This window comes from Pristiophorus japonicus, chromosome 15 (assembly GCF_044704955.1).
Source record: "Pristiophorus japonicus isolate sPriJap1 chromosome 15, sPriJap1.hap1, whole genome shotgun sequence".
Lineage (NCBI taxonomy): Eukaryota > Metazoa > Chordata > Chondrichthyes > Pristiophoridae > Pristiophorus > Pristiophorus japonicus.
This window is the reverse complement of record NC_091991.1, coordinates 5,435,950-5,508,038: the sequence shown is the minus strand read 5'-3', so window position 1 is coordinate 5,508,038 and position 72,089 is coordinate 5,435,950.

Below are 72,089 nucleotides of genomic sequence, written 5' to 3'. Positions count from 1 at the left end.
TGAACCGACTTCCCCTGTGGATTGCCCCCGGAGATCTCCCAGCACTGTTGGGGAGAAGCTGGCTGGCAAAACTAAACTGGAAATGGGATGATGTCCACGCCATGTCATTAGAGGAACGGACCTCCTGCTCAACAGTTCTAAGTCGATTTGAACATCTCTTTCAGCCAGGTGTGGGCACCTTCAAAGGGGCTAAAGTTAAAATCTACATTACACAGGATGCCAGACCGGTCCATCACAAGGCTAGAGCTGTGCCTTATGTGATGAGGGAAAAGATTGAACATGAACTGGACCGGCTTCTGCGGGAAGGCATTATCTCACCCGTGGAATTTAGCGACTGGGCAAGTCCCATCGTCCCCGTCATGAAGCCTGATGGATCCGTATGAATCTGTGGGGTCTACCATAAGCAGAGTCTCCCTATAGGACCAATACCCACTGCCCAGAGCGGAGGACCAATTTGCCACATTGGCTGGAGGAAAACTTTTCTTGAAACTAGATCTCACATCTGCGTATATGATGCAAGAACTGACCGAAGAGTCTAAGCTATTCACCACCATCAACACACTTCGAGGCCTTTTCATGTACAATCGATGCCCATTCGGCATCAGGTCGGCAGCTGCTATATTCCAGCGCAACACGGAGAGTCTTCCCAAGTCCATCCCGGGGACGGTTGTGTTTCAAGATGGCATACTCATCATGGGCAGAGACACCGACTCCCATCTCCGCAATTTGGAGGAAGTATTAAAGCGATTGGGTCGGGTAGGCCTAAGAGTTAAGAAATCCAAGTTTCTGTTTCTCGCGCCCGAGATTGAATTTTTGGGCAGAAGGATTGCCGCTGATGGAATCCGCCCAACTGAATCCAAAACCGAAGCAATTCGTCTGGCACCCAGGCCCTGGAATGTCTCGGAACTGCACGCCTTTCTCGGGCTACTCAATTACTTTGGGAACTTTATGCAGAACTTGGGCACGCTGCTAGAGCCTCTCCACGTGCTACTCAGAAAGGGGTGCAATTGTTTTTGGGGGGACGCCCACGAACGCGCCTTCAATAAGGCACGCAACCTTCTATGTTCCAACAGTGTTTTGACTTTTTTTGACCCAGGTAAAAAGCTAGTTCTTACATGTGATGCGTCAGCGTATGGGGTCGGGTGCGTTTTACAGCATGTCAATGGTGTGGGTAAATTACAACCCATTGCTTATGCCTCCAAGTCACTTTCGCGGGCGGAGCACGGATACGGAATGGTGGAGAAGGAGGCGCTCGCGTGCATGTATGGTGTCAAAAAGATGCACCAATACCTTTTCGGGGCCAAGTTCGCGTTAGAAACAGGCCACAAACCCTTCACGTCCCTGCTATCCGAGAGCAAGGCAATAAACACCAACGCATCGGCACGCATTCAACGGTGGGCACTCATGCTGGCGTCTTATGACTACACAATAAGGCACAGACAAGGCACAGACAACTGTGCCGATGCATTTAGCAGGCTACCCCTGGCGACCACGGAAGGGTCCGACGAACAGGACTGTGAGATGGTCATGGCAACCAATGCCTTTGAGTCCACAGGTTCGCCCATGACGGCTCGCCAAACCAGAGCCTGGACGACCACGTTATCCTTAGTCAAAAGATGTGTTTTAACTGGTGACTGGGCAGAGGCTCGCGATGCCTGCCCCGAGGAGATCAAACCTTTCCATAGGCGCATGCATGAGCTATCACTACAGGCAGACTGTAGTGGTGTGGGGCAGCCGAGTAGTTATGCCTTTGCAAGGCAGAGAGGCATTTGTCCGGGAGCTCCACCGTGAGCACCCGGGGATCATGAAGGCCATAGCCAGATCCCACGTCTGGTGGCCTGGCATTGACGCAGACTTGGAGCTCTGCGTCCGGCGGTACACCATTTGTGTCCAACTCAGTAATGCCCCCAGGGAGGCCCCCCTGAGCCCCTGGCCCTGGCCCACCAAACCGTGGTCGCGGGTGCACGTAGACTATGCGGGCCCATTCATGGGCAAAATGTTCCTCGTAGTCATCGACGCATTTGAAAGTGGATCGAATGCACCATTTTAAACTCGAGCACCACCTCCACCACTGTGGAGAGCCTTAGAACCATGTTTTCAACGCATGGAATTCCTGACATATTGGTCAGTGATAATGGTCCGTGCTTCACCAGCGCAGAATTCCAAGATTTTATAGTTGACCACAGCATAAATCACGTTAAGACGGCACCGTTCAAGCTGGCCTCCAATGGCCAGGCGGAGTGAGCAGTGCAAATCATTAAACAAGGCATGCTTAAAATCCAAGGTCCCACGCAGCAGAGCCGCCTGTCATGACTGCTGCTGGCATACAGATCTCGTCCGCATTCATTGACTGGGGTTCCCCCCCGCGCAACTATTGATGAAACGGACCTTAAAGACAAGGCTCTCGTTAATCCTCCCAGACATGCATGAAATTGTTGAGGCAAAGCGCCGGAAGCTAACTGAGTACCATGACCGAAATTCGAGGGGGAGGTGGAATGAGATAGGGGACCAAGTGTTTGTGCTAAACTATGGCAGGGGTCCCAAATGGCTTGCAGGGACAGTAATAGCCAAGGAAGGAAACAGGCTACTGGTTGCACAAATGGACAATGGCCAGACCTGCTGGGGGCATGTAGACCAAGTAAAAAGTAGATTCACCAACAACACTGCAGAACCAGAGGCAGACTACAATGTGGAACTCACACCACACCTGGTGGGCAGACAGAGGGAACAACCTGAGGAAAGGGCAGTCTCAACAGACAGCCCAGGCGAGATACCAGCAATCATACTGAAGGAAACAGACAGCCCAGGCGAGATACCAGCAATCATACTGAATGAGACAGACAGCCCAGGCGAGATACCAGCTATCACACTGAAAGAAAAACAGGCACCAAGGCAAACAACTGAACCACAACTAAGACGTTCCACGCGAGAGCATAGACCACCTGAGAGACTGAATCTATAAAGACAATAAGACCTAGGGGGAGGGTGATGTCATGTATCTCACACTACTGTATATAACTGTATCTTACTATGCTATACATGACTGTAACTAGATATGACCTGTAACCACAAGCATACTTTACCACCAGGGGTGCACTTGCAGGAGACACTGCATACCTGTCCCACACAGGTATATAAAGGCAGGTCTCAGACAAGTGTGGCACTTGAGAGCTGTGAAATAAAGGTGCAGGTCCAGAGTGACCTTGACTTCAGCATGTGCCTCGTGTAAGTCTGTAGTGCAGGGTCAGGACTTTACACTTATGTTCTTATGTTCTTATTTTACTGAATTTTTTGAAGAAGTAACAGAGAGAGTAGACAAGGGTAATGCAGTGGATGTAATTTATCTGGATTTTCAAAAGGCCTTCGATACAGTATCAAACTCAAATAGGATATTGCATCCATGTATTTTAAAAGAATGTAGGGAAGAGATAACAGAGGGATTACTACACGCATTTAATAACTTGTTAGAAAAAGGTGTAGTGCCAGAGGACTGGTGGATAGCTCACGCAATACCTATATTTAAGAAGGGAATAGAACATGTCCAGGGAATTATAGAGCAGTCAGCTCATAATAGACTGATCAATAAGGTCAGAGAATGCAGAGTCCAGGAACAAGTAGCAGAATGGATTGCTAGCTGGCTTCAGGACAGAATGCAGTGGATAGTGGTGTTCCACTATCCACTGTGAACTTTTGTTCACAATTTCTATTAACGATTTAAACTTTGGAATCAAAAACAGAATTTCTAAATTTGCGGATGCACCAAATCGGGGAGATCGTCAATACTAAGGAGGACTGCAATAAATTACAGGAGAGCATTAATAAACTTACAGAACGTGCAAATAATTGGCAAATGAAGTTTAGTCTTGAAAAAAGAAGGCTGAGAGGTGAGATAATAGAGGTCTTTAAAATGATGAAAGGTTTTGAGAGAGTGGATACAGAGAGAATGTGTCCACTTGTGGGGAACAGCATAACTAGGGGCCATCGATATAAGATAGTCACCAAGAAATCCAATCGGGAATTCAGAAGGAAGTTCTTTACCCAAAGAGTGGTGAGAATGTGGAACTCGCTGCCATCATCATCATAGGTAGTCCCTCGGAATCGAGGAAGACTCTAAACATGAGTCCTTAGGTGGTTGAACAGTCCAATATGAGAACCACAGTCCCTGTCACAGGTGGGGCAAATAGTTGTTGAGGGAAGGGGAGAGTGGGACTGGTTTGCCGCACGCTCCTTCCGCTGCCTGCGCTTGGTTTCTGCATGCTCTCAGCGATGAGACTCGCGGTGCTCAGTGCCCTCCCGGATGCACTTCCTTCACTTAGGGCGATCTTTGGCCAGGGACTCCCAGGTGTCAGTGGGGATGTTGCACTTTATCAAGGAGGCTTTGAGGGTGCCCTTGGAATGGTAGAAGCGAATAGTATCGATGCATTTAAGGGGAGGCTGGAGAAGCATATGAGGGTTATGCTGATAGATTTAGATGAGGAAAGACGGGAGGAGGCTCGAGTGGAGCATAAATGGCAGCATGGACTGGTTGGGCCGAATGGCCTGATTGTGTGCCGTATATCCTGTGTAATCCTAAGTAATCTCATTGAATGACAGAATGGACTCGAGGGGCTAAATGGCCTCCTCCTGTTCCTATGTTCCTACGAACAAGATTTAAATAGGAGGGGATAAAAGGAAGGGAAGGCAAAAACACACTGGGACTTATGCTAAGATGACGTAAGAGAATTAGCCCACTAATGAAGATTGATTGCTACACCAGGCTAGTCAGCAATTTGTTCCTGTGTATTCGGCTTCGCTCTGTATTCATTAATCCATCTGAGCACGCTCTCTTCTCCTCCCTTGAGATCATCTTGTTTCCGAGATGAATATTGATCTTATGTGACAGCGCCCTGCTTTACACAATAACACAGGGTTTACCGAAACCTTGATTTATGTGACTGGTTTTCGATTTGAGCCTTTTCCAGTTCACTTCATTTTATTTTCACTTTACAATCCACGTAATTGGATTCTGTGCAGAATTTGATCTGCACTCAACTGATTCTCTCACCACCGCCCTTGATGCCCGAGTCCCAGGTGAAATAAGTTTTGCTCATTCAAATGAGATTCACTTGAAAATAATTTCTTGCTATTTTGTCAACTTGCATTGTTGCATTAAAGTTGTGATTAGTATCGCCAGTGTGAAAAAAATAATTAATTTATATAGCGCCTTTCACGACCACCGGATATCTCAAAGCACTTTACAGCCAATGAAGTACTTTTGGAGTGTAGTCACTGTTGCAATGTGAGAAATGTGGCAGCCAATTTGCGCACAGCAAGCTCCCACAAACAGCAATGTGATACTGACCAGATCATCTGTTTTAGTGATGTTGATTGAGGGATAAATATTGGCCCCAGGACACTGGGGATAACTCCCCTGCTCTTCTTCGAAATAGTGACCATGGGATCTTTTGCGTCCACCTGAGAGAGCAGACGGGGCCTCGGTTTAACGTCTCATCCAAAGACGGAACCTCCGACAGTGCAGCACTCCCTCAGTACTGCACTGGGAGTGTCAGCCTAGATTTTTTACTGGGTTTCTGGAGTGGGACTTGAACCCATGACCTTCTGACTCAGAGGCGAGGGTGCTGCCCACTGAGCCACGGCTGACACACAAGTGTGGGTTGTAAGCATTGGATTATCGCCAGTGGTAACACGATGCAATCGGTTGGTAAAATATTCCATACAGGACAATCCTGGCACATACTTTGTATAATAATTAGCATTTCCAAAATCTGCAGTGAAATCTGATTGCTGCCGGATGTCACGTCTGTAATTGTTTCTATGTGATTAGACTTCACTTTTAATTAGTCTCTGATCTAGTGAAATTCTTCAAACTCTGCATAATAATCCCTCTGGTGATATCCCCGCTATAGTTTAAATCTCCGAGAGGAATTGTGCTTTTCTCGAAGACTAAACATAGCGCTCCGGCAATGCCTCAATCTTAAAATTCTCATCCTTCTTTTCAAAGCCCTTCATGGCCTCGCTCCTCCCTATCTCTGTAACCTCCTCCAGCCCGCCTGTAATGTATTTGCTTCATGGGTTCTTTGCTTAAGAATTCATAGCAACACATTGCTATTAAGAACTAGTTGGTTTATTAGCAAAGGTTTAACAATCACACGACACATTACCAGTTCATCCACTAGACTCACAACTGCATACCTCATCGTGGATCCCCCGAACCCAACTGGCTGGGGTTTTATTGAGTCTTGTGAACATCACGTGATTGACTAAGCCACTCCCAACTCAACAGCTCTACAAACCTGTGTGAGCATACTCACAGGTGCATACATTACACCCACCAGAGACCTCTGCGCTCTGCCAGTTCTGGTCTCTTGCACATCCTCTGATTTTAATCGTTCCACTGTTGGCGGTCAACTCAAATCGCACGGGGTAGCCTGGAGGAGGAATTCATAGAATGCATACGGGATTGTTTCTTAGAACAGTATGTAACAGAACCTACAAGGGAGCAAGCTATCTTAGATCTGGTCCTGTGTAATGAGACAGGAAAAATAAACGATCTCCTAGTAAAAGATCCTCTCGGAATGAGTGATCACAGTACGGTTGAATTTGTAATACAGATTGAGGGTGAGGAAGTTGTGTCAGAAACGAGCGTACTATGCTTAAACAAAGGGGACTACAGTGGGATGAGGGCAGTGTTGGCTAAAGTAGACTGGAAACACAGACTAAACGGTGGCACAATTGAGGAACAGTGGAGGACTTTTAAGGAGCTCTTTCATAGTGCGCAACAAAAATATATTCCAGTGAAAAAGAAGGGCGGTAAGAGAAGGGATAACCAGCCGTGGATAACCAAGGAAATATACGAGAGTATCAAATCAAAGACCAATGCGTATAAGGTGGCCAAGGTTACTGGGAAACTAGAGGATTGGGAAAATTTTAAACAACAGCAAAGAATGACTAAAAAAGCAATAAAAAAAGGAAAGATAGATTTTGAAGGTAAACTTGCGCAAAACATAAAAACAGATAGTAAAAGCTTTTACAGATATATAAAACGGAAAAGAGTGACTAAAGTAAATGTTGGTCCCTTAGAAGATGAGAAGGGGGATTTAATAATGGGAAATGTGAAAATGGCTGAGACCTTAAACAATTATTTTGCTTTGGTCTTCACAGTGGAAGACACAAAAACCATGCCAAAAATTGCTGGTCATGGGAATGTGGGAAGCGAGGACCTTGAGACAATCACTATCACTAGGGGGGTAGTGCTGGACAGGCTAATGGGACTCAAGGTAGACAAGTCCCCTGGTCCTGATGAAATGCATCCCAGGGTATTAAAAGAGATGGCGGAAGTTATAGCAGATGCATTCGTTATAATCTACCAAAATTCTCTGGACTCTGGGGAGGTATCAGCAGATTGGAAAGCAGCTAATGTAACGCCTCTGTTTAAAAAAGGGGGCAGACAAAAGGCAGGTAACTATCGGCCGATTAGTTTAACATCTGTAGTGGGGAAAATGCTTGAAACTATCATTAAGGAAGAAATAGCGGGACATCTAGATAGGAATAGTGCAATCAAGCAGACGCAGCATGGATTCATGAAGGGGAAATCATGTTTAACTAATTTACTAGACTTCTTTGAGGATATAACGAGCATGGTGGATAGAGGTGTACCGATGGATGTGGTGTATTTAGATTTCCAAAATGCATTCGATAAGATGCCACACAAAAGGTTACTGCAGAAGATAGAGGTACGTGGAGTCAGAGGAAATGTGTTAGCATGGATAGAGAATTGGCTGGCGAACAGAAAGCAGAGAGTCGGGATAAATGGGTCCTTTTCGGGTTGGAAATCGGTGGTTAGTGGTGTGCCACAGGGATCAGTGCTGGGACCACAACTGTTTACAATATACATAGATGATCTGTTGGAGGGGACAGAGTGTAGTGTAACAAAATTTGCAGATGACACTAAGATTAGTGGGAAAGCGGGTTGTGTAGAGGACACAGAGAGGCTGCAAAGAGATTTAGATAGGTTAAGCGAATGGGCAAAGGTTTGGCTGATGGAATACAATGTCGGAAAGAGTGAGGTCATCCACCTTGGGAAAAAACCCAGTAAAAGGGAATATTATTTGAATGGGGAGAAATTACAACATGCTGCGGTGCAGAGGGACCTGGGGGTCCTTGTGCATGAATCCCAAAAAGTTAGTTTGCAGGTGCAGCAGGTAATCAGGAAGGCGAATGGAATGTTGGCCTTCATTGTGAGAGGGATGGAGTACAAAAGCAGGAGGTCCTGCTGCAACTGTATAGGGTATTGGTAAGGCCGCACCTGGAGTACTGCGTGCAGTTTTGGTCACCTTACTTAAGGAAGGATATACTAGCTTTGGAGGGGGTACAGAGATGATTCACTAGGCTGATTCTGGAGATGAGGGGGTTACCTTATGATATAGATTGAGTAGACTGGGTCTTTACTCGTTGGAGTTCAGAAGGATGAGGAGTGATCTTATAGAAACATTTAAAATCATGAAAGGGATAGACAAGATAGAGGCAGAGAGGTTGTTTCCACTGGTCGGGGAGACTAGAACTAGGGGGCACAGCCTCAAAATACGGGGTAGCCAATTTAAAACCGAGTTGAGAAGGAATTTCTTCTCCCAGAGGATTGTGAATCTGTGGAATTCTCTGCCCAAGGAAGCAGTTGAGGCTAGCTCATTGAATGTATTCAAGTCACAGATAGATAGATTTTTAACCAATAAGGGAATTAAGGGTTACGGGGAGCGGGCGGGTAAGTGGAGCTGAGTCCACGGCCAGATCAGCCATGATCTTATTGAATGGCGGAGCAGGCTCGAGGGGCTAGATGGCCTACTCCTGTTCCTAATTCTTATGTTCTTATGTTTCCTTCATTTCAACACTGACCACACCACAAGAGGACTTGATTGCCTGTAAACTGCCTTGGAACAAGCAGAGGTCGTGAAAGGCGTGATATAAATGCAAGTTCTTTCTTTCTTTAGTGCGACGCTGAGGGAGCGTTGCATTCTCAGCCCGCAGCGCAAGGTGTTAAACCGAGCCATGTCTTGGAGGGTGTCAAAGATCCGCCGGCACTGTTCAAAGAGGAACGGCAGGGGTCAGGGCGATGTCTCCAAATAGCTGCACCTATTCACGTTTGCTGCCCAATCCTCACAAATTGCACCTTTGAAGCCACACATTCCAGTGAAATCTCTGAGCTTTTTGCTGACATGTTTCTCCCAATTCAGTAAAGGTTGCCCCTTCAGTGTATCATCGGCAAGAAAACCAAAGGTTTTGCCAGTTGGCTTACTTGGCAGCACTCTCGCCCCCGAGTCAGAAGGTCGTGGGTTCAAGTCCCACTCCAGAGGTTGGCACACAAAAATCTAGGCTGACAGTGCTGAGGGAGCGCCGCACTGTGGAAGGTGCCATCTTTCAGATGAGACGTTAAACCGAGGCCCCGTCTGCCCTCTCAGGTGGGCATAAAGGATCCCGTGGCACTATTTCAAAGAAGAGCAGGTGAGTTACCCGGTGTCCTGGCCAATATTAATCCCTCGATCAACATCACAGAAACAGATTATCTGGTCATTATCACGTTGCTGTGTTTGTGGGAGCTTGCCGTGTGCAAATTGGCTGCCGCATTTCCCACATTGCAATCGTGATGACACTTCGAAAAGTACTTCATTGGCTGTAAAGTGCTATGGAACATCCCGAGGTCATAAAAGGTGCTATATAAATGCATTGTTTTCTTTTTGCAACTGGACGCCACGAAGCCAAGTTTTTATTTTTTATCTTTCAGAAATTATCAGAACAATCTATCAATTTTTTCCCCAATCATTAGTAAGAATTACCTTATTTTTAGGGCATCTTCTCTGCTTCAGTTTATTGAGTTGAATATTGTTGAGAATTAAAGTAGGCACTGCCATGAATACTCCAGTAACTATTTCAGAAGCAGCTGTGCCCTGTACTGCCCCCTCTATTACAGGATGCTGAAATCCTTGCTTGTTGAGGTGTCTTCGAGTCTGTGGCTTTACACAGGAACAGGAGGGAGCTATTCAGCCCCTCGAGGCTGCACCGCCATCCAATGAGATCGTGGCTGATCAGTATCTTCACTCCATCTACCCGTCTTGATCCCGCAACTCCTAATACCCTTACCCGACAAAAAGCTAGCAATCTCAGGTTTGATATTTACAATTGACAACCACCCCCCCCACCCCCACCACACCCCCCACCACACCCCCACCACACCCCCACCACACCCCCACCACACCCCCCAGCTTCAACAGCTTTTTGGGGGAGAGAGTTCCAGATTCCCAGCACCCTTTGTGTGAAGGTTAGATTCCTGACTTCACCCTTCAACGTCCTGGCTCTAATTTTAAGGAGATACCCCCTTGTTCTGGACTTCCCCCACCAGAGCAAATAGTTTCTCCCTCTCTCTACCCTATCAACCCCTTTAATCATCTTTAACACCTTAATTAGATCACCCCGTGAACTAGATTTTCCCCAACCTAACGCACGTTTTAATGCGATTTATTCACGTTTTTTGTCCTTAAACTGAATTGCAGAAAATTCCTCAAACCTTAAGAATGGCGTTTTCAAAATATCGCCAAAAAGCAGATCGTCCTGTGCAACCCGAAACAAAACCGCCCCGCCTAAGTTTGGCCGATCGGTGAGCCCGTTTTTAGAAGGAAAAAAAACGCACAAGAAAAGCAGGCTCAGAAACGTCGGTAAGTGGGAAGACCTGCAACAAAGGTAAGTTAAAGTTTTTATTTCTTAATTCTTTTGCAGCGATTACTTAGTTAAGGGTCTTGTAAATGTTTTGTGTTTTTTGATTTTTTTTTGATTTTTGCAATTTTTCTTTTGTGTTTTCTCCCTTCCTAGGGCTTGTGTTTTTCGCGTTAATAGGCCTCGGGCTAAAGTTGGCGACATCACAGTTTTTAACGCCAATCGTCATGGGGCGCCGTTTTTTAAGAACAGCCGTATTTCGTGGCCAAATTAACCCCCGTAAAAAAATGGCAAAATTTTTATTCTTATTTATTCATTGTTTTGTCGTTATTTATCAAGGGAATACAAACCTAGTCTATGCAAACTGTCCTCATAATTTAACCTTGATAACCCCGGATCGAAGCCCCACCCTAGTCTGTATGGGTAGAGCTGCAGAACACCAAAGGGCAAAAAACGTTAGTAGGAGTTGTGTACAGACCTCCAAACAGTAATAGGGATGTTGGGGAGGACATCAAACAGGAAATTAGGGGTGCATGCAATAAAGGTGTAGCAGTTATAATGGGTGACTTTAATATGCACATAGATTGGGCTAGCCAAACTGGAAGCAATACGGTGGAGGAGGATTTCCTGGAGTGCATAAGGGATGGTTTTCTAGACCAATATGTTGAGGAACCAACTAGGGGGGAGGCCATCTTAGACTGGGTGTTGTGTAATGAGAGAGGATTAATTAGCAATCTCATTGTGCGAGGCCCCTTGGGGAAGAGTGACCATAATATGGTTGAATTCTGCATTAGGATGGAGAATGAAACAGTTAATTCAGAGACCATGGTCCAGAACTTAAAGAAGGGTAACTTTGAAGGTATGAGGCGTGAATTGGCTAGGATAGATTGGCGAATGATACTTAGGGGGTTGACTGTGGATGGGCAATGGCAGACATTTAGAGACCGCATGGATGAATTACAACAATTGTACATTCCTGTCTGGCGTAAAAATAGAAAAGGGAAGGTGGCTCAACCGTGGCTATCTAGGGAAATCAGGGATAGTATTAAAGCCAAGGAAGTGGCATACAAATTGGCCAGAAATAGCAGCGAACCCGGGGACTGGGAGAAATTTAGAACTCAGCAGAGGAGGACAAAGGGTTTGATTAGGGCAGGGAAAATGGAGTACGAGAAGAAGCTTGCAGGGAACATTAAGACGGATTGCAAAAGTTTCTATAGGTATGTAAAGAGAAAAAGGTTGGTGAAGACAAACGTAGGTCCCCTGCAGTCAGAATCAGGGGAAGTCATAACGGGGAACAAAGAAATGGCAGACCAATTGAACAAGTACTTTGGTTCGGTATTCACTAAGGAGGATACAAACAACCTTCCGGATATAAAAGGGGTCAGAGGGTCTAGTAAGGAGGGGCAACTGAGGGAAATCTTTATTAGTCGGGAAATTGTGTTGGGGAAATTGATGGGATTGAAGGCCGATAAATCCCCAGGGCCTGATGGACTGCATCCTAGAGTACTTAAGGAGGTGGCCTTGGAAATAGCGGATGCATTGACAGTCATTTTCCAACATTCCATTGACTCTGGATCAGTTCCTATGGAGTGGAGGGTAGCCAATGTAACCCCACTTTTTAAAAAAGGAGGGAGAGAGAAAACAGGGAATTATAGACCGGTCAGCCTGACCTCAGTAGTGGGTAAAATGATGGAATCAATTATTAAGGATGTCATAGCAGTGCATCTGGAAAATGGTGACATGATAGGTCCAAGTCAGCATGGATTTGTGAAAGGGAAATCATGCTTGACAAATCTTCTGGAATTTTTTGAGGATGTTTCCAGTAAAGTGGACAAAGGAGAACCAGTTGATGTAGTATATTTGGACTTTCAGAAGGCTTTCGACAAGGTCCCACACAAGAGATTAATGTGCAAAGTTAAAGCACATGGGATTGGGGGTAGTGTGCTGACGTGGATTGAGAACTGGTTGTCAGACAGGAAGCAAAGAGTAGGAGTAAACGGGTACTTTTCAGAATGGCAGGCAGTGACTAGTGGAGTGCCGCAAGGTTCTGTGCTGGGGCCCCAGCTGTTTACATTGTACATTAATGATTTAGACGAGGGGATTAAATGCAGTATCTCCAAATTTGCGGATGATACTAAGTTGGGTGGCAGTGTGAGCTGCGAGGAGGATGCTATTAGGCTGCAGAGTGACTTGGATAGGTTAGGTGAGTGGGCAAATGCATGGCAGATGAAGTATAATGTGGATAAATGTGAGGTTATCCACTTTGGTGGTAAAAACAGAGAGACAGACTATTACCTGAATGGTGACAGATTAGGAAAAGGGAAGGTGCAACGAGACCTGGGTGTCATGGTACATCAGTCATTGAAGGTTAGCATGCAGGTACAGCAGGCGGTTAAGAAAGCAAATGGCATGTTGGCCTTCATAGCGAGGGGATTTGAATACAGGGGCAGGGAGGTGTTGCTACAGTTGTACAGGGCCTTGGTGAGGCCACACCTGGAGTATTGTGAACAGTTTTGGTCTCCTAACTTGAGGAAGGACATTCTTGCTATTGAGGGAGTGCAGCGAAGGTTCACCAGACTGATTCCCGGGATGGCGGGACTGACCTATCAAGAAAGATTGGATCAACTGGGCTTGTATTCATTGGAGTTCAGAAGAATGAGAGGGGACCTCATAGAAACGTTTAAAATTCTGACGGGTTTAGACAGGTTAGATGCAGAAAGAATGTTCCCAATGTTGGGGAAGTCCAGAACCAGGGGTCACAGTCTGAGGATAAGGGGTAAGCCATTTAGGACCGAGATGAGGAGAAACTTCTTCACCCAGAGAGTGGTGAACCTGTGGAATTCTCTACCACAGAAAGTAGTTGAGGCCAATTCACTAAATATATTCAAAAGGGAGTTAGATGAAGTCCTTACTACTCGGGGGATCAAGGGTTATGGCGAGAAAGCAGGAAGGGGGTACTGAAGTTTCATGTTCAGCCATGAACTCATTGAATGGCGGTGCAGGCTAGAAGGGCTGAATGGCCTGCTCCTGCACCTATTTTCTATGTTTCTATGTTTCTGTGCCAGCAACAATACCGAGGGAAAGCTACCTTTTCACTGTCTGTTGGATGAGTCTCCAGGTATCTATTCAGGGAGAGAAAGCAGTTCACCCTGAGTCCTGGACAACAACCTTCCCTCAATCAACCCCACCAAAAAAACAGATTATCTGGTCATATATATAGTCCGCTCTCTGTAGGAGTTTGCTGTGCGCAAATTGGCCGCCACTTTGCTGGTATAACAACAGTGACTCCACTTCAAAAGTACCCTTAATTGGCTATAAAGTGATTTGGAACATCCTGAGGTGAAAGATGCTATAGAAATGTAAGATATAAAAACAGAAAATGCTGGAAATCTCAGCGGGTCAGGCAGCATCTATGGAGAGGAAGCAGAGTTAACGTTTCAGGTTGGTTGTCATGTATCTTACATTATTATATATAACTGTATCCTAACATGCTATACATGACTGTAATAAGATATGACCTGTAACCACCAGCATACCTTACCACCAGGGGTGCACTTGCAAGAGACAGGTATATAAGGACAGGTCTCAGGCAAGTGCAACATTCCAGAGCTGTGAAATAAAAGGTGCAGGTCCAGAGTGACCTTGACTTCAGCATGTGCCTCGTGTGAATCTGTACTGAGGGGACAGGACTTTACAGTGGCGACGAGTTACGGGATTACAGAATCCACAGAATGGCGAACAACGGATGAGATGAAAAGTACAACGCTGGAGACAATTGGGAGGACTTTATAGAAAGGCTCCAGCAAAGCTTTGTAACCAAAGACTGGTTAGGCGACGATAAGGCAGACAAGAGAAGAGCCCATCTCTTGACCAGCTGTGGCTCGAAAACATATGCTTTAATGAAGGATCTGTTGGCACCCGAGAAACCAGCAAGCAAGTCGTTTGAAGAATTGAGCACACTGGTAAGAGACCACCTGAAGCCAGTGAACAGCCTACACATGGCCAGACACAGGTTCTACAACTACAGACGCTGTGTGGGCCAGAGCATACCCGACTTCGTGGCGGAACTTCGGAGGTTGGCTAGTTTATGTGAATTCTCCGATGAACTGAGGAGAGAAATGCTGAGAGACTTTTTCATTGAAGGAATAGGCCACGCAGGCATATTCCGAAAGCTCATAGAGACCAAGAACCTGACCTTAGAGGCAGCAGCACTGGTTGCACAGACATTCTTGGTAGGGGAAGAAGAAATGAGGTTGATTTACAATGCAGGTACGACAACTAACGAAATATCGGAAGAAGTTCACAGCACTAAACAAGCTGCTACCCCCACACATAGACAAAACCGGGAGAACAGGCTCTCGACAGCAGGCAGAAGCTATCAAGGGTCACAGGAACGGCCGTTCACACCTCATCAACCCACAATGCGAGCAATCAACTACAAACTGAGAGAAGCTCAAGAGAGATCAGCCAGACGCAGCTCATTCTTTGGGAACTCTTTGAACAATGGAACAGGTCTGAGGTGTGTGGGTGGGCACTCGCATAAGCTATCACTACAAGCAGACTGCCTGATGTGGGGCAGCCGAGTAGTCATGCCTCTGCGAGGCAGAGAGACATTTGTCCGGGAGCTCCACCGCGAGCACCCGGGGATCGTTCTCATGAAGGCCATAGCCAGATCCCACGACTGGTAGCCTGGTATTGACGCGGACTTGGAGCTCTGCGTCCGAAGGTGCACCATTTGTGCCCAACTCAGCAATGCCCCCAGGGAGGCTTCACTGAGCCCCTGGCCCTGGCCTACCAAACCGTGGTCATGGGTGCACGTAGACTATGCGGGCCCATTCATGGGCACAATGTTCCTCGTAATTGTAGATGCATTTTCAAAGTGGATCGAATGCACCGTTTTAAACTCGAGCACAACCTCCACCACTGTGGAGAGCCTCGCAACCATGTTTGCAACGCACGGAATCCCTGACATATTGGTCAGTGACAATGGTCCGTGCTTCACCAGCGCAGAATTCCAAGACTTTATAATTGACCACGGCATAAATCACGTCAAGACGGCACCGTTCAAGCCGGCCTCCAATGGCCAGGTGGAGAGAGCAGTGCAAATCATTAAACAAGGCATGCTTAACATCCAAGGTCCCACACTGCAGGGTCGCCTGTCGCGACTGCTGCTGGCATACAGATCTCGTCCGCACTCACTGACTAGGATCCCCCCCGCGCAACTGTTGATGAAAAGGACTTTAAAACAAGGCTCTCATTAATCCTCCCAGACATGCACAAAATCGTTGAGGCAAAGCGCCGTAAGCTGACTGAGTACCATGACAGAAATTCAAGGAGGTGATGGAATGAGATAGGGGACAAAGTGTTTGTACTAAACTATGGCAGAGGGCCGAAATGGCTTGCAGGGACAGTAACGGGCAAGGAAGGAAACAGGCTACTGGTAGTACAAATGGACAATGGCAAAACCTGCCGGAGGCATGTAGACCAAGTCAAAAGCAGATTTACCAACAACACTGCGGAACCAGAGGCAGACTACAATGTGGAACTCGCACCACACCTGGTGGACAGACAGAGGGAACAACCTGAGGAAAGGGCAATCCCAACAGACAGCCCAGGCGAGTCAACAACAATCACACCAATCGAAACAGACAGCCCAGGCGAGATACCAGCAACCACACCAAAAAGAAAAACAGACACCAAGGCAAACAACTGAACCACAACTCAGACGCTCCACGCGAGAGCGTAGACCACCTGAGAGACTGAACCTATAAAGACAATAAGACCTTGGGGGAGGGTGATGTCATGTATCTAACATTATTATATATAACTGTATCCTAACATGCTATACATGACTGTAATAAGATATGACCTGTAACCACCAGCATACCTTACCACCAGGGGTGCACTTGCAAGAGACAGGTATATAAGGACAGGTCTCAGGCAAGTGCAGCATTCCAGAGCGGTGAAATAAAGGTGCAGGTCCAGAGTGACCGTGACTTCACTACATGCCTCGTGTGAGTCTGTACTGAGGGGACAGGACTTTACATCGGTGACCCTGCGTCAGAACTGGAGAGTGTTCGAAAAGAACAGATTCTTCAGGAGCACAGAAAGGGGGAGAGGGGGAAAGAACAAAAGGGAAGGTCTGTGATAGGGTGGAAGGCAGGAGAGATTAGAGAGACAAAGGGATGATTTTGCACTGACATTAGTAGCTGCTTCACCAAGAAATAGTGCAAAAGTTACATTTTATTTGGACCACACGGCACAATATTGTTGCAGTGCCATATCAGCACCTTCAACACAACATCAACGGGGCACTTCAACAAACAGTGAAGAGTTAATGGGGCCGTTTCCCATTAGAGATTTATTTTGATTATTGTTGAAAGTGACAGAAATGCGGTTAGTTATTACATTACCCATTTTTGGTTTTCTTTGGAAAAGGAAACATAATGTGTCTCTTCTACACCACCACCAACCTGGATTTAAAAGCTCCGAACATTCTCCGCCACGCAGTGATAAAAACACAGGATCACGCCCGCATTCCCTCATGTGCCGAGTTCCTTATCTGGGCCAAGCACTCGCAAGCTTGTTAATCCAGCAGCCTTGAATGAACAATGGAGTTTAGCCAACCCTCATCCCTGCCTTTGTTACCTCTAGACTTGACTATTCCAACGCACTCCCTGGCCGGCCTCCCACATTCTACCCTATGTAAACTTGAGGTCATCCAAAGCTCGGCTGTCCTAACTTGCACCAAGTCCCGCTCGCCCATCACTCCCTGTGCTCACTGCCCTGTGTCCTAACTCGCACCGAGTCCCGCTCACCCATCACCCCCTGTGCTCTCTGCCCCGTGTCCTAACTATCACCGAGTCCCACTCACCCATCATCCACTGTGCTCACTGCCCTGTGTCCTAACTCGCACCGAGTCCCACTCACCCATCACCCCCTGTGCTCACTGCCCTGTGTCCTAACTCACACCGAGTCCCACTCACCCATCACCCCCCGTGCTCACTGCCCTGTGTCCTAACTCGCACCGAGTCCCACTCACCCATCACCCCCTGTGCTCGCTGCCCCGTGTTCTAACTCGCACCAAGTCCTATTCATCCATCACCCCCTGTGCTTGCTGCCCCGTGTCCTAACTCGCACTGAGTCCCACTCACCCAGCACCCCTGTGCTCTCTGCCCCGTGATCTAACTCGCACCGAGTCCCACTCACCCATCACCCACTGTGCTCACTGCCCCGTGTCCTAACTCGCACCGAGTCCCATTCACCCATCACCCCCTGTGCTCGCTGCCCCATGTCCTAACTCACACCAAGTCCCGCTCACCCATCACCCCCTGTGCTCGCTGCCCCGTGTCCTAACTCGCACCAAGTCCCACTCACCCATCACCCCCTGTGCTCGCTGCCCCGTGTCCTAACTCGCACCGAGTCCCTCTCATCCATCACCCCCTGTGCTCTCTGCCCTGTGTCCTAACTCGCACCAAGTCCCACTCACCCATCACCCACTGTGCTCACTACCCCGTGTCCTAACTCGCACCAAGTCCCGCTCACCCATCACCCCCTGTGCTCGCTGCCCCGTGTCCTAACTCGCACCGAGTCCCATTCACCCATCACCCCCTGTGCTCGCTGCCCTACATTGGCTTCCGGTTAAGCAACGCCTCAATTTAAAAATTCTCATCCTTGTTTTCAAATCCCTCCAGGGCCTCACCCCTCCCTATCTCTGTAATCCCCTCCAGCGCCACAACTCCCCGAGATTTCTGCGCTCCTCTAAGTCTGGCCTCTTGAGCATCTCTGATTATAATTGCTCAACCATCGGTGGCCGTGCCTTCAACTGCCAAGGCCCTAAGATCTAGAATTCCCTCCCTAAACCTCTCCACCTCTCTACCTCCCCTTTCCCCCTTTAAGACACTTCTGAAAACCTACCTCTTTGACCAAGCTTTTGGTCATCTGCCATCATTTCTCATTATGTGGCTTGGTGTCAAATGTTGTTAAATAATACTCCTGTGAAGCGCCGTGGGACGTCTTACTACATTAAAGGCGCTATATAAATACAAGTTATTTTTGTTCCTGGGCCAGCAGTATTCAGTTCCGAGCGATGAGCACGCAGATCCCACGTGAAAGCTGATTAGATGTCAATGCACGGGAAACACTTCACGTTCAGCGCTGGTATCAAACGTAGGTGAGGTGTGACAATGGTCACGTTGGGGTCTCGGGCTCCATGCACGATCCCGATGATGCTGTCTGGCTCCCAACCTTGGAACAAGACAACCTTTCTCCCCAGTGTGTGTCATCAGCAATCCTTCTACTCTAGCCTCTGAAAGTAAAAGCGGCCAAACTATTGCCTAGTGCAGCAGAACAATACAGGAAGGTATGGTAGCATAGAGGCCTGGGGGGCCGAAATTCACCCCCGCCGGACACAGGTCACAACTACCGATTTTTGTAGTGTTTTGGCCACCACATCCAACGCGAAATTCAGCTCTTTGTTGTTTTATTTTTCGAGCGGAGCGGAGGTCGGTCATAACGGGGTCGGAGGTCGGGGCGGGACGGAGTGTGAGCCGCTGTCAGTCATTAGCGGCGGGCTGGTGATGTCATCGCGCTGACAAGTCACAACTTCTCTCGCCTTCAGTGAAAGAGAAGGGCCCCTGCGCGCTCTGCATCCTTTTAAGTTCAGTCCACTGGGCCACCAGGGAGGGTTTCGGCCGGGCCAGTGGCCTGGCCCCCAGGAGCGGGTGCGTGTCAGACTGCCTGTTGGCGGCCCGGCCGAACCCGAGGGCATAATTGGCAGGCCGACCCCTGGCAGTCGGCCGACAATAAAAAAAATAAAGATGGCGGCCGCGGCAGTGCGCCCTCCCCTTTAATGGCGGCCGCACCGCCATTTTACACACAGCGCACCGACAGAAAAAGCTGTCGGGGGCACCGGTCAGAGGCCGGAAGACTTTCTCGGCTGAATCTCGCTTCCGGGGCGGGACATTGGCGGTGCATGCTTTGATGACGCACTCAGGAGGGTTCGGCTGCAGCGGGGCAGAAGTGGGGACAGCCAGAAAAACCCCCGAGGAGAATTTAGTGAGCGGCGGCCATTCAATGAAAAAATCGGCGGCCATTCGACACCGCCGCACAACCGTCGCTTACCGGCGGCCAGAGTCCTTTTCAGGAGGGTGTATTTCAGTTTAAATCCCACCGTGGCAGCTGGGGAATTTAAATTCCGTTAATTAAATAAATCTGGAATGAAAAAAGCTAGAATCTGTAAAAACCCCTCTGGTTCACCGTTGTCCTTCAGGGAAGGAAATCTGCTGCCCTTACCCGGTCTGGCTGATACGTGACTCCAGACCCACAGCAATGGGGTTGACTCTGAACTGCCACCACCTTCTCAAGGGAAATTAGGGAGGGGCAATAAAAATTGTACCGCCAGCGATGCCTCCATCGCAGGAACAAATTTTTTAAAAGTATGTTGCCAAGGGAAATTAAATTGACTGCTTTCTTTGATATCCTTAATAGCCGTCAGGGAAAGGAGACCTGCAGTATTCTTCACAAGATAATGAAAGGATATGAGCAGGTGCACTAATGCAGAATGCCAGAGTGTTTTATGTTCTCAGGATGGGTTTAGTGTAACAGAGTAAGCTTGCATGGATGGTAAGTCAGCCTATTCAATCTACAACTTTTAAAATTGTTCAGCACAGAGAGAGCTTCAATGCTGCCATATTATGATTCTCCATCGTCAGTTTTTTTACTAGGGACTGCAGAGGATCTTGGCTGATCCAAGTCCTAATCTGGCGGGCTGTGACAGGTGATTTATCATTTTCAAACGCTTCCATGACCATCAATAAGTCTGCGGGCTGCGCCACCATCAACAAGTTTGCAGGCTGCGCCATTTCCACCCCCGTGGTGGGCAATGGTAGCCGACTGAGAGCATCCGCACAGTTCTCGGTGCCTGGCCTGTGGCGGATGCTATAGTTATACGCTGATAGCGCGAGTGCCCACCTTTGTATGCGGGCTGAGGCATTAGAATTTATCCCCTTGTTTTCAGCGAACAGGGATATGAGGGGCTTGTGATCGGTTTCCAGCTCAAATTTGAGGCCAAACAGGTACTGATGCATTTTCTTTACCCCGAACACACACGCTAATGCCTCTTTCTCAATCATGTTGTAGGCCCTCTCGGCCTTAGACAAGCTCCTGGAGGCATAGGTGACAGGTTGCAACTTCCCTGCAACATTAGCTTATAGTAATACACACCCGACTCCGTACGACGACACATCACATGCTAGCACAAGTCTTTTACACGGGTTATACAATACAAGCAGCTTGTTGGAGCATAAAATGTTTCTGGCTTTCTCAAAAGCAATTATTTGTTTTTTTCCCCATACCCAGTTCTCACCTTTACGCAATAACACATGTAGGGGCTCTAAGAGGGTCCTTAATCCCGGTAGGAAATTACCAAAATACTTGAGGAGTCCCAGGAACGACCGCAGCTCCGTGACGTTCTGTGACCTGGGCGGATTCCTGATAGCCTCTGTCTTGGCGTCTGTGGGCCGAATGCCATCTGCCGCGATCTTTCTCCCCAAAAACTCCACTTCTGTTGCCATGAAGACGCATTTCGACCTCTTCAGCTGCAGCCCTACGCGATCCAGTCGCTGGAGGACCTCCTCCAGGTTTTGTAGGTGCTCGCGGTGTCCCGACCCGTGACCAATATGTCGTACTGAAAGACCACCATGTGTGGTACCGACTTGAGTAGGCTCTCCATGTTTCTCTGGAAGATCGCTGCAGCCGACCGAATTCCAAACGGGCATCTGTTGTAGATGAACAGTCCCTTGTGCGTGTTGATGCAGGTGAGGCCCTTCAAAAACTCCTCCAGCTCCTGTGTCATGTAGGCCCAAGTCAGGTCGAGCTTGGTGAATGTCTTGCCTCCTGCCAGCGTCGCAAATAGGTCGTCTGCCTTAGGTAGCGGGTATTGGTCCTGTAGCGAGAAACAATTAATAGTTACTTTATAATCGCCGCAAATCCTGACCGTGCCATGACTTTTGAGTACTAGAACAATCGGGCTGGCCCACTCGCTGAATTCCACTGGGGAGATGATGCCCTCGCGTTGCAGCCTGTCCAGCTCGATTTCCACTCTCTCCCTCATCATGTGAGGTACCGCTCGCGCCTTGTGGTGAATGGGTCGTGCCTCTGGGACCAAGTGGATCTGCACCTTTGCCCCGGAAAAGTTTCCAATGCCTGGCTCAAAAAGGGAAGGAAATTTGTTAAGAACCTGGGTACATGAGGCCTCATCGACATGTGATAGCGCTCGGATGTCATCCCAGTTCCAGCGGATTTTGCCCAGCCAGCTCCTTCTAAGCAGTGTGGGGCCATCGCCCGGGACAATCCAGAGTGGCAGTTCGTGCACCGTGCCCTCGTAGGTGACCTTGACCATGGCACTGCCCAGGACAGTGATGAACTATTTGGTGTACATTCTCAGTTTCGTGTGGATGGGGCTCAGGGCTGGTCTGAGTGCCTTGTTGCACCACAGTCTCTCAAACATCTTTTTACTCATGATGGATTGGCTATCGCCAGTGTCCAGTTCCATGGCTACGGGTAAGCCATTCAATTTTACATTTAGCATTATAGGTGGACATTTCATCGAAAATGTGTGCACCCCGTGTACTTCAGCATCTGCCTCCTCTCTGTGAGGCTCAAAATTGCTTTGATCCACCATGGACCGATCTTCCTTTGCCACGTGGTGGTTAGCCGGTTTTGCAGAGCTTGCAGCTCGTCTGCAAGCTTGTTGGAGGTGCCCCATTGTTCCACAGCCCTTGCAAACATACCCTTTGAAGCGGCATGAATTGGTTGAATGGAAGACTCCACAACGCCAACAAGGTGTGAATTGCCTTGCATTCATCCTTTGTTACAGACTCTGAGTCATCTGGGTCACCTGAGACCTGCTGCTAATTGCAGACTCGTGGTTTCTGCCCTGTACATTTCTGCTCACAAACACAGTTCCAGTTAATTTATGAACATTGCTAGCACTGGTGTGCTGAGAGATTTGTTTGGTGTTATCACTGGTGGACATAAACGACTGTGCTATCGCAATGGCCTTACTGAGGGCCGGTGTCTCTACAGTCAAAAGTTTTCGTAGGATGGTCTCGTGGCCAGTGCCCAGTACAAAAAAGTCACTGAGCATCTGCTCCAGGTAGCCATCAAACTCACATTGTCCTGCAAGTCGCCTTAGCTCGGCGACATAGCTCACCTCTACCTGGCCTTCAGATCGCTGGCACATGTAGAACCGATACCTCGACATCAGCACGCTCTCCCTCGGGTTAAGATGCTCCCGAACCAGTGTACACAGCTCCTCATACGACCTATCTGTGGGTTTCACCGGAGCCAGAAGGTTCTTCATGAGACTGTAGGTCGGTGCCCCGCAGACTGTGAGGAGGACCGCTCTCCTTTTTGCAGCGCTTCCTTCTCCGTCCAGCTCGTTAGCTACAAAGTACTGGTCTAGCCATTCGACATAGGCTTCCCAGTCCTCACCCTCCGAGAACTTCTCCAGGATGCCCACAGTTTGCTGCATCTTTGCGTTGGATTCGTATTCTCGTCGACAATTATTCTGTTCCTAACACAGATGAGGCTGCACACAAGGAGGTTAAAGTAACAGTGACCTCAGTCTTTATTAAGACACTTCAGAGTGAGGAACAGGCCTTAGGGGCCGGCTTATATACAGTGCTCCCAAGGGATGCTGGGATCCCTTGGGACTTCAGGGGATTCGCTCTCTGGTGGCGGAACATGGGAGTGCATGCTTTACAGATACACAACAGAGTGAGTACAGGGAAGGTTCACCAGACTGATTCCTGGGATGGCAGAATTGTCGTATGAGGAGAGATTGGGTCGACAAAGCCTGTATTCACTAGAGTTTAGAAGAATGAGAGGGGATCTCATTGAAACGTATAAAATTCTGACGGGGTTGGACAGACTGGATGCGGGGAGGATGTTTCCCCGGGGCTGGGAAGTCTAGAACAAGGGGTCACACAGTCTCAGGATACGGCGTAGGAAATTTAGGACCGAGATGAGGAGAAATTTCTTCACTCAGAGGGTGGTGAACCTGTGGAATTCTCTGCCACAGAAGGCTGTGGAGGCCAAGTCACTGAATATATTTAAGAGAGAGATAGATAGATTTCTAGAAACAAAAGGCATCAAGGAGTATGGGAAGAAAGCAGGAATATGGTGTTGAGATAGAGGATCAGTCATGATCAGATTGAATGGTGGTGCAGGCTCCAAGGGCCGAATGGCCTACTACTGCTCCTATTTTCCATGTTTCTATGTTTCTAAGGGGATGGAGTGGGGGGTGGGGGCTGCACCTTCTGGTCACGATCCGCCCCCCTCTACACAAGCGGGTGCCTGAGGGAAGTCTTGGGCTTTCTCAGGATTCCTGCACAGTATAGCATCATAAAATAGTACAGCACAGAAATGCGGCCATTCGGCCCACCAGGACTGTGCCAGCTCGTTCGAAGAGCAATCCAGTTCTCAGTGTACCCTCAGAAGACCTCAGAGGAACTCTCACCTGCTGAGAACTGGCCTGAGTCCGTTTGCGGTGTTCTGGAGGGGTCCAATTACTTTACAGTTAAGGGGTAGAAATTGGGTCTCGTTGCTCCCAAGTGATAAACGGAGTTAGGAAGGTGTACTGAATGCACCTGTGAGTATGCTCGCAGTTTTGTAGAGCTGTTGATATTTGGTTATTGTGCCGGTTTTAGTGCTCCCCCCCCCCAACCCCTTTTAGCCAGGGGGCACTTGTATAATTTGTGTTGACATGCCCTCAAAAAAAAACCCCAAAAAACAAGGGGGCACTTGAAAAGTTTTTGGAGTGTGCACCCACCATCCCTTTAATCAGGGAGCACTTGAATTATTGACATACAACAAAATAGTTGTAGAGCTGTTGAAAAGTTTAATTTGTTTAAGTTGTCAATTTTAGTGCCCCCCCCCCCCTTTAGCCAGGGTGCACTTATATAATTTGTGCTTTTCGTGCCCCCCTAAAAAACAAGGGGCACTTGAAAAGTTTTTGGAGTGTCCCCCTCCACCGCCCCCCCCTCCCCTTTAATCAGGTGGGCACTTGATTAAAGTATACAACTCAAAATAGTTGTAGAGCTGTTGTGGGATTGCTCCTGAGCACGGCCAAGTGGGCCATCAGCCGGTCCAGGCAGCGGGCGGTCGAGGGGGTCGTTCAGCCCGACTGCCTGCCTCTCTTCCGCGGTTAGATCCGAGCCAGGGTGTCCCTGGAGATGGAGCACGCGGTGTCCACCGGTACGCTCGCGGCCTTCCGCGAGAGGTGGGCACCAGAGGGACTGGAGTGCATCATCACCCCCGGGAACAGAATTTTAATTTAATTTGATTGTTTAAAGTTCCCAGTTAATTTGGAAATGTGTGCGTTCTACAGGTAGTGCCCTTACTAAAAGGGGGTACTTTTAAAGTTCTATCCAAAATAGTGTAGAGCTGTTGAGTGGGAGTGGCTTAGCCAGTCACGTAATGTTCACAAGACTCAATAAAATCCCAGCCAGTTGGGTTCGGGGGATCCACGATGGGGCAGGTGGTTGTGAGCCTGGTGGATGAACTGGTAATGTGTAGTGTGATTGTTAAATCTTTGTTAATAAACCAACTAGTTCTTAATAATAATGTGTTGCTCTGAATTCTTAAGCAAAGAACCCATGAAGCACATACATTACAGAAGGGACACAACTAAAACGTTAACCTATGTACATGCCTGAAACATACTGAAAATTCTGACTGAACTCTAAAGTTCTTCACGTATCAAGAAAAGTATGTTCCATTTGCTTCTATACACGCCTTTCTGTTTTAAAATGAGATCGATTTCGTTCAGGAAATGGGATATAACAATGTTCCCTTTCATTTATTTGGAGATGTGCCGGCCCCTTTAACGGGCAGCACGGCCCATTCAGATTCCCGCGCTTTCGCGTTTTCTTTCTATTTTAAAGCAGGTGTGCGCGAGAGCTCCAGTTAGTTCCACGGCCACAGAGCTCAATGGGAACATTGGGTTGGAGTACGCCAGAAACGTGGTGATCATAGCGAGCTCGGGAAGAACAGGTGACCTGTGGCTCCCCAAGCTCTCCCCCACTGGGGTTTTCCTCACCTCGTGTCTGGGTCTGCTGTAGACTCATTGATCGAGATCGATCGCTGGGATTGGTCAACAACTCCATCATCGTTGGATCATGGGACTCCCGGGATGGTTGGAGGCGAACTAGATGAACCTTGTTCTGATTGTGTCTACCAATTCCGATGTTCCTAAAATGCTGTTACACTTTCTGTGCGATGCTAGCGTAACTACACTTGTTCTATGTATGGTTAATAGCCCATGCCGCTCACTTGAACATCAAATCGCATAATTATAATAATGTGTGCTAAGGATTTACTCCTATTAATATTATTCAATCATGAGTGCATTATAATTAAGCTTGTCTTTGCAACCGTATAATTTTCTTTGATTGCCAGTGAAGCTGTTTTTCATATCAGAAAATTAAAATGTTATCCAGCGGACCTTAAAGTAGAAGATGCCAGATTGTAGAGCAGGATACTGCACATTGTGTGTGGCATATGGGGGATAAAAGTATGGTCCTACACTGTCACAATGGAGTACGGGAACAGGAGTGGGACATTAAGCCCCTCGAGCCTGTCCCGTCATTCAATTAGATCACGCTGATCTGTATCTTAACGCCATCTACCCGCCTTGGTTCTGTAACCCTCAAGACTCTTACCGAATAAAAAAATCCATCAATCTCGCTTTTGATCATTTTCAATTGACGCCCTCAACCTTGACAGCTTTATTGAGGGGAGAGAGTTCGCGATTCCCACTGCCCTTTGTGTGAAGAAGTGCTTCCTGACATCACCCCTGAACAGCCTGGCTCTGATTTAAAGGTTATACCCCCTTATTCTGGGCTCCTCCCAATGGTCATGTCAAAATAACAATGCTCTCTTTGATTCCATAAGAAACAATGGAGAAAGGCTATGAGTTCAGATGATCCACGAATTAAAGCTATTCACTGAGGATAGAGAATGAAAGAGTAACTTTTTTCTCTAATGCTCGCTACAGGTGGAGAGACCCGCCCACTGATCATGCGCAACGGGAAATGGTGGGATGGAACATTCCGGGACGTACAGCCCCAATCTCCTGATACGCATGGCCACATGACGACGATCTCAGAAAGTTTGGATAATTGGCTTTTTTAAACAACATTTAATTGACCCCATAACCTCTGCATCACCAAGGCCGTCTCCTTCCATCTCCATAACATCGCCCCTCTCCGCCCCTGCCTCAGCTCATCCACTGCTGAAGCCCTCAGTCATGCCTTTGTTTCCTCCAGACTGGACAATTCCAACGTACTCCTGGGGGGCCTCCCACCCGTAAACTTGAACTCATCCAAAACTCTTCTGCCCGTATATTAACTCCCGTTCACCCATCACCGCTGTGCTCGCTGGCCTACATTGGCTCCCGGTCCAACAAATCCTCCCAAGGCCTCTCCCCTTCCCTATCTCTGTAATCTCCTCCAATCCTACAACCTTCTGAGATCGCTGCATCCTCTAATTCTGGCCTCCTGTGAATCCCCGATTATCATCGCTGCTCCATTGGTAGCCGTGCCTTCAGCTGCCTGGGCCCCAAATCTAGAATTGCCTCCATAAACCTGTCCGCCTCTGTACCTCTCCCTTCTCCTTTACAACGCTCCTTAAAACCTTCAAAAAAACTCCTTATGTGGCTCAGTGTCACATCTTGTTTGAGCATAAAAACATAAGAATTAGGAGCAGGAGTAGGCCATACGGCCCTTCGAGCCTGCTCCACCATTTAATAAGATCACGGCTGATCTTCGACCTCAACTCCACTTTCCAATCCGATTCCCATATCCCCTGATTCCTAGAGTGCAAAAATCTAGCGATCTCAGTCTTGAATATACTCAACGACTGAGCATCCGCAACCCTCTGGGGTAGAGAATTCCAAAGAATCACCACCCTTGGGACATGTTTACTGTGTTAAATGCGCTATTGGAATGTAAGTTGCTGTTTCTGTTGATGAAACACCGGTACCAAAGTAAAAGGTTTCTGTAATTCACTCGAGCAGATCATAAGCTTGTAATTAGCGATCAAAATTAATTCATTCGTTTCAAAAGTCGGAATATATGTTGGCAAAGTAGCTTAAGTTTTCAGCATGCAACTAGGACCAGCGATGAAGTCAGTATTAATGCAATGCCCAAGGTTCAGTAATTAATATTCTGCCAACGTTTAAGTGGTACACCTAGTCATGACTTACATTACCGCACTCCATCTTCAACTAATGCTGAGTCGCTGAATTTTAAAGCATTCATTTATTAACAGGATGCTGTTTAAATTGTCCTTCATGCTTGTTTTAACCCTTGCAATGCTGCTGCTCCGTCTCCTCCCCTCCCCCACATGGGAAACGGAATTCCATATTTTGTACACTGTGTGGGCGACACTCCTTTAAGTCCCACCACAGTGATAAAAGTTTCAACATGGAACTTGGTCTTTCGGATTAGACGTTAAACCGAGGCCCTGTCTGCTCTCTCCGGTGGATGTAAAAGATCCCATGGCCAATATATCGAAGAAGAGCAGGGGAGTTATCCCTGGTGTCCTGGCCAATTATTACCTCCCTTGGTTGGTACACTACCCACCACCTTCAACACTCACTCCCTCCACCACCGGCGCACCGTGGCTGCAGTGTGCACCATCTACAAGATGCACTGCAGCAACTCGCCAAGGCTTCTTCGGCAGCACCTCCCAAACCCGCGACCTCTACCACCTAGAAGGACAAGGGCAGCAGGCGCATGGGAACACCACCACCTCCACGTTCCCCTCCGAGTCACACACCATCCTGACTTGGAAATATATCGGCCGTTCCTTCATCGTCGCTGGGTCACAATCCTGGAACTCCCTCCCTAACAGCACTGTGGGAGCACCTTCACCACACGGACTGCAGCGGTTCAAGAAGACCACCACCTTCTCAAGGGGCAATTAGGGATGGCCAATAAATGCCGGCCTTGCCAGCGACGCACGCAATCCATGAACGAATTTTTTTTTTTAAATCAACATCACTAAAAAACAGATTATCTGGTCATTATCACATTGCTGTTTGTGGGAGCTTGCTGTGCGCATGTTGATTGCCGCATTTCCCACATTACAACAGTGACTGCACTCCAAAAGTACTTCATTGGTTGTAAAGCGCTTTGGGACATCCAGTGGTCATGAAAGGCGCTATATAAATGTAAGTCTTTCTTGGAAGTGTGATGGGCTTGCAGTAATCACATCATTAATATTAATTGGGTGGAAATAACAATTGTAAGTCACCAACACGTGAAACCAATCACGGTTTTAAAAATTAGACTCAGCCTAATGTGTTAATGTCACAATGATTGATCTCGCTGGTTCTGAATATTTCATTAAACCTTCCAATAACCAAAAGACTCAATTACTTACAAGATAATTAGTCTTCACCTCAATATGACAGAAGTAGATTTGTTTCTGTCTATGCTTAGTTGCAAATGGAGAGATGGAGATTTGGAATACAGATACGGTTTGATATAATGTGAGTTAGGCAACTGTTCAGTGATGGATCCAAGGACATCAGGCTCGTGTTTATAGAGAATACAGAACAATTATACAACTACAATACATAGCAGGGATTGCATAGTGATTAAGCATCATGTTAAGGGGGGGCACAGAAACACATGGCCCCGATTTTAACCCCAGGTGGATTCCCCTACTCAGGCCTGAGTTAAAATTACAGTCGGGTCTCAATTATGTCATCGGGCTGAACCATTGCACATGTAAAGAAGGACCCTGTTGGCTCTGGGCACGTGTCAGGAGAGTCGGTTAAATTTGCAGATGTTGTCACCATGGCAGCTTTCAGACAGGTAAAAGCTAGAGCAATTTTAACTGGCTGCCCGCCAGGTTTCTGTTGAGCAATTAGGGTTAAAATCGCCCCTTTTTGAAGTGCGACAGCACGATCATACTATTGTGTATCTGTAAAGCATGCACTCCCATGTTCCGCCACCAGGGGACTCATCCCTTGAAGTCCCAAGGGATCCCAGCATCCCTTGGGAGCATTGTATATAAACCAGCCCCCAAGGCCTGTTCCTCACTCTGGAGTGCCACCGCCACCATTGAAAGCCTGAGGGCCATGTTTGCCACCCACGGCATGCCGGACATACTGGTCAGTGACAACGGGCCATGTTTCACCAATGCCGAATTTAAAGAATTCATGACCCGCAATGGGATCAAACATGTCACCTCGGCCCCGTTTAAACCAGCCTCCAATGGGCAGGCAGAGCGGGCAGTACAAACAATCAAACAGAGCCTCAAACGAGTCACAGAAGGCTCACTCCAAACCCACCTGTCCCGAGTACTGCTCAGCTACCGCATGAGACCCCACTCGCTCACAGGGGTGCCCCCGGCTGAGCTACTCATGAAAAGGACACTTAAAACCAGACTCTCGCTGGTTCACCCCAACCTGCATGATCAGGTAGAGAGCAGGCGGCAGCAACAAAATGTAAACGATGGTCGCGCCACTGTGTCACGGGAAATTGATCTGGATGACCCTGTGTATGTGCTAAACTATGGACATGGTCCCAAGTGGATCCTGGGCACGGTGATAGCTAAAGAAGGGAGTAGGGTGTTTGTAGTCAAACTAGACAATGGACAAATTTGCAGAAAGCACCTGGACCAAACGAGGCTGCGGTTCACAGACTGTCCTGAACAACCCACAGCAGACACCACCTTTTTCGAGCCCACAACACACACCCAAAGGATCAACGACACCACCCCGGACCAGGAAATCGAACCCATCACACCCAACAGCCCAGCAAGGCCAGGCTCACCCAGCAGCCCTGCAGGGCCAACAACACGCCAGCCCAGCGAGGGAACAGCCAACACACCAGAACAGACATTTGTACTGAGGCGGTCCACCAGGGAAAGAAAGGCTCCCGACCGTCTCACCTTGTAAATAGTTTTCACTTTGACTTTGGGGGGGAGTGATGTTGTGTATCTGTAAAGCATGCACTCCCATGTTCCGCCACCAGGGAGCGCATCCCCTGAAGTCCCAAGGAATCCCAGCATCCCTTGGGAGCACTGTATATAAGCCGGCCCCCTAAGGCCTGTTCCTCACTCTGGATTGTCTTAATAAAGACTGAGGTCACTGTTACTTTAACCTCCCTGTGTGCAGCCTCATCTGTGTTAGGAACACAATACATAGAATCATCGAAATTTACAGCACGGAAGGAGGCCATTCGGCCCATCGTGTCCGCGCCGGCCGACCAAGAGCTCCCCAGCCTAATCCCACTTTCCAGCTCTCGGTCCGTAGCCCTGTAGGTTACGGCACTTCAAGTGCACATCCAAGTACCTTTTAAATGTGGTGAGGGTTTCTGCCTCTACCACCCTTTCAGGCCGTGAGTTCCAGACCCCCACCACCCTCTGGGTGAAAACATTTCTCCTCAAGTCCACTCTAAACCTCCTACTAATGACTTTACTATAAGATGGAGAAGTGGGGCACAGATACCTAGCCTCCATGCCGTGAGTTACCGAGTTCACCCACGGCACCATAGAGGAGTTGCCAAGCAGCGATCAGACGTTCCTCTCGAAAGGGGTGAGGGAGTCATCCTTGGCCATTTCATGTGTCTTTTGGTGGCTTCCTAAATGACATAGGAACGTATGAAAGAAATGACAGCTAAAGACCAGCTGGTACATTGAACCTGTCCAGTCCTGGCATGGGGTAACCTCCACACACCACCTTTTGTGTGAATACCGTATATACTTGCGTATCATGCGACTTTTGAAGACCTAAATTGTAACCTAAATTTGGGGGGTAGCATGATACGCGAGATACAAAATTTGCGGATGTGAAGTGCTGGCCAAGATTAGGCTGTTAGGCTGTTAAGCAGACCGTATCCACGCTGAATCTCGGCAGGTATCTCCTGGGCTGGATTGCAGCCTCTATTGTCACTTGTACTGTATCTTTGCTGTGGTCTAGAGATCGCCACCCACAACTCCCTCTGAAGTTTGCTGCATTATTAGAGGCTTGAACAATCAAATCTCCATCTATCTCAGCCCATGCTTCTTTTACCCGCAAACACAGTAGAGGCAAATCCGGAGCCTTCATATTCCCTCCCTTCATAAATGATTTCTCTCCTTCCATCATCCAGTCATTGCATTTCTTTCTTATATTGTCTTTAAATGGCTTATTAATGGATACGTCAAGTGGCTGAACGACGCGAGTCAAGCCAGCTGGAATGATTGCTATATCGGTGTTCGATTCGCGAACAGCTTTCACAACAGAATCCACTCGATGTTTCATGATTCGGTTGTTAAGGTCTGTATTCGATTGTTGTTATGTGTTAGGGTACTTGTTACGTGTTGGGTACTTGTTAAACTTGTTTGAAAGCCTAGCCTAGTGGCATCTGGTATCTCAAAAAAGTGACTGGCATGATCCGTGAGATATGATAAAATCATGTTTTGGGGACGAAAATTTAGGGGTCGCATGATACGCGAGATCGTAGGATACGCGAGTATATACGGTAAGTGTTTCCTAACTTCTCTCCTGAATGGCCTGGCTCTGATTTTAAGGTTAAGTCCGCTTGTCCTAGACTCCGCTACCAGCGGTAAAAGTTTCTGTCTATGTACCCTATCAATGTCTTTCAAGATCCTAAAAACCTCAATCAAATCACCCCTTAACCTCCCATAGTCCAGATAAACACATGAGGAAGAAAGGAATGGAAGGATATGCAGATAGGATGAGACACAGTAGGGAGAATGGATAACGTGCATAGCATAAATACCGGCACAGACCAGCTGGGTTGAATGGCCAGTTTCAATCTCCAGGGAGAGGCAATAAAATGGAGAGGGAAAAAACCTTTGGTCAATTTAGGACAAAGGTCTTGAAAATGCTTCATCCATTCATGACAGCAATCAAGCAGGCTCCAGGAGATGGTGGTGATTGGTGACACTATCCACAATGACCCACCTGCCTTCTATGTATAGAGATGTTTCCTACTCCCAGTGTCAGCCATGGCTCATGCGTGGCATTTACATCTCTGAGTCAGAAGATCGTGGGGTCGCGTCCCACTCCAGAGGTTTGAGCACATAAATCCAGGTTGACACTCGCAGTGCAGTGCTGTCGGAGGTGCCGTCTTTTGGATGAGACGTTAAACTAGGTGGATGTAAGAAATCCCATGGCACTATTTCGAAGATGAGCGGGGGAGTTATCTCCGATGTCCTGGCCAATAATTATCTTTCGGTCATTATCACATTGCTGTGTGTAGAATCGTGCTGTGTGCAAATTGGCTGGTGTGTTTCCTGCATTACAACAGTAACTACACTTCATAAGAACATAAGAAATAGGAGCAGGAGTAGGCCACTTGGCCTCTCGAGCCTGCTCCGCCATTTATAACGATCATGGCTGATCCAATTATGGACTCAGATCCACTTCCCTGCCCGCTCCCCATAACCCTTTATTCCCTTATCGCTCAAAAATCTTTGTCTATCTCTGTCTTAAATTTATTCAATGTCCCAGCTTCCACAGCTCTATGAGGCAGCGAATTCCACAGATTTACAACCCTTTGAGAGAACAAATTCCTCCTCATCTCAGTTTTAAATGGGCGGCTCCTTATTCTAAGATTATGACCCCTAGTTCTGGTCTCTCCTATCAGTGGAAACATCTTCTCTGCATCCACCTCGTCAAAGCCCCCTCATAATCTATACGTTTTGATAAGATCACCTCTCATTCTTCTGAATTCTAATGAGTAGAGGCCCAACCTACTCATCCTTTCCTCATAAGGGAATATAAAAACTGACTGCAAAAGCTTCTAAAAATATGTGAAGAGAAAAAGATTAGTAAAGACAAACGTAGGTCCCTTGCAGTCGGATTCATGTGAATTTATAATGGGAACAAAGAAATGGCAGACTAATTGAACCAATACTTCGGTTCTGTCTTCACGAAGGAAGATACAAACAACCTTCCGAAGGTACTAGGGGACAGTGGGTGTAGTGAGAAGGAGGAACTGAAGGATATCCTTATTAGGCGGGAAATTGTGTTAGGGAAAATGATGGGATTGAAGTCCGATAAATCACCGGGGCCTGATAGTCTGCATCCAAGAGTACTCAAGGATGTGGCCCTAGAAATAGTGGATGCATTGGTGATCATTTTCCAACAGTCTATCGACTCTGGATCAGTTCCTATGGACTGGAGGGTAGCTAAGGTAACAACAGGCTTTGTGTCTTAATGCAAGGAGTATCCGTAATAAGGTGGATGAATTAACTGTGCAAATAGATGTTAACAAATATGATGTGATTGGGATTACAGAGACGTGGCTCCAGGATGATCAGGGCTGGGAACTCAACATCCAGGGGTATTCAACATTCAGGAAGGATAGAACAAAAGGAAAAGGAGGTGGGGTAGCATTGCTGGTTAAAGAGGAGATGAATGCAATAGTTAGGAAGGACATTAGCTTGGATGATGTGGAATCTATATGGATAGAGCTGCAGAACACCAAAGGGCAAAAAACGTTAGTGGGAGTTGTGTACAGATCTCCAAACAGTAGTCGTGATGTTGGGGAGGGCATCAAACAGGAAATTAGGGGTGCATGCAATAAAGGTGCAGCAGTTATAATGGGTGACTTTAATATGCACATAGATTGGGCTAACCAAACTGGAAGCAATACGGTGGAGGAGGATTTCCTGGAGTGCATAAGGGATGGTTTTCTAGACCAATATGTCGAGGAACCAACTAGGGGGGAGGCCATCTTAGGATGGGTGTTGTGTAATGAGAGAGGATTAATTAGCAATCTCGTTGTGCGAGTCCCCTTGGGGAAGAGTGACTATAATATTGTGGAATTCTGCATTAGGATGGAGAATGAAACAGTTAATTCAAAGACCATGGTCCAGAAATTAAAGAAGGGTAACTTTGAAGGTATGAGGCGTGAATTGGCTAGGATAAATTGGCGAATGATACTTAAGGGGTTGACTGTGGATTGGCAATGGCAGATATTTAGAGACCGCATGGATGAACTACAACAATTGTACATTCCTGTCTGGCGTAAAAATAAAAAAAGGGAAGGTGGCTCAACCGTGGCTATCAAGGAAAATCAGGGATAGTATTAAAGCCAAGGAAGTGGCATACAAATTGGCCAGAAATAGCAGCGAACCCAGGGACTGGGAGAAATTTAGAACTCAGCAGAGGAGGACAAAGAGTTTGATTAGGGCAGGGAAAATGAAGTACGAGAAGAAGCTTGCAGGGAACATTAGGACGGATTGCAAAAGTTTCTATAGATATGTAAAGAGAAAAAGGTTAGTAAAGACAAACATAGGTCCCCTGCAGTCAGAATCAGAGGAAGTCATAACGGGGAACAAAGAAATGGCAGACCAATTGAACAAGTACTTTGGTTCGGTATTCACTAAGGAGGACACAAACAACCTTCTGGATATAAAAGGGGTCAGAGGGTCTAGTAAGGAGGAGGAACTGAGAGAAATCCTTATTAGTCGGGAAATTGTGTTGGGGAAATTGATGGGATTGAAGGCTGATAAATCCCCAGGGCCTGATGGACTACATCCCAGAGTACTTAAGGAGGTGGCCTTGGAAATAGCGGATGCATTGACAGTCATTTTCCAACATTCCATTGACTCTGGATCAGTTCCTATCGAGTGGAGGGTAGCCAATGTAACCCCACTTTTTAAAAAAAGAGGGAGAGAGAAAGCAGGGAATTATAGACCGGTCAGCCTGACCTCAGTAGTGGGTAAAATGATGGAATCAATTATTAAGGGTGTCATAGCAGCGCATTTGGAAAGAGGTGACATGAAAGGTCCAAGTCAGCATGGATTTGTGAAAGGGAAATCATGCTTGACAAATCTTCTGGAATTTTTTGAGGATGTTTCCAGTAGAGTGGACAATGGAGAACCAGTTGATGTGGTATATTTGGACTTTCAGAAGGCTTTCGACAAGGTCCCACACAAGAGATTAATGTGCAAAGTTAAAGCACATGGGATTGAGGGTAGTGTGCTGACATGGATTGAGAATTGGTTGTCAGACAGGAAGCAAAGAGTAGGAGTAAATGGGTACTTTTCAGAATGGCAGGCAGTGACTAGTGGGGTACCGCAAGGTTCTGTGCTGGGGCTCCAGCTGTTTACATTATACATTAATGATTTAGACGAGGGGATTAAATGTAGTATCTCCAAATTTGCGGATGACACTAAGTTGGGTGGCAGTGTGAGCTGCGAGGAGGATGCTATGAGGCTGCAGAGTGACTTGGATAGGTTAGGTGAGTGGGCAAATGCATGGCAGATGAAGTATAATGTGGATATATGTGAGGTTATCCACTTTGGTGGTAAAAACAGAGAGACAGACTATTATCTGAATGGTGACACATTAGGAAAAGGGGAGGTGCAACGAGACCTGGGTGTCATGGTATATCAGACATTGAAGGTTGGCATGCAGGTACAGCAGGCGGTTAAGAAAGCAAATGGCATGTTGGCCTTCATAGCGAGGGGATTTGAGTACAGGGGCAGGGAGGTGTTGCTACAGTTGTACAGGGCCTTGGTGAGGCCACACCTGGAGTATTGTGTACAGTTTTGGTCTCCTAACCTGAGGAAGGACATTCTTGCTATTGAGGGAGTGCAGCGAAGGTTCACCAGACTGATTCCCGGGATGGCGGGACTGACATATCAAGAAAGACTGGATCAACTGGGCTTGTGTTCACTGGAGTTCAGAAGAATGAGAGGGGATCTCATAGAAACGTTTAAAATTCTGATGGGTTTAGACAGGTTAGATGCAGGAAGAATGTTTCCAATGTTGGGGAAGTCCAGAACCAGGGGTCACATTTAGGACCAAGATGAGGAGAAACTTCTTCACCCAGAGAGTGGTGAGCCTGTGGAATTCTCTACCACAGAAAGTTGTTGAGGCCAATTCACTAAATATATTCAAAAAGGAGTTAGATGAAATCCTTACTACTAGGGGGATCAAGGGGTATGGCGAGAAAGCAGGAATGGGGTACTGAAGTTGCATGTTCAGCCATGAACTCATTGAATGGCGATGCAGGCTAGAAGGGCCGAATGGCCTGCTCCTGCACCTATTTTCTATGCTTCTATGTTTCTACCACTTTTTAAAAAGGAAGGGAGAGAGAAAGTGGGTAATTATAGACCGGTTAGCCTGACATCAGTAGTGGGGAAAATGTTGGAATCAATCATTAAGGATGAAATAGCAGCGCATTTGGAAAGCAGTGACAGGATCAGACCAAGTCAGCATGGATTTATGAAAGGGAAATCATGCTTGACGAATCTTCTGGAATTTTTTAAGGATGTAACTAGCAGAGTGGACAAGGGAGAATCAGTGGATGTGGTGTATTTGGACTTTCAAAAGGCTTTTGACAAGGTCCCGCACAAGAGATTGGTGTGCAACATCAAAGCACATGGTATTGGGGGTAATGTACTGACGTGGATAGAGAATTGGTTGGCAAACAGGAAGCAGAGAGTTGGGATAAACGGGTCCTTTTTAGAATGGCAGGCAGTGACTAGTGGGGTGCCGCAGGGCTCAGTGCTGGGACCCCAGCTCTTTACAATATACATCAATGATTTGGATGAAGGAATTGAGTGTAATATCTCCAAGTTTGCGGATGACACTAAACTGGGTGGCGGTGTGAGCTGTGAGGAGGACGCTAAGAGGCTGCAGGGTGACTTGGACAGGTTAGGTGAGTGGGGAAATACATGGCAGATGCAGTATAATGTGGATAAATGTGAGGTTATCCATTTTGGGGGCAAAAACACGAAGGCAGAATATTATCTGAATGGCGGGAGATTAGGAAAAGGGGGAGGTGCAACGAGACCTGGGTGTCATGGTACATCAGTCACTGAAAGTGGGCATGCAGGTACAGCAGGCGGTAAAGAAGGCAAATGGTATGTTGCCCTTCATAGCTAGGGGATTTGAGTATAGAAGCAGGGAGGTCTTACTGCAGTTGTACAGGGCCTTGGTGAGGCCTCACCTGGAATATTATGTTCAGTTTTGGTCTCCTAATCTGAGAAAGGACGTTCTTGCTATTGAGGGAAATCAGCGAAGGTTCACCAGACTGATTCCAGGGATGGCTGGGCTGTCATATGAGGCGAGACTGGATCAACTGGGCCTTTATACACTGGAGTTTAGAAGGATGAGAGGGGATCTCATGGAAACATATAAGATTCTGACGGGACTGGACAGGATAGGTGCGGGAAGAATGTTCCCGATGTTGGAGAAGTCCAGAACCAGGGGACATAGTCTTAGGATAAGGGGTAGGCCATTTAGGACTGAGATGAGGAGAAACTTCTTCACTCAGAGAGTTGTTAGCCTGTGGAATTCCCTGCCACAGAGAGTTATTGATGCCAGTTCACTGGATATACTCAAGAGGGAGTTAGATATGGCCCTTACGGTTAAGGGGATCAAGGGGTATGGAGAGAAAGCAGGAAAGGGGTACTGAAGGAATGATCAGCCATGATCTTATTGAATGGCGGTGCAGGCTCGAAGGGCCGAATAGCCTACTCCTGCACCTATTTTCTATGTTTCTATGTCAACCCCCTCATCTCCAAAATCAACCGAGTGAACCTTCTCTGAACTGCCTCCAAAGCAAGTATATCCTTTCTTAAATATGGAAACCAAAACTGTACGCAGTATTCCAGGTGTGGCCTCACCAATATCCTGTATAATTGTAGCAAGACTTCCCTGCTTTTATACTCCATCCCCTTTGCAATAAATGCCAAGATTCCATTGGCCTTCCTGATTACTTGCTGTACCTGCAAACTACCCTTTTGTGTTTCATGCACCAGGACCTCCTGGTCCCGCTGTACTGCAGCACTTTGCAATCTTTCTCCATTTAAATAATAACTTACTCTTCGATTTTTTCTGACAAAGTGCATAACCTCATACTTTCCAACATTATACTCCATCTGCCAAATTTTTGCCCACTCACTTAGCCTGTCTATGACCTTTTTCAGGTTTTTTGTTTCCCTCTCACACATTGCTTTTCCTCCCATCTTTGTATCATCAGCAAACTTGGCTACGTTACACTCGGTCCCTTCATCCAAGTCGTTAATATAGATTGTAAATAGTTGGGGTCCCAGCACTGATCCCTGCGGCAATGCACTAGTTACTGATTGCCAACCCAAGAATGAACCATTTATCCCAACTCTCTGTTTTCTGTTAGTTAGCTAGTTAGGATATACTTGCTTTGGAGGCAGTTCAGAGAAGGTTCACTAGGTTGATTTTGGAGATGAGGGGGTTGACATAGAAACATAGAAACATAGAAAATAGGTGCAGGAGTAGGCCATTCGGCCCTTCGAGCCTGCACCACCATTCAATAAGATCATGGCTGATCATTCCTTCAGGACCCCTTTCCTGCTTTCGCTCCATATCCCTTGATCCCCTTAACCGTAAGGGCCATATCTAACTCCCTCTTGAGTATATCCAGTGAACTGGCCTCAATAACTCTCTGCAGCAGGGAATTCCACAGGTTAACAACTCTCTGAGTAAAGAAGTTTCTCCTCTACGTGGCATCTTATCGAATGCCTTCTGGAAATCCAAATACACCATATCCACTGGTTCGCCCTTATCCACCCTGCTCGCTACATCCTCAAAGAATTCCAACAAATTTGTCAAACATGGCTTCCCTTTCATAAAACCATGCTGACTTTGCTTGACTGAATTATGCTTTTCCAAATGTCCTTTAATAATGTTCCAACATTTTCTCAACCATAGATGTTAGGCTAGCTGGTCTATAGTTTCCTGCTTTTTGTCTGCCTTCTTTTTTAAATAGGGGCGTTACATTTGCAGTTTTCCAATCTTCTGGGACCTCCCCAGAATCCAGGCAATTTTGGTAAATGATCAAAAGTACTTTGTTGGCTGTAAAGCACTTTGGGCTGTTCTGAGGTTGTTCAGGATCTTGTCCACCTCCCTTGAATGTTTCCAGCGAATCCATATTCACTGCACAAGCCAGCCACTTATTCCGGAGATTGGTGAGTCTCTGTGAAAAGAAGTGTCACCTAGCACTATACTTTTATAACTTATACTTATCTCCCCATGGCTCTTTTAAACTACCTCGTTCAAGTAGCCTATCTACCACGTCTAATCCTTCCATTATTTTCAATGAGGTCTCAATCATATGGGGTACTGTAGTATAGTGGTTATGTTACGGGGCCAGTAATCCAGAAACCTGGACTACTGATCCCGAGACGTGAGTTTAAATGGCAGCTGGGGAATTTAAATTAATTGAATTAAATAAATCTGGAATTTTAAAACAGCTAATATCAGTAATGGTGACCATGACCGGATTGTCGTAAAAATCCATCTGGTGCACTAATGCCCTTTAGGGAAGGAAATCTGCCGTCCTTACCCGGTCTGGGCCTATACGTGACTCCAGACCCACAGCAATGTGGTTGACTCTTAACTGCCCTCTGAAATGGCTCACCACCACCTCCTTGAGGGCAATTAGGGAAGGGCAATAAATGCCGGCCTTGCCAGCGACGCCCACATCCCGTGAATGAATTAAAAATATATATATTTCCTCGAAGACTGCCACTTTGTAAAAATATCACTCTCTTCTAATCTGGTCCGAACATTAAATGTTCAGCAGCATTGGTTAGGTTGATCAAGTGAAATCTAATATTGTGTTACCCAGGTGTGGCCCCTCATAGAGGTCTGATACTATATTGAGGTCACTATTAAAAACAAGACCCAGAAGCCAATTTCTTCCCCATCATGTTGTTTAAGGAAACAATCATTTATAATGCCTGCCAATCTTTTAGCCATCCTCATTACTACACAGATCACTATTGGACATAGGAACATTTTGGCTAGACGCGAGAGTAAACCCATGAGAAGGAACTGGCCATTCAGCCTCTCGAGCACTATCAGCATTTATTGCCCATCCCTAATTGCCCCTTGAGAAGGTGGTGGTGAGCCGCCTTCTTGAACCGCTGCAGTCCGTGTGGAGAAGGTGCTCCCACAGTGCTGTTAGGGAAGGAGTTCCAGGATTGTGACCCAGCGACGATGAAGGAACGGCCGATATATTTCCAAGTCAGGATGGTGTGTGACTGGGAGGGGAACGTGGAGGTGGTGGTGTTCCCATGCACCTGCTGCCCTCGTCCTTCTAGGTGGTAGAGGTCGCGGGTTTTGGAGGTGCTGCCGAAGAAGCCTTGGCGAGTTGCTGCAGTGCATCTTGTAGATGGTACACACTGCAGCCACGGTGCGCCGGTGGTGGAGGGAGTGAATGTTGAAGGTGGTGGATGGGGAGCCAATCAAGCGGCTGCTTTGTCCTGGATGATGTTGAGCTTCTTGAGTGTTGTTGGAGCTGCACTCATCCAGGCAAGTGGAGAGTATTCCATCACACTCCTGACTTGTGCCTTGTAGATGGTGGAAAGGCTTTGGGGAGTCAGGAGATGAGACACTTGACGCAGAATACCCAGCCTCTGACCTGTTCTTGTTGCCACAGTATTTATGTGGCTGGTCCAGTTAGGTTTCTAGTCAATGGTGACCCCCAGAATGTTGATGATGGGGGATCCGGCGATGGTAATGCCGTTGAATGTCAAAGGGCTGCGGTTAGACTCTCGCTTGTTGGAGATGGTCATTGCCTGGCACTTGTGTGGTGTGAATGTTAGTTGCCTGAATGTTGTCCAGGTCTTGCTGCACGCAAGCAAGGACTGCTTCATTATCTGAGGAGTTGCGAATGGAACTGAACACTGTGCAATCATCAGCGAACATCCCCACTTCTGACCTTATGATGGAGGGAAGGTCATTGATGAAGCAGCTGAAGATGGTTGGGCCTAGGACAATGCCCTGCAGTGATGTCCTGAGGGTGTGATGTTGACTTCCAACAACCACAACCATCTTCCTTTGTGCTGGGTATGACACCAGCCAGTGGAGTTTTCCCCTGCATTTATAAAGCACTCTTACCTCAGTAAAATGTCCCAGGGCGCTTCACAGGAGCAATTATCAAACAAAGTTTGACACGGAGCCACATAAGGAGATATTCGGACAGATAACCAAAAGCTTGGTCAAAAAGGTCGGTTTTAACGAGCGTCTTAAAGGAGCAGAGCGAGAGGCGGTGAGGTTTAGGGAGAGAATTTCAGTGCTCAGCGCATTATCAACTGAAGGCAGGGCCACCAATGGTGGAGCGATTAAAATCAGGGTTGCACAAGAGGCCAGGATTGGAGGAGCGCAGAATAACGGGTACTAACGATCAATTTTGGGATAATAGCTTGATCCATCTGAACCCAACTAGCTTCAGCTGCACCTTATAAAGCAGTTTCATCTCTCTCGAAAACAATTAGATCCTGATTAGGTTATACAGCCATGGCTCCTCCTTTTTTACTACCCTGTCCTTCATAGAGACATTGGCAAATGGCTGGGAGCAGTTTGCACCAGTTTGTATCAGGATTAAATAATATGTAGTCCAGGGAGAGCAAGTGAGAAAGAGGAGAGAATATTTTTGCGATGAGGTAAATTGGAAAATAACTATTTTCACTGGTCAATGAGTTAATAACAAGTGGTCTAAGTTTAAGAACATCAGCAAATTAAAAAAAAATAAAAAAGGAAAGACTTACATTTATATAGCGCCTTTCACGACCTCATTATGCCCCAAAGCACTTTACAGCCAATGAAGTACTTTTGAAGTGTAGTCACTGCTGTAACGTAGGAAACGCCTGGTGCCGGAGGGGAGCAGGCAGGTCGGAAGGCCTCCTCGTCCTGGGCCTGGACAAGTGGGCCATTAACCGGTCCAGGCAGCAGGCAATCGAGGGGGTCGTTCAACCCGACTGCCTTCCTCTCTTCCGTGCTTACATCCGAGCCAGGGTGTCCTGGAGATGGAGCACACGGTGTCCACCGGTACGCTCGCGGCCTTCCGCGAGACGTGGGCACCGGAGGGACTGGAGTGCATCATCAGCCCCGGCAACCAAATTTTAATTTGATTTTATATGTTTTAAAGTTTAATTTGTTTTAATTGCCGGGTTTTTAGTGTCCCCCTCCCCTTTTATAGGGGGCAGATGTAAATTATGGTTTTAGAGCCCCAAAAAAAACACAAAAAAAAACTACAGAAAATACAAAAAAGAACAAAACAAAAACAAAAAAGGGCCTTGGGAAATGTTTGGGGTGTCCCCCAGATCGGGGGGCACTTGATTTAATGTTTACTTTTTGTCCCCAAAAAGAGTCGTAACGTAGGAAACGCCTGGTGCCGGAGAGGAGCGAGCAGGTCGGAAGGCCTCCTCGTCCTGGGCCTTGCCAAGGGGGCCATTAACCATCCAGGCAGCAGGCGGTCGAGGGGGTCGTTCAGCCTGACTGCCTGCCTCTCTTCTGCGGTTACATCCGAGCCAGGGTGTCCCTGGAGATGGAGCATGTGGTGTCGAGGATTTCTGTGAGTGGTTGGCACCTGAAGGACTGGAATGCACCATCGGCCCTGGCAACTAAATTTTAATTTGAACCAGTTGACTGTCCAAAGTTTAATTTGTTTATTGTGCCCCCCCCCCCACATTTAACCAGGGGTCACGTGATTTACTTGATTATTTGATTTACAGGTACAACTTAAAATAGTTGTAAACATAGAAACATAGAAACTAGGTGCAGGAGTAGGCCATTCGGCCCTTCGAGCCTGCACCGCCATTCAATGAGTTCATGGCTGAACATGCAACTTCAGTACCCCCTTCCTGCTTTCTCGCCATACCCCTTGATCCCCCTAGTAGTAAGAACTTCATCTAACTCCCTTTTGAATATATTTAGTGAATTGGCTTCAACAACTTTCTGTGGTAGAGAATTCCACAGGTTCACCATTCTCTGGGTGAAGAAGTTTCTCCTCATCTCGGTTCTAAATGGCTTATCCCTTATCCTTAGACTGTGAACCCCAGGTTCTGGACTTCCCCAACATTGGGAACATTCTTCCTGCATCTAACCTGTCTGAACCCATCAGAATTTTAAACGTTTCTATGAGGTCCCCTCTCATTCTTCTGAACTCCAGTGAATACAAGTCCAGTTGATCCAGTCTTTCTTGATAGGTCAGTCCCGCCATCCCGGGAATCAGTCTGGTGAACCTTCGCTGCACTCCCTCAATAGCAAGAATGTCCTTCCTCAGGTTAGGAGACCAAAACTGTACACAATACTCCAGGTGTGGCCTCACCAAGGCCCTGTACAACTGTAGCAACACCTCCCTGCCCCTGTACTCAAATCCCCTCGCTATGAAGGCCAACATGCCATTTGTTTTCTTAACCGCCTGCTGTACCTGCATGCCAACCTTCAATGACTGATGTACCATGACACCCAGGTCTCGTTACACCTCCCCTTTTCCTAATCTGTCACCATTCAGATAATAGTCTGGCTCTCTGTTTTTACCACCAAAGTGGATAACCTCACATTTATCCACATTATACTTCATCTGCCATGCATTTGCCCACTCACCTAACCTATACAAATCACTCTGCAGCCTCATAGCATCCTCCTCACAGCTCACACTGCCATCCAACTTAATGTCATCCGCAAATTTGGAGATACTACATTTAATCCCCTCGTCTAAATCATTAATGTACAATGTAAATAGCTGGAGCCCCAGCACAGAACCTTGCGGTACCCCACTAATCACTGCCTGCCATTCTGAAAAGTACCCATTTACTCCTACTCTTTGCTTCCTGTCTGACAACCAGTTCTCAATCCATGTCAGCACACTACCCCCAATCCCATGTGCTTTAACTTTGCACATTAATCTCTTGTGTGGGACCTTGTCGAAAGCCTTCTGAAAGTCCAAATATACCATATCAACTGGTTCTCTCTTGTCCACTCTACTGGAACTATCCTCAAAAAATTCCAGAAGATTTGTCAAGCAGGATTTCCCTTTCACAAATCCATGCTGACTTGGACCTATCATGTCTCCATTTTCCAAATGCGCTGCTATGACATCCTTAATAATTGATTCCATCATTTTACCCACTACTGAGGTCAGGCTGACCGGTCTATAATTCCCTGTTTTCTCTCTCCCTCCTTTTTTAAAAAGTGGGGTTACATTGGCTACCCTCCACTTGATAGGAACTGATCAAGAGTCAATGAAATGTTGGAAAATGACTGTCAATGCATCCGCTATTTCCAAGGCCACCTCCTTAAGTACTCTGAGATGCAGTCCATCAGGCCCTGGGGATTTATCGGCCTTCAATCCCTTCAATTTCCCCAACACAATTTCCCGACTAATAAGGATTTCCCTCAGTTCCTCCTCCTTACTAGACCCTCTGACCCCTTTTATATCCGGAAGGTTGTTTGAGTCCTCCATAGTGAATACCGAACCAAAGTACTTGTTCAATTGGTCTGCCATTTCTTTGTTCCCAGTTATGACTTCCCCTGATTCTGACTGCAGGGGACCTACGTTTGTCTTTACTAACCTTTTTCTCTTTTTATAACTACAGAAACTTTTGCAATCCGTCTTAATATTCCCTGCAAGCTTCTTCTCATACTCCATTTTCCCTGCCCTAATCAAACCCTTTGTCCTCCTCTGCTGAGTTCTAAATTTCTCCCAGTCCCCGGGTTCGCTGCTATTTCTGGCCAATTTGTATGCCACTTCCTTGGCTTTAATACTATCCCTGATTTCCCTTGATAGCCACGGTTGAGCCACCTTCCCTTTTTTTATTTTTACGCCAGACAGGAATGTACAATTGTTGTAGTTCATCCATGTGGTCTCTAAATGTCTACCATTGCCCATCCACAGTCAACCCCCTAAGTATCATTCGCCAATCTATCCTAGCCAATTCACGCCTCATACCTTCAAAGTTACCCTTCTTTAAGTTCTGGACCATGGTCTCTGAATTAACTGTTTCATTCTCCATCCTAATGCAGAATTCCACTCTTATTATGGTCACTATTCCCCAAGGGGCCTCGCACAACGAGATTGCTAATTAATCCTCTCTCATTACACAACACCCAGTCTAAGATGGCCTCCTCCCCTAGTTGGTTCCTTGACATATTGGTCTAGAAAACCATCCCTTATGCACTCCAGGAAATCCTCCTCCACCGTATTGCTTCCAGTTTGATTAGCCCAATCTATGTGCATATTAAAGTCACCCATTATAACTGCTGCACCTTTATTGCATGCACCCCTAATTTTCTGTTTGACGCCCTCCCCAACATCACTACTACTGTTTGGAGGTCTGTACACAACTCCCAATAACGTTTTTTGACCTTTGGTGTTCTGCAGCTCTACCCATATAGATTCCACATCATCCAAGCTAATGTCCTTCCTAACTATTGCATTCATCTCCTCTTTAACCAGCAATGCTACCCCACCTCCTTTTCCTTTTATTCTATCCTTCCTGAATGTTTAATACCCCTGGATGTTGAGTTCCCAGCCCTGATCATCCTGGAGCCACGTCTCTGTAATCCTAATCACTTCATATTTGTTAACATCTATTTGCACAGTTAATTCATCCACCTTATTACGGATACTCCTTGCATTAAGACACAAGGCCTTCAGGCTTATTTTTTTAACACCCTTTGTCCTTTTAGAATTTTGCTGTACAGTGGCCCTTTTTGTTCTTTGCCTTGTGTTTCTCTGGCCTCCACTTTTCCTCTTCTCCTTTCTGTCTTTTGCTTTTGTCTCCTTTTTGTTTCCCTCTGTCTCCTTGCATTGGTTCCCATCTCCCTGCCATATTAGTTTAACTCCTCCCCAACAGCACTAGCAAACACTCCCCCTAGGACATTGGTTCCGGTCCTGCCCAGGTGCAGACCGTCCGGTTTGTACTGGTCCCACCTCCCCCAGAACCGGTTCCAATTCCCCAGGAATTTGAATCCCTCCCTGCTGCACCACTGCTCAAGCCACGTATTCATCTGCACTATCCTGCGATTCCTACTCAGATTAGCACGTGGCACTGGTAGCAATCCCGAGATTACTACTTTTGAGGTCCTACTTTTTAATTTAGCTCCTCGCTCCTTAAATTCGTTTCGTAGGACCTCATCCCTTTTTTTACCTATATCGTTGGTACCAATGTGCACCACGACAACTGGCTGTTCTCCCTCCCTTTTTAGAATGTCCTGCACCCGCTCCGAGACATCCTTGACCCTTGCACCAGGGAGGCAACATACCATCCTGGAGTCTCGGTTGCGGCCGCAGAAACGCCTATTTTTTCCCCTCACAATAGAATCCCCTATCACTATCGCGCTCCCACTCTTTTTCCTGCCCTCCTGTGCAGCAGAGCCACCCACGGTGCCATGAACTTGGCTGCTGCTGCCCTCCCCTGATGAGTCATCCCCCTCAACAGTACTCAAAGCGGTGTATCTGTTTTGCAGGGGGATGACCACAGGGGACCCCTGCACTACCTTCCTTGCACTACTCTTCCTGCTGGTCTTCCATTCCCTAGCTGGCTGTTGACCCTTCTCCTGTGGTAAGACCAACTCGCTACACGTGCTACTCACGTCATTCTCAGCATCATGGATGCTTCAGAGTGAATCCACCCTCAGCTCCAATTCCGCAACGCAGTCCGTCAGGAGCTGGAGGCGGATACACTTCCTGCAGATGTAGTCGTCAGGAACACTGGAGTCGTCCCTGAGTTCCCACATGGTACAGGAGGAGCATAACACGTGACCAAGATGTCCTGCCATGACTTAACCCCTTAGATACACTTAAATTGGTGACAACACTGTTAACAGGTTACTTACTGATATAAAAAAGAAGAAAAACTACTTACCAATCACCAGCCAATCACTTACCCCTTTGGCTGTGACGTCACCTTTTGATTCCTTTCTACTTCTTTTTTGCTTTTTCTCCCGGCTGGAGCTGCACAAGCTCCGCCTTTATAGGCCTCACCACGCATCTCGAGCTCCCGCCTCCGATCTGCCACCAGCTCTCGCAGCCGCTGGGCCTTTATAGGCCTCACCACGCACCTCGAGCTCCCGCCTCCGATCTGCAGCAGCCAATTTACGCAGCAGCCAATTTACGCACAGCAAGCTCCCACACACAGCACTGTGATAATGACCTGATAATCTCTTTTTTTAGTGATGTTGATTAAGGGATAAATATTGGCCCTGGACATCAGGGATAACTCCCCTGCTCTTCTTCGAAATAGTGCCATGGGATCATTTACATCCACCTGAGAGAGCAGACGGGGCCTCAGTTTAATGTCTCAGCCAAAAAATGGCACCTCTGACAGTGCAGCACTCCCTCAGCACTGCACTGGGAGTGTCAGCCTAGATTTTGTTGCTCAAGTCCCTGGAGTGGGACTTGAACCTACAACCTTCTAACTCAGAGGTGAGGGTGCTGCCCACTGAGCCACAGCTGACACAACAAATGAAAGGGATAAGTTAAGAGAATTTTTTTTTGAAGGAAGAGAGCTGGTAGGACACAGAATGCAGAATCCATAATAGCTTTTAAAAGAGATGCGGGTAAACATTAGAAAAAGAAGATCTAAATGTGTATCGGAAAGGACAAGGGAATGGGACCAAGTGGACAGCTCTTACAGGGAGCTGACATCAGTGTGATGGGCCGAATGGCCTGCTCCTGTGCTGTGCATCATTAATGTAGGACACATTCCAAATTGGGGTTGATCAACTTTACAGAAAGTTCTTTCTTAATCAACTTTCTACCACTCCTCACCTGTCCAGTGTCTCATCCTCACCATCAATCAACCTTCTGTTCATGTCTGAATTCTTATTTAGTCAACAGCCTAATGGTGCATGAACATTTATCTAATAGCGATCATAACATGATCGAGTTGAGCATTAAGGTTCTAGTGTTAGGTGAGGGCAACTTCAACGGGATGAGACAGAGACGGTGCTCAGTAAACTGGGGCAATCTGTTCATGGGTAAATCATTTAACGTATTACAGAAACAGGTTATACCCCTAAGGGGCAAGAATTCTACTTGCCCAAAAACCCCAGCCATGGACAACTAAAGAGGTATGGGACAACATTAAGCTAAAAGAAAAAGCATCGAAAAATGCAATAAGTAGCACCGATCCTGGCAACCTGGGAGAAATACAAAGATCAACAAAAGGTCACAGAACAGATAGTGAGTGCTATAAGAAAGAAAGAAGACATGGCACCTTTCACGACTACCGGACGTCTCAAAGTGCTTTACAGCCAATGAAGTGTTTTTGGAGTGTAGTCACTGTTGTAATGTGGGAAACGCAGCAGCCAATTTGCGCACAGCAAGCTCCCACAAACAGCAATGTGATAATGACCCAGATAATCTGTTTTTTTTAATCTGTTGATTGAGGGATAAATATTGGCCCAGGACACTGGGGAGAACACCCCTGCTTTTCAAAGTAGTGCTATGGGATCTTTTATGTCCACCTGAGAGAGCAGACGGGGCCTCGGTTTAATGTCTCATCCAAAAGGCGGCACCTCCGACAGTGCAGCACTCCCTCAGCACTGCACTGGGAGAGTCAGCCTGGATTTTTGTGCTCAAGTCTCTGGCGTGTGACTTGAACCCACGACCTTCTGACTCAGAGGCGAGGGTGCTGCCCACTGAGCGACAGCTGAGGGATTATGAAGAGAAACTGGTAAGGGATCTCAAATTAAATATTTTATTTACAGTTGTATTCGGAAAAAGAGGTGGTCGGAAGCAAAGTGGGCCCCTTGAAAACTGATAATGCTGATATCACGATGAAAATAAGGAAATTGCAGATATGTTGAATAATTATTCTGTGGCAGTATTTACAGAAGAGGAAGAGAAACATAGAAACATAGAACATAGAAAATAGGTGCAGGAGTAGGCCATTCGGCCCTTCTAGCCTGCACCGCCATTCAATGAGTTCATGGCTGAACATGCAACTTCAGTACCCCATTCCTGCTTTCTCGCCATACCCCTTGATCCCCCTAGTAGTAAGGACTACATCTAACTCCTTTTTGAATATATTTAGTGAATTGGCCTCAATTCAGTGCAATACTGAGGGTGTGCTGCACTGCTTGAGGTGCCATTGTTCAGATGCGATGTTAAACCAAGGCCCCCAGCTGCGCTCTCAGATGGATGTAAAAGATTCAATTTCACTATTGAAGAGCATGGAAATTGTCCTGTCCAACATTTATCTTTTAACTAACATCACTGGAAGAAGATGCTGTTTGTGGGACGTTGCTGTGTGTAATTGAGCTGCCACATTTCCCTACATTACAGCAATGACGACACTTCAAAAGTACTTAATTGGCCAGGAAGCATTTTGGGGCTTCTTGAAGCTGTGAAAGGCACCATGTCTGCATTCTATTGATTTTCTGATACTCTTGTTGAGTATATTCTGGAGGAGATTAGATTGTTAAACACACCCTGTCCGCACAATGTAAGTTTTTTTAGGAACAAATATTCCCGTAGAGACTTTTAATCCATTTTACATATACAGATTTTTTATTTGTTCCGGGCCATGGCCATCGCTGACAAGGCCAGCATTTATTGTCGGTCCCTAATTACACTGGAGAAGGAGGTGGTGAGCTACCTACTTGAACATAGTATTGGTTCAATTGGTCTGCCATTTCTTTGTTTCCCATTATAAATTCACCTGAATCCGACTGCAAGGGACCTACGTTTGTCTTTACTAATCTTTTTCTCTTCACATATTTCTAGAAGCTTTTGCAGTCAGTTTTTACGTTTCCCTGCAAGCTTCCTCTCGTACTCTATTTTCCTCTTCTTAATTAAACCCTAACTCCTCCGCTGTTGAATTCTAAATTTCTCCCAGTCCTCAGGTTTGTTGCTTTTTCTAGCCAATTTATATGCCTCTTCCTTGGTTTTAACACTATCCTTAATTTCCCAGTTTTATTTTTACTCCAGACAGGGATGTACAATTGCTGAAGTTCATCCATGTGATCTTCAAATGTTTGCCATTGCCTATCCACTGTCAACCCTTTAAGTATCCTTTGCCAGTCTATTCTAGCCAATTCACACCTCATACCGTCGAAGTTACCTTTCCTTAAGTTCAGGACCCTAGTTTCCGAATTAACTTTGTCACTCTCCATCTTAATAAGGAATTCTACCATATTATGGTCACCTTTCCCCAAAGGGTCTCGCACACAAGATTGCTAATTAGTCCTTTCTCATTACACATCGCCCACTCTTGGATGGCCAGCTCCCTAGTTGGTTCCTCGACATATTGGTCTGGAAAACCATCCCTAATACACTCCAGGAAATCCTCCTCCACCGCATTGCTACCAGTTAGGTTAGCCCAATCTATATGTAGATTAAAGTCGCCCATGATTAGTGCTGTACCTTTATTGCACACATCCCTTATTTCTTGTTTGATGTTTGAAGAGAATAGCATGTCGGGCATCCTAAGGAAACTAATACTGAACCAGGGACAGGGACTCACCAAAATAACAGTAATGAATAAAATTGTGGCGCTAAAGAGTGACAAGCCCCCAGGACCAGATGGTTTCCATCCCAGGGATTTAAAGGAAGTAGACCTTTGCAGATGCCCTAACTATAATCTTCCAAAGGGAGTCAAGTGTTATGGGAAGCGGGCAGGGAAGTGAAGCTGAGTCCATGATCAGTTCAGCCATGATCGTATTGAATGGCGGAGCAGGCTCGAGGGACCGAATGGCCAACTCCTGCTCCTATTTCTTATGTTCTTATGAATTACCTCTTTGGTATTACACCTCAACTTGTAACAGCCTCCTGTGAGACATCGTGTTCGATGCTTCTTGAAAATCCATATATACTATATCTACTGCATTTCCTTTATGAACAACATACAAAAACTAGCTTGACATTTCAGTGCAGTACTGAATTATTAAAAAATTGTTCATGAGATGTGGGCGTCGCTGGCAAGGCCAGCATTTATTGTCCATCCCTAATTGCCCCTTGAGAAGGTGGCGGTGAGCCGTCTGCTAGAACCGCTGCAGTCCGTGTGGTGAAGGTGCTCCCACAGTGCTGTTAGGGAGGGAGTTCCAGGATTGTGACCCAGCGACGATGAAGGAACGGCCGATATATTTCCAAGTCAGGATGGTGTGTGACTGGGAGGGGAACATGGAGCTGGTGGTGTTCCCATGCGCCTGCTGCCCTTGTCCTTCTAGGCGGTGGAGGTCGCGGGTTTGGGAGGTGCTGCCGAAGAAGCCTTGGCGAGTTGCTGCAGTGCATCTTGTAGATGGTGCACACTGCAGCCAGGGGGCGCCGGTGGTGGAGGGAGTGAATGTTGAAGGTGGTGGATGGGGAGCCAATCAAGCGGCTGCTTTGTCCTGGATGGTGTCGAGCTTCTTGAGTGTTGTTGGAGCTGCACTCATCCAGGCAAGTGGAGAGTATTCCAACACACTCCTGACTTGTGCCTTGTAGATGGTGGAAAGGCTTTGGGGAGCCAGGAGGTGAGAGCTGCAATGTTGAAGGTGCCACCTTTCAGATGAAGTGTCTGCCCTGTCAGGTAAAAGATCCCATGACACCATTCAGAGAGGAGCAAGAGCATTTTCCAGTATCTTAGCTGATACTTATCCGTCAACCAACATCATCAAAACAGATAACTGGTTATTTAATGCATAGCTGTGTGGGAGCTTGCTGTGCATAAATTGGACACTGGGTGTTCCCCCCCCCCCATTACAACAGGGACCATCCCTCAAAAATATTTCACGAGGACATATTAGTGCAGGTGACCAAAAGTTTTGTCAAAGAGGTAGGTTTTAAGGAGCATCTTAAAGGAGGAAAGAGAGGTAGAAGGATGGAAAGGTTTCGGGAGGGAGTTCCAGAGCTTGGCATCTGAAGGCACGGCCACCAATGGTTGAGCAATTATAATCAGGGATGCTCAAGAGGCCAGAATTGGAGGAGCGCAGAGATATCAGGGGGGTTGTGGGGCTGGAGGAGATTATAGAGATATGGAGGGATTTGAAAACAAGGATAAGAATTTTAAAATTGAGGTGTTGCTTAACTGGGAGCCAATGTAGGTCAGCGAGCACAGGGGGTGATGGGTGAGCGGGACTCGGTGTGAGTTAGGACACGGGCAGCCAAGTTTTGGATCACCTCCAGTTTACGGAGGGTGGAAGATGGGAGGCCGGCCAGGAGTGCGTTGGAATAGTCAAGTCTAGAGGTAACAAAGGCATTGATAAGGGCTTCAGCAGCAGATGAGCTGAGGCAAGGGGCAGAGACGGGCGATGTTACAAGGTGGAAATTGGCAGTTTTAGTGAAGGCATGGCTATGTGGTCGGTGATGACACTAAGGTTGCGAACATAGATCATCAAATACTTTTTCAGTGAAGGTACTGCCCCTTTAAATGTTAGAACGCTCCCAAATCTGAGCTACCGTTCAACCCCTATTTTCAGATTATTGGTGATTGACAGGTGATCGCCCTCACCTGGGCTGTGTGAGATCTGAGTGTTCCCCATTTATGGTCTTGGCTCAGCTTCTCGAGTCGATTTGCCAGGAGCGTTAAGTGGAGGTGCTGAGGTGATAGTATGGTTAACAGTCAGAGGGAAACAAACAGTTTCTGCCCTGACCCGTTGTGTGGATCTGGAATCACTGAGCAGCATGCTGCCGACGGGCGGTGTGACCCTGGCCTGGCTTCTCATCGCCCTCCAGTTACACGGAGCCCGAGAGCCGGCAGGTAAAAGCAAACGGCTCGGGTCTGACCCTCGGCTGTAGACTTACTTCTTGTCCAACCGCAGAATTTCTGTAAAGCGTTGTAAATGTCAAATGTCCCTGAGAAACTCTACCTTTTTGTCTCCGAATCTCTAAATCTGATCAAGTTCTCAGTAAGTCTCAATCTGCCTTGACTCTGAGCAGTGCTAATACTTGTTTGAGCAACTGAGTGATTGCAACGATTGGGAGTTGAATGTGTGTGCCTGTGGTTCCAATCATGGTAATTGGGTTTTAGGTTTGCAATCTCGGTTGTGGTTGATGCAGCTTCTGAATGTTTGATGCTTCGACATAACTGAGTGTAGACATGTCCACAAGAATTGAGATTTCTCCTCCGCCAACAGAAGGAGACTATCCATTTGGGTTAAGCTGTTCCGCAGCGGTCCAGGGTTGAACCTGTGTCCCTGCCCCCTGTCCTTGGGCTCTGGAATGTCGCCCACACCTTCCCTGGGTTACACAGCCAGGTAGTCGCTTCATTTCACAGATGTACAACACCTTTTCTAAGGCTGACTCCACATCCGCCAGTACTGGGGGTGGTCAGCTTTCGGAATCCACTGAACTTTAAAACAAAGTCCTCCCCCCCAAAAAAAAATCATTGAATGATACGATGCCGATATCCACTCGCATCTTTGCAGCTATATTCTTGTTTGCAAGAGAACGCGAGGAGCTCCCCCTGATGGGTCAATGAGAAAGTGCGGAACACTGTGTTGGAAGATAAGTTGAATTGATTTGAAAGGGCTGCACCCTAACATTTTGAGCGCATTTTTTTTTCAACCACCGTGTTTTAAAAAAATGTTTTCTCACAATTTGCTTCCCACTCAACAGCTCTACAACTATTTTGGTAGAATAATAAATCAAGTATCCCCTACTAGAGGGGCACTAAAACCGACAAATTAATCAAATTAACTTTTACATTACTGGTTCAAATTAAAATGTGGTTGCCGGGGGTGATGATGCACTCCAGTCCCTCCGGTGTCAATCACTGTGCAGAGCCAGCAGGTCCCAGTGGGTCCGTGCCTGGGTTTGGTTGAGTGGATATTGGGTTTGGAGATCATGCTGCCCCTCCCCCCTCCCCTCCAATAGTGGAGAATTTGGGAGATCATGGCCTCCCCTCTAGTTTTGTTAATATCCCTTCACCACCTTCTCCACGGCAATTCGGGATGGGCAATAAATGCTGGGCTTCCCAGTGATCCTCACATCCCATGGATGAATTTGTTTTTAATTGAGACAAGCCATTTGAAGTTTACAGTGCGACAAGAGACTGTTCAGCCCATTGTCACCGTGCCACTGTTCGGTCGGGCGAGCTAACTCTGAGCCCACTTTTTCCCTCGAGCTCCATAACCTTCCTCGGCTTTAAACATATATTCAAATTTCCCTTTAAAAGTAATAATTTGATTGAGTTTGTTGAGATAAGAGGATTGATGAGGGCAATGTGGTTGGTGAGATGTACATGGATTTCTAAAAGGCGTTTGATAAAGTGCCACATAATCGGCTTGCAGCAAAGTTGAAGCCCGTGGGATAAAAGAGACAGCGGTAGCATGGATACGGGATTGACTCAGTGACGGGAAACAGAGAGCAGTGGTGCACGCTTGTTTTCCAGAGTGGAGGAAGATTATATAGCTGTGGTCCAAGAGGTCAGTACTAGAACCACTGCTTTTCTTGATATATTAATGACTTAGACTTGGGTGTACAGGGCACAATTTCAACATTTCAAAATTTGCAGATGACACAAAAATTGGAAGTATAGTGAACAGTGAGGAGGAGAGTGATTGGCTTCAGGAAGTCATAGACAGGCTGGTCGGATGGGCGGGCACATGGCAGATGAAGTTTAAAACAGAAAAGTGTGAAGTGATACATTTTGGTAGGAAGAACGAGGAGAGGCCATATAAACTAAAGGGGGTGCATGAACAGAGAGACCCCGGGGGTATGTGTGCACAAATCTTTGAAGAAAATGGTTAAAAAATCTTACGGGATCCTGGGCTTCATAAATTGAGGCATAGAGTACAAAAGCGAGGGAGTTATGATGAACCTGTATAAAACACTGGTTTGGCCTCAACGGGAGTATTGTGTCCAATTCTGGGCATTGCACTTTAGGAAGGATGTGAAGGCCTTAGAGAGGGGGTAGAAAAGATTGACGAGAATGATTCCAGGGATATGTGGATAGACTGGAGAAGCTGGGGTTGTTCCCTTTGGAGCAGAGAAGGTTGAGGAGAGATTTGATCAAGGTGCTCAAAATGATGAGGGGTCTAGACAGAGTAGAGAGAGAGAAACTGTTCCCATTGGCGGAAGGGTGGAGAACCAGAGGACACAGATTTAAGGTGATTGAAGAACCAAAGGGCGACATGAGGAAAAACATTTTTACGCAGCGAGTGGTTAGGATCTGGAATGCGCTGCCTGAGAGGGCGGTGGAGGCAGACTCAATCGTGGCTTTCAAAAGGGAGTTGGATAAGTAGCTGAAGGAAAATAAATTGCAGGGCTCCGGGGAAAGGGCGGGGGGAGTGGGACTGGCTGAGGTGCTCTTGCAGAGAGCCGGCACGGGCTCGACGGGCCGAATGGCCGCCTTCTGTGCTGTAACCGTTCTATGATTCTATGATGGTCTGTATCTCAACCACTCCCTATAGGAAAGTGATCCACTATTCAACAACCCTCTGTGTGTAGGGAAATTCTCCTCACCTATATTCACTCCATTATTGATGATTCTAAATTGATAACTCCGTCACTAACACCCGACCAGAAGTAGTAGAGTAAATATGGAACAACTATAAAAAATCTTCCACAGTTTAATGAACAAATGTTGAATGTGAATGACGGCGCTCTGTCTGCTTGTGCGATCTCACAATCATGACCAAGAAACCCGCTCCTCAAAAGGTGAAAGGTCGCCACTATTGAAAATCTGGGTGGACGTTAGGTGGGACAAGAGGGGGCTTGGCTGTGATGCCTCCTGCAGTCAAAGAACCTTGCAAGAATCATGGTCCAGGCTCGCACATGTATAATGGCCAGTTGGGCTAGATTCAGGAACATGACTGTTTCGTGGAATGTGTCTCTCTCTCTCTCTCTCTCTCTGTCTGTGTCTCTCTCTCTCTCTGTCTGTGTGTCTCTCTCTCTCTCTGTGTCTCTCTCTCTCTGTGTCTCTCTCTCTCTGTCTGCGTGTCTGTCTCTCTCTCTCTCTCTCTTTCTCTCTGTCTGTGTCTCCCTATATCTATAATCTCCCTGAGCACCTTCTCAAATGCCGTGCAATTACTGTAACTCTTTGTAGTAACTGTCATGTAAGCTGAGGAAACCCAGCTTAATCTTTGTATAGAGGACGCTGCAAAATAAACTCTCTTTATAAATGTACTTTTTTTTGTCTCTTTGAAGGGGCCGAACCAGTAAGCTGTGGGGCTATCTCGCTTTGCTGGGAAATAACATCAAGTATCGCGTCTGAGAGGTAAATGCACGAGAGAGGGCATTGTACAGTTGTAGATAAACAACACTGAAACAGATGGAGACCTCCCTGAACGGAGTGCCCATGAAAGGTGTACACTGGCAGTGATTCTGACTCTCAAGTCAATAGATACGTCAGTTCAGAAGTGTAAGAGTTTGCCTTCTCACGAGGAAGTTCAGACCCCGAGACTTACTGCAGAATACCCTGACCAGATCAAAATTGAGCCAACTCTAACTTTATTAGCAATTGATCGGTGCTGCTTGCACTTGCTATGCTCAAATTAAAAAAAAACCTATGGCTTTACACAATAATTGTTAACTTATACATACAATTGCCACGAGTTGATTGCAGTTGCTCTGGGTTCGGTTTGACCAGATCGTCCCTCCTTCTGCCTGCAGTAAACAAAGGTTGATGGCCTTTTGACTTGTATTCTGTTTGACCTCTTGCTGAGTCATTCACGTTTGATGCCTTTTCCCCTTATCCTGTCAGCAGAAACTCTCATCTTTCACTTCGAATCTGATAGTCCTCCTTTTCTTTCGGGAAACACTTGGTGCTAACTCATTCTGTGCGGATGGTAGTAGTTTGTGTCGGGGAACATCGGGTGCTGACTCATTCTGTGTGAATGGTGATTTTCCTGTTCATTCTTGGAATTTCAGTCTCAACCAGGAGTGTGCGATTATCTATCTGCATCCCGCAGTTGTTCCACATGTCAGTCCATCTCTTACAGAAGACACAATGTGCTCATTTAAAAAAATAAAAAAAAATCTTTTTGCTTCCCAAAAGAATGATTTTCAAGTAGACCTATTTAACTTACCATGAGATCTCTGGTGCTGCCTAGCCCACTGACATTCTAACTTGATTAAAGATACCCATTTTTTAATATAGCTGGATGAAAGGCATCTGTGTGGACTTAGATTTGACCATTTTAATCCCAGAGCAACAACAACTTGCATTTATATAGCGCCTTTAACATCGTAAAACATACCAGGCCGTTTCACTGGAGCAATTCTCAAACAGAATTTGACACAGAGCCACATAAGATATTGGGGTAGGTGACCAAAAGCTTGGTCAAAGAGGTACGTTTTAAGGAGCGTCTTAAAAGCAGGAGAGAAAGGGAGACGGAGAGGTTTAGGGAGGGATTTCCAGAGCAAAAGGGCTTTGGCAGCTGAAGGCACGGCCGCAAATGGTTGAGCGATTAAAATCAAGGATGCACAAGAGGCCAGAATTGGAAGAGCGCAGATATCCGAGGGTTGTGGGGCTGGAGGAACTTCGAGTTAGGGAGGTGTGACACCATGGAAAGATTGGGAAAACAAGGGTGAGAATTTTAAAATCGAGATTGCCCGACCGGGAACCAATGAGTGCGCAATGTTCCCTCTAATCCTTTTTGGGTGCACAGCCCCTTTTAATTGGTTGTGCGGCCAGTTGAAATTTCTGCGCATGTGCGTTATTTCCAATTCAAAGTCTGGTGACCGGCCTGGGTGTGACCGCCAGACTGTTGGGCGGCCACGCAGCTTAAAGGAACCATTGTCGGTGAGCACAGGGGTGATGGGTGAATGGGACCTGGTGCGAGTTAGGACACTGAGGTATCAGTGTAGATTTTCTGATCCCTGCGCTAAAGCAGTGGGGCTAGAGTAGACCAGCGTTGCATAAACCTGGCTTGTATGCCATTGAGTTTAGGAGATTGAGAGGAGTGATCAGATCGAGGTTTTTAAAATGTGAAAAGGATTCAGAGAAACTCTTTCCTCTGGTGGGGGAATTGAGAACATGCGAACACAATCTTTGTGGCCAATAAGGAGGGAAATCAAGAAGTACTTTTTCTCTCTGGGTGGTAGAACTCTGGAATTATCGCTCCCAAAGGCTTTAGATGCCGCGGGACAATTGGAGCTTTCAAGACTGGGAGCGACAGAATTTTTATCGGGTAAGGTTATCGAGGGATACGGAGTGAAGGCGGCTAAATGGAGTTGAGTTAGATCAGCCATGATCTAATTGAATGGCAGGGAAGGCTTGAGAGGCTGAGTGGCCTCCTCGTGTTCCTAGGGCAGGCTGTGTCTGCAAACTGACTTGGTGGGATTTCCTGCGGTTGACCCAATTTTATTTTAAAGAAAGACTTGGATTTCTCAAGCACCATTCACGATCACCGGACGCCTCAAAGCGCTGAACAGCCAATGGAGTACTTTTGAAGTCACTGTTGTAAGCATTATGGATGTAACCCTTGGCAACCCTGTATCATATCACCACCAGAGGGCATACCTGTTGGAGTCCCAAGGGATCCCAGCATCCCCTGGGAGCACTGTATATAAGCAGGCCTCCCATGCTGTACCAACACTGGAGTTTGAATAAACGAGCTAAGGTCACACTTGCTCACCGTCTACAGTACTCAGGTACATTACTTTATTATGAGCTTAACAGTAATGTAGGAAACATTTTTGTTCAGTGAATTCTTGGCCTATTTTGAGGCCAGTAATTGGGATGCCCAGATGAGGAATCTTCAAAGGGATGCAATCATGTGCAGGCTTCATACAAGAGAAGAGACATTTGACCGAGGCTGAGTCTGAGCTTGAACTTGTGCCCATTCAACGCATTTGGCATGGGGCTTGTTGACACCACTTTTACTTAACATTTTATCCTGGTGTTTGGGTATTCATCGGCACATTGGAGCACCAACGATTCATTGGCAGCACCTCCCAGACCTGTGACCTCCACTGCCTACAAGGACAAGGACAAGGACAAGGGCAGCAGGTGCATGGGAACACCACCACCTCCCGGCTGTCCGGGACATGTATTGGCCGTTTCTTTGTAGGGTCAAAATTCTTGTACCCCCTAACCTAATGGCCTTGTGGGGGCACCTTCACGGGACAGCAGGTTCAAGGCAATGGTTCACCATCACCTTCTCGAGGGCAATGCTGACCTTGCCAGCGATGGCCATATTTCGAGAATTATTTTTATTAAAATTTCAGTAATTATAATTGATGATCTGTTCTTGTTGATTGGTAAAAGTGTGTTTGCTTTGTAGCTCTGGTCGGAGACTTTATTTAAACAGCAACAATGTCCTTGTTGCTGAAGGACTGAGAAGCTCTGGGTCCTGGTCCTTGGAGTTGAGGGCAGCGCACACTCTACAATACTCGCACGTTAATGGGTCATCTACCTGGAGAATCTACACCATGTGTATGTAAATATTGGCTTTCTCCAGTGTTCCCTGCTCTCGGCAGTGTGCGCTCTGCTAATGAACCATCGTCACGGTTTGCCTTTCCTGTTGCTGTGCTTGGACCAATCGGGTCACCTGGGCGCAGGTGTTTGGGAGAAAGTCGAGGAGCGAGGATTGTGCCCCAGTCATGGAGCCTGTCTAAGTTTCCATCCACGTAAAGTGAATGGATGGGTGGATGTCAGATGGGTGCCATTACTGGGGTGTAGTCCTCCCTGCACACCTTTCCTCCTTGCACAATGGTGCTCCAACATGGCCAAGCCCATAAACGGGAAACTCTGCCCCATGATTTTGGTTGGCATTTGTAAACAACTTGTGTATAATATATGTGTGTATATATTATATGTATTTGTATAGCGCCTTCAATGTAGAAAAACATCCCAAGACGCTTCACAGGGGTGTTATCAAACAAAGTTTGACACCGGGCCACAGAAGGAGATATTGGGATGGGCTTGGTCAAAGAGGGAGGTTTTAAGGAGGAGGGAGAAACATGGGGAGGGAGTTCCAGAGCTTAGGGCCTTGGCAGCAGAAGGCACGGCTGCCAATGGTGGTGCAATGAAAATCTGTGATGCACGAGGCCAGAATTGGAGGAGCGCAGTGATCTCGGAGGATCTATCCTTGGCCCCTCCTATTTCTCATCTACGTGCTGCCCCCCCCGGTGACATCATCTAGAAACACAGCGTCAGTTTCCACATGTACACTCTACCTCCCCACACTTCTCTCGACCCCTCCACAGTCTCTAAACTGTCAAGACTGCTTGTCCGATGAGCAGAAATTTCCTCAAACTAAATATTGGGAAGACCGGAGCCATTTCTTTGGTCCCCGCCACAAACTCCGTTCACTAGACACCAACCCCATCCCTCGCCCTATCTGAGGCCAGCTGGTCGTTCGCTTGCTTTGCTGATTTGTGGAGCCATGCTTTGCGGAGATTGGCTGCTATGTTTGACAATGTTAGTAAAATGTTTTCTTCGACAGCACCTCCCAAACCCGCGACCTCTACCACCTAGAAGGACAAGGGCAGCAGGCGCATGGGAACACCACCACCTTCACGTTCCCCTCCCAGTCACACACCATCCTGACTTGGAAATATATCAGCCGTTCCTTCATCGTCGCTGGGTCAAAATCCTGGAACTCCCTCCCTAACAGCACTGTGGGAGCACCTTCACCACACGGACTGCAGCGGTTCAAGAAGGCGGCTCACCACCACCTTCTCAAGGGGCAATTGGGGACGAGCAATAAATGCCGGCCTTGCCAGCGACGCCCACATCCCAAGAACGAAAAAAAAAAGTCCCCACCACTTTCGCCGTCTGCGGGTATCATGGGCAACGACCTGCCTCTGGCAAATGGCGCCAACCATTCACCATTCCCGTAGGAGCAACTTGGCACGGCACTGCTTCGAACGTATTAAGTGCGTCCACTATTTCGAGCAGTACTTATTTTTAAAAAGCCCCTTGCCAAATTCAGGCAAAGACGGGTTTTTGGAACAGTTTCAGTTAGCTCGTTAAGGTGTGATTACCTCCGCAACGAGATTCTCGATGCAACTGTTCAGTTGAGAGGCCGTTGCCAAGTGGAGATTTCCTGGATTTTATTAAAATTAAAATATTGTTGGCTACTTTCCTTTCTGGTCTTATACGGGCCGCAGTGTATCGCGGGAACATCGTGTCAACACCATCTTGCCCGTTTATAAATGGACTGGACCTCAAAAGTAACTCATTAGTTGAGGCTGTGATGAGGCAATATATAAATGATACAAGACTTCCTTTCTTGGGCCTCATTTAATTTTATTTTTAATTTCCTGGCATGAGCTGAATAATAGTAATTCTGTTCTTTCCTTAAATACGGTGGATCATTTTAAGGAATGGGATATCACACAATGCACAGCGCAGAAACAGGCCATTTGGCCCAATTGGTGCATGCTGGTCTTTTTGTCTCACAGGACTCCTTCCACTCCTCTTCATCTCAACACTATTAGCATAGTTTAAGAAAGAAAGACTTGCATTTATATAGCACCTTTCACAACCACCAGATGTCTCAAAGCACTGTGGGATCTTTTACATTCACCTGAGAGAGCAGACGGGGCCTCAGTTTAACGTCCCATCCATAAAACCGCCCCTCCGACAGTGCAGCACTCCCTCGGCACTGCCCCTCCGACAGTGCGCCGCTCCCTCGGCACCGCCCCTCCAACAGTGCAGCACTCCCTTGGCACCGCCCCTCCGACAGTGCAGCACTCCCTCGGCACTGCCCCTCCGACAATGCAGCACTCCCTCAGCACCGCCCCTCCGACAGTGCAGCACTCCCTTGGCACTGCCCCTCCGATAGTGTGCCGCTCCCTCGGCACTGCCCCTCCGACAATGCGCCGCTCCCTCGGCACTGCCCCTCCGACAGTGCAGCATTCCCTCAGCACTGCCTCTCCGACAGTGCGCCGCTCCCTCAGCACTGCACCGGAAATGTCAGCCTAGATTTTTGTGCTCAAGTCCCTGGAGTGGTATTTAAACCCACAACCTTCTGACTCAGAGGCGAGAGTGCTGCCCACTGAGCCACGGCTGACACGGAGTGTAAAAATGATCCTACTTGGACATGTCAGAGGTTACAGTTTGTCTTTTAATCTTAATGTTGCAAATAAATGTTTTCTTTTTTGTTTCTTTTTGTAATGACATTGAGGTCCTCTGCACGTTGAGGTGTTGTCCTTCGATGGAAGTGGGGCCGAAATGGCCCCCATCCAGACAGATAAGTTGGTAAGTGGTGACCTGCTGAATATGCTGAGTGTTGGACAGTGTGAGCTCAGCTGCTTATTTCAATACTTGCTTTATCATCAGCAACAACAACTCGTAGCTTCGATCCGGGGTTAAAAGGGTTAAATTATGAGGACAGGTTGCATAGGCTAGGCTTGTATTCCCTCGAGTACAGAAGATTAAGGGGTGATCTAATTAAGATGTTTAAGATAATTAAAGGAATTGCTGGGGTCGATAGGGAGGAACTATTTCCTCTGGTGGAGGGAGTCCGGAACAACAACAACAACTACAGCACCTTTAATGTAATTAAACATCCCAAAGAGCTTCACAGGAGTTTTATAAAACAAGATTTGACACTGAGCCACATAAGGAGAAATTAGGGCAGGTGACCAAGAGCTGGGTTTTAAGGAGAGGTGGAGAGTTTCAGAGCTTGGGGCCTCGGCAACAGAAGGCACAGCCACCAATGGTGGAGCGATTATAATCAGGGGTGCTCAAGGGGGCAGAGTTTGAGGAGCGCAGATACTTTTTGGGGGTGGGGGGGTTGTGGGGCTGGAGGAGGTTAGAGATGGGGAGGGGCGAGGCCATGGAGGGATTTGAAAACAATTTTTTAAAATCGAAGCGTTGCTTAACCAGGAGCCAATGTAGGTCAGTGAGCACGGGATGATAGGTCAACAGGACTCGGTGCAAGTTAGGACATGGGGCAGCGAGCACAGGGGATGATAGGTGAGCGGGACTCGGTGCAAGTTAGGACATGGGTCAGCGAGCACAGGGGGTGATGGGTGAGCGGGACTCGGTGCGAGTTAGGACATGGGTCAGCGAGCACGGGGCGATAGGTGAGCGGGACTCGGTGCGAGTTAGGACATGGGTCAGCGAGCACAGGGGGTGATAGGTGAGCGGGACTCGGTGCGAGTTAGGACATGGGTCAGCGAGCACGGGGCGATAGGTGAGCGGGACTCGGTGCGAGTTAGGACATGGGTCAGCGAGCACAGGGGATGATGGGTGAGTGGGACTCGGTGCGAGTTAGGACATGGGTCAGCGAGCACGGGGCGATAGGTGAGCGGGACTCGGTGCGAGTTAGGACATGGGTCAGCGAGCACAGGGGGTGATGGGTGAGTGGGACTTGGTGCGAGTTAGGACACGGGCAGCCGAGTTTTGGATCACCTCTAGTTCACGTAGGGTAGAATGTGGGAGGCCAGCCAGGAGTGGTGCGTTGGAATAGCCCAGTCTAGACATAACTTGCAATCGATGCTGCTATTTTTGTTTTCTAGAAAATGGAAGACTCTAAACTAAGCTTCCAATTCCAAAGAAGCGTCAGACTGGGCTGTAAGGGAAACGTGCTTTACCACTCTGAAGGAAATGGTGTGGCCTTGGCTGTAGGTGAGATGAATACCTTTCCTTAACCTCTTTTAAAATAAACTAAAGCAATTACTGTGGATGCCATAAATCTGAAATAAAAGCAGAAAATACCCAGCAGGTCAGGCAGCATTTGTGGAGAAAGAAAATTAACATTTCAGGTCGATGACCTTTCATCAAAACATTTTGAAAAATAAATAAATGTTTTTGCAATTTAATTCTAAATCTGGCATTTTAACACCTGTCAAACTGCTTGTTCATAGTTTCCAGGAGGAAATGCCTGGCACTTTTTTCCTGAACGCTTTTGCTAAGCACTAATCGTTAACATTGATTCTGTCTTGCAGTTCTCACTGATGAATTCCCCTTGAAGATCAGGACAGTTAGCACTTCTCTCAGTCTCTCCTGGGATTTCCGAGGCTGCTTCCTTAAAGATACCCTTTGCACCCTTTTATTGTTCGATGTGGACGGCAACAACTTGTATCAGGAGATTGTTCAAGACCAGAGTCGTGAAATCACAGGTCTAACGCCATGTGAACACTACGCGGTGTGTTTGAATATTGCGGGGCAACACGATGTCTGTGTTGCAACCATGACAGGTAGTGTACGGATTCTTGATGGCCTTCTCCATTATCTATACATTAAAAAATCTTGCAATTCTTGTGCACAAACATTGTCCCTCAACATTTACCATTAAAAGTTATGTCAATTTTACCCATTCAGTTTTGCCATGTCAACTGTCACACTGTAATTGCAGGCACTTGCCATTGGGTGGCGCAGTGGTGCAACTTTCTGAAATCTCTCCCAACTTTGTCACCACCTTGTATGTAAAAACAAAATTTGTATTCAAACTAAACAAGGGCAATTTACTAGTTTGCTCCAGTAAACTGGCAACCAAAGCTTTACTTCCGCATCGAATTAATAATAAGCATAGCGGAGGTTAATTCCAAACTAATTGCTGTTTGTTATATATGTAAACTTGTGTATTTACTCTGTACAGCCACCAGAGGGCTCATCCCCTGGAGTCCCAAGGGATCCCATAATCCCTTGGGAGCACAGGTAGTTAAGGAGGCCTCACAGGTTGGAGAGGCACTCTGGAGACCTGCGATAAAAGACTAAGGTCACACATTACTTTGAGCTCCGTGTTCCATCTGACTCTTTCTCCATACACAACACTGTTTATGGAGGATGATTAGATTATTGAGTGATTTAAACCTTCAGAATACAATATTTCTGACAGATTGATAGATAATGTTTATGGTCATTTATTTAGGATTCTATTCAGAATAAGTTTGTGAAATGACCAAGTTCTCGTGATTTTATTAGAAAAGGTAATCAACAACAACTGGCATTTATATAGCACCTTTAACGTAGTAAAACATCCCAAGGCGCTTCACAGGAATGTTATAAGATAAAAAATTAATTTGACACCAAGCCACAAGAAGAAATTACGGCAGGTGACCAAAAGCTTGGTCAAAGAGATAGGCTTTAAGGAGGAAAGAGGTGGAGAGGTTTAGGGAGGGAGTTCCAGAGCTTGGGGCCCAGGCAACATAATGCTCAAGAGGGCAGAATTTGAGGAGCACAGATATCTTCGATGGGGGTGGGGGGGAGGGAAAGAGTTGTGAGGCTGAAGGAGATTAGAGATAGGGAAGGGCGAGTCCATGGAGAATTTTGAAATCAAGGCATTGCTTAACCGGGAGCCAATGTAGGTCAGTGAACACAGGGGGTGATAGGTGAGCGGGACTTGATGCGAGTTAGGACACGGGCTACCGAGTTTTGGACCACCTCTAGTTTACATAGGGTAGAATGTGGGAGGCCAACCAGGAGTGCGTTGGAGTAATCTCCTGAAATCCCTGTGTATCTGTAAACCAAAAGGAAACCCTAGCGGTCCATTACTGTAACTCCACACTCTTGTGATGTGCGGTCAAGTTTCCCTCTGTGTGGCCCACGTAGATTGTAGACATCCAGAAACCCTTGACTTTGTCTGCAATTGCTCATTGCTCCCAAATTGGCCAGCGGCAGACGATGCCATCCCTGAGCTCCGGATGCCCATGTTCGCTCGCAATATTGTAATGGCAGCTGGGATGTTTGTCCCTGGGTGGGCAGAGACATCCCTCTGGGGGGGGGGGGGGGGGCCAAAATTGCCCACCGCTGGAAACCAGGCACACCTACCATTTTCGATGTGTTCTGGCCGCCCACATCGGCCTAACCGTCGAAATTCAGCACTTCGGGGATTTTTTCCCAAGCGGGGCGGAAGTGGCCTCATCGTGTGGGCGAGGCGGAGTGACCGAGGCTGTCAGAGGGGCAATTTCGCAAGTGCCCACCAGTTGGCAAGGGGTTGGCGTGTGCATGCGGGAAAACGGGCAGAGCAATCCCGGGCACCGCTCCAAAACTCTCAAAGGGCAAGTTACAAAATGGCGGCCATTCCGCACCGCCCAATGGCCGCCACTTTCAGGTGGCCAGAGACCTTATCGGAAGAGGTAGTTTCAGTCTCGAGTTAATTGTCCTGTATGGACTGACGAAGGTCTTTAGTATGCCCCTGGTGTTTGGTATCTGTACTCCTAAGCATCAGTGAAGCAACTCTTCATTATCAATTACCTTCCAGATTTTACAGCTTTTCACTGCAGTGAAATGGAATATATTGGCTTCAAATCAGCGACTTTATTAGCAGCCTCATTAATGAGCAGATTTTCTATTTGGTTTGAAAACATGCCTAAAGATTGTCTTGGCATTTTCAATTGAAGATGGCCAATTGACGGGAACAGTAACATAGTGGTTATGTTACTGGACGAGTAATGCAGAGGCCTGGACTAATAATCCAGAGATGTGAGTTCAAATCCCTTTATGGGGGGGGGGGGGGATTAAATTCAGTTAATTAAATAAATAAATCTGGAATAGGAAAAGCTAGTGTCCGTGACGGTGATCATGAAACTACCGGATTGTTGTAAAAACCCACCTGGTTCACCGATGAAGGAATGGTGCTGTCCTTACCTGGTCTGGCCTACATGAAGGTCAATCAGTGGGAGACATTCAAGAGGGAGATTCGTGCAGTTCAGGGTAAACATGTTCCCGCAAAGAAAAAGGGTAGAACTGCCAAATTTAGAGGCCCCCCCCCTGGATGACGAGGTGCATACAGGCAAAAAAAGGACGCTCATATCTGATATCGACCGCTCAATATTGCAGAAAGTCTGGAAGAGTATAGAAAGTGTAGGGGTGAATTTAAGAAGGAAATTAGGAAAGCAAAGAGAGGGCATGTACAAATACTGGCAAGTAGAATGAAAGAAAACCTAAGCTGTTTTATAATTACATCAAGAGGATAACTAAGGAAAGTGTAGGGCCCATTAGGGACCAAATGGTGATGTATGTGTGGAAGTGGAGGATGTGGGTATGGTACTAAATACTTTGCGACTGTCTTCACAAAAGAGGGGAACGATACCAACGTTAAAGTTCAGGAGCAAAAGAGTGAAATATTGGATAGGATAAACATAATAAGAGAGCAAGTATTAAGGGGTTTAGCATCTTTGAAAGTAGATAAATCGGCAGGACCTGATGAAATATATCTGACGCTATTAAAAGAAGCAAGGGAGGAAATTGCGGAGGCCATGACCACCATTTTCCAATCCTCCCTGGCTATAGGAGTGGTGCCAGAGGATCGGATACCTGCTAACGTTGTACCTTTGTCTAAAAAGGGAGGTAGGGATAAACCGAGCAATTACAGGCCAGTTTGTTTAACCTTGGTGGTGGGCAAATTACTGGAATCAATTCTAAGAGACAGCATAAATCTTCATTTAAAACGACAGATTAATCAAGGACAGTCGCATGGATTTTTTTAAGGGCAGGTCGTGTCTGACTAACTTGATTGGCCCTCCTTATTACCTCCTCAAAAAATTCAGTGAGGGCAGTGCGTTTGATGTAGTGTATATGGATTTTAGCAAAGCTTTTGACAAGGTCTCCGTGGCAGACTGGGATCCAAGCGAGAGCGGCAAATTGGATCCAAAATGGGCTCAGGCAGGAAGCAAAGGGTAATGGTTGAGGGGATTTTTGCGGCTGGAAGGCTGTTTCCAGTGGGGTTCCACGGGCTAACGATTCGGTCCCTTGCTTTTTGTGGTATATATTAATGATTTAGACTTAGATGTAGGGAGCATGATAAAGAAATTTGCAGATGATACAAAAATTGGCCGTGTGGTTGACAGTGAGGAGGAAAGCTCCAGGCTGCAGGAAGATATCGATGAACTGGACAGTTGGGCAGAAAACGGAATTCAATCCAGAAAAGTGTGAGGTAATGCATTTGGGGAGGGGCAACAAGGCAAGGGAATACACAATAAATGGTAGGACTCTGAGGTGTGGAGGAACAGAGGGACAGCATGTCCACAGATCCTTAAAGGTAGCAGGCCAGGTCAATAAGATGGTTAAAAGGGCATTTGGAATGCTTTCCTTTATTAACCGAGGCATAGAATATAAAAGTAGGGAAGTTATGCTAGACCTGTAAAACATTAGTTAGGCCACAGCTTGAATACTGCGTACAGTTCTGGTCACCACATTACAGGAAAAATGTGATTGCACAAGAGAGGGTCCAGAGGAGATTTATGAGGATGTTGCCAGGAGAATTTTAACTGAGGAAAGATTGGATAGGCTGGGGTTGTTTTCCTTGGAATAGAGGAGGCTGAGGGGAGATTTAATTTAGGTGGATAAAATTATGAGGAGCCTGGATAGAATAGATAGGAAGGACCTGTTTCCCTTAGCAGAGGGGTTCAATAACCAGGGAGCATAGATTTAAAGTAGTTGCTAGATGGATTAGAGGGGAGATGAGGAATCATCTTGTGTATCTGTAAAGCATGCACTCCCATGTTCCGCCACCAGGGAGTGCATCCCCTGAAGTCCCAAGGAATCCCAGCATCCCTTGGGAGCACTGTATATAAGCCAGCCCCTAAGGCCTGTTCCTCACTCTGGAGTGTCTTATTAAAGACTGAGATCACTGTTACTTTAACCTCTCTGAGTGCAGTCTCATCTGTGTTAGGAACACAATAACTGGCAACAAATATACGAATCCAACGCAAAGATGCAGCGGACTGGGAAACCGATGTCGAACGGCTAGACCAGTACTTTGTAGCCAATGTGCTGGACAGAGAAGGAAGCGCTGCAAAAAGGAGAGCGGTCCTCCTCACGGTCTGCGGGGCACTGACCTACAGCCTCATGAAGAATCTTCTGGCTCTGGTGAAACCCACAGATAAGTCGTATGAGGAGCTGAGTACGCTGGTTCGGGAGCATCTTAACCTGAGGAGAGCGTGCTGATGGCGAGGTATCGGTTCTACACGTGCCAGCGATCTGAAGGTCAGGAAGTGGCGAGCTACATCGCCGAGCTAAGGCGACTTGCAGGACAATGTGAGTTTGATGGCTACCTGGAGCAGATGCTCGGAGACTTTTTTGTACTGGGTATTGGCCACGAGACCATCCGACGAAAACTTTTGACTGTAGAGACACCGACCCTCAGTAAGGCCATTGCGATAGCAAAGGCGTTTATGTCCACCAGTGATAACACCAAACAAATCTTTCAGCACACCAGTGCTAGCAATGTTCATAAATTAACTGGAACTGTGTTTGCGAGCAGGAATGTACAGGGCAGAAACCATGAATCCGCAATTGACAGCAGGTCTCAGGTGACCCAGATGACTGAGTCCGCAACAAAGGATGAATGCAAGGCAATTCACACCTTGTTGGCGTTGTGGAGGCTTCCATTCAGCCTATTCATGCCGCTTCAAAGGGTATGTTTGCAAGGGCTGTGGAACAATGGGGCACTTCCAACGAGCTTGCAGATGAGCTGCAAGCTCTGAAAAACCTGCTAACCACCACGTGGCAGAGGACGATCAGTCCATGGTGGATCAAAGCAATTTCGAGCCTGAGAGAGAGGAGGCAGATGCTGAAGTACATGGGGCACACATTTTCGATGAAATGTCCACCTATAATGCTAAATGTAAAATTGAATGACTTACCCGTAGTCATGGAATTGGACACTGACGCTAGCCAATCCATCATGAGTAAAAAGATGTTTGAGAGACTGTGGTGCAACAAGGCACTCAGATCAGCCCTGAGCCCCATCCACACGAAACTGAGAATGTACACCAAAGAGCTCATCACTGTCCTGGGCAGTGCCATGGTCAAGGTCACCTACGAGGGCACGGTGCATGAACTGCCCCTCTGGAGCTGGGATGACATCCGAGCGCTATCACATGTCGATGAGGCCTCATGTACCCAGGTTCTTAACAAATTTCCTTCCCTTTTTGAGCCAGGTATTGGAAACTTTTCCGGGGCGAAGGTGCAGGTCCACTTGGTCCCAGAGGCACGACCCATTCACCACAAGGCACGAGCGGTACCTCGCATGATGAGGGAGAGAGTGGAAATCGAGCTGGACAGGCTGCAACGCGAGGGCACCATCTCCCCAGTGGAATTCAGCGAGTGGGCCAGCTCGATTGTTCCAGTACTCAAAAGTGATGGCACGGTCAGGATTTGCGGTGATTATAAAGTAACAATTAATTGTTTCTCGCTACAGGACCAATACCCGCTACCTAAGGCAGACGACCTATTTGCGATTCTGGCAGGAGGCAAGACGTTCACCAAGCTTGACCTGACTTTGGCCTACATGACGCAGGAGCTGGAGGAGTCTTCGAAGGGCCTCACCTGCATCAATACGCACAAGGGACTGTTCATCTACAACAGATGCCCGTTTGGAATTCGGTCGGCTGCAGCGATCTTCCAGAGAAACATGGAGAGCCTACTCAAGTCGGTACCACGCATGGTGGTTTTTCAGGACGACATATTGGTCATGGGTCGGGGCACGGTCGAGCACCTACAAAACCTGGAGGAGATCCTCCAGCGACTGGATCGCGTAGGGCTGCGGCTGAAGAGGTCGAAATGTGTCTTCTTGGCAACAGAAGTGGAGGTTTTGGGGAGAAAGATCGCGGCGAATGGCATTCGGCCCACAGACGCCAAAACAGAGGCTGTCAGGAACGCGCCCAGGCCACAGAACATCACATAGCTGCGGTTGTTCCTGGGACTCCTCAACTATTTTGGTAACTTCCTACCGGGGTTAAGCACCCTCTTAGAGCCCCTACATGTGTTATTGCGTAAAGGTGAGAACTGGGTATCAGGAAAAAAACTAAGTAATTGCTTTTGAGAAAGCCAGAAACATTTTATGCACCAACAAGCTGCTTATATTGTTTAACCCGTGTTTTTAAAAAAAAAAAACTCGTGCTAGCATGTGATGCGTCGTCGTACGGAGTCGGGTGTGTATTACAAACTAACGTTGACGGGTAGTTGCAACCTGTCGCTTATGCTTCCAGAAGCTTGTCTAAGGCCAAGAGGGCCTACAGCATGATTGAGAAAGAGGCATTAGCGTGTGTGTTCGGGGTAAAGAAAATACATCAGTACCTGTTTGGCCTCAAATTTGAGCTGGAAACCAATCACAAGCCCCTCATATCCCTGTTCGCTAAAAACAAAGGGATAAATACTAATGCCTCAGCCCACATACAAAGATGGGCACTCGCGCTATCAGCTTATAACTATACCATCCGCCACAGGCCAGACAACGAGAACTGTGCGGATGCTCACAGTCGGCTACCATTGTCCACCACGGGGGTGGAAATGGCGCAGCCTGCAAACTTGATGGTCATGGAAGCGTTTGAAAATAAAAAATCACCCGTCACGGCCCGCCAGATTAGGACTTGGACCAGCCAAGATACTCTGCTGTCCCTAGTTGAAAAAAAAACTGTGTACTGCATGGGAGCTGGGCCAGCAGCCCCATTGAAATGCAAGAGCTAATCAAGCCGTTCCAGCGGCGAAAGGACGAGCTGTCCATTCAGGCAGACTGCCTGTTGTGGGGTAACTGCGTAGTGCTACCCAAAAAGGGCAGGGAGACGTTCATCTCGGATCTCCACAGTACACACATAGTAATGATGAAAGTGATAGCCAGATCCCACGTGTGGTGGCCCGGTATCGACTCTGACTTTGAGTCCTGTGTGCGGCAATGCAGCGTATGTGCTGAGTTGAGCAACGCGCCCAGAGAGACACCACTTAGTTTGTGGTCCTGGCCCTCCAGACCATGGTCGAGGATCCATGTCGCCTATGTGGGCCCGTTTCTTGGTAAAATATTCCTG